Genomic DNA, 72,089 nt, shown 5'->3' on the forward strand with positions numbered 1-72,089 from the left:
ATACATTTTCCTCTGGCCTCTGGCTTAGTTTTGTGCCAGACACAACTTTGATCTTCTTGAAGGAGGATCTACACTGAGAGTTGAATAAGGAGTGTATTCCTGTTGATTTTATCAAACTTCTTGGCAACTTTCAATGTTGCTAATTTGGAACCTGGAAATAGTTGCAAGGAATGATGTTGCTTGTAATTAAGAGAGGAAAAAAATATTTGAACAAAATCCAAAAATCTTTGAAAAATGTCTTTTTTAAATGCTGGAAAATCCTGGTGGGAATTCTAGACTGATGGGAATCTTCACAGTTAAGGACTTATTTTGCCCAAAAATCACATGTGGCTTAAAAAAAAACCCAAAAAACTAGAAACAACAAACGAGTGTGGATTTTATGGCTACTTTGAATGTGGTCCTAATTCTGGATCCTTTCTTGCCTTTTGTTAGCCCTTGTAATTGGAAATTGCTTAGGGGAATTTTGTTCTGTATTATTTACATAGTACAGTGTCTCTTGAAAACTGCAGTGTCTACAGAATTGCAAAGAACTGAATAGAAGCTTAAAAGATTAATGGACCGGCTCAGCACACTAAAAACAGAGTTCTTGTGACGTCTTCCTTCTTTCATTCAGTGCAGCTGTACTGTGTTTTGAGCATTTTTGAGGTGGAGCTGCAAAACAAATCTGTCCCAAACAAAGTCTAGGGTGCTCCCTTTATCATTGCCTGTGTTATTATAGTAGTGGTAACATGCAGCAATTGGTGGCAAAGGAGGCCTCAGGGAAGCCCAGCCAAGGAGTTCACCTGTTGTACAGTTCTTATTATTACTCCAAGTGAACTAACCTGTTACAGGGAGGTGTTTTTCTACCTGCCATGCACTTGCCGGTTAACTCCCTTTACCTGTTGTGGCTTCAAGCAAAATCTGTCCTGGAATTCAGGTATACGTGAACTGGATTCTGAGTGCTCCTTTTATTACTGAAGCATTTCATTGTAGGAGACGCTCTTTCTGAGAGGCTGGCATGCCTCTGCCATTGCTAGGCTCTTGTGGCAATATTATTTTAGAAGAGAAAAAAATGAGGAACAATAAGACCTTTCCACACACTGAGAGCTATCATATTATAACTATTTCCAATCACACTGTTAAGTGGAAAACTTCATCCAAAAATCTGTTAAGGACAGAAAGATGTAAGTTCTTCTGCTGTAGAAATTTGAGAAGTTGGATGTGTAGGAAACTATAGGGAAGGGCAAACTACATTGTGCATTCTACATGTAATGCATTTCTAGTGGGTGGACGTCATTCAAAAATATGGAGGTTATCAAATGACCTACCCCAGTAAATTATGAGTAATGGAATATTGCCTTCTGGTAACACATAGCGGGAAAGGATCTTGGTCTTTCCTGATACTGTTCAAACATATTCCTTGCCTTCTGTCTCCCTGTGATCGCTCATTTTTAGAAGCTTAGGAGAAACTCTCATCTGACCTTTTTTGCCACTCCTGTACTACCAATATGTTGTGATGGTATATCAAATGATGAATGGTACTCATATTCAGCACTTGAAAAGAAAGAAAAGTGGGTTTCATTGGGTCTCTACCAGACCTAGCTGATTTGGGGATTTTGAGTTGGAGCCCAAAAATAAAGGCCAAGATTCTAGAGCAACTATGGCTGGATCTACACTGCCCTATACTCCAGGTTCTGATCCCAGATTATCTGCTTTGAACTGGATTATATGAGTCTACACTGGCATATAATCTGGGATAAGCAGATAATCTGGGATTAGATCCTAGGATATAGGGCAGTGTAGAAGGGGCCTATGTAGTTACGTATACTTTGGGTTTATCTACACCAGTGCTTCTCAACCTGTGGGTCCCCATGTGTTTTGGCCTACAACTCCCAGAAATCCCAGCCAGTTTACCAACTGTTAGGAATTCTAAGAGATGACGGTCAAAACATCTGGAGACCTACAGGTTGAGAAGCACTGATCTACACTGATGAGAAAAGTTCTGTTTGGTACCACATTTTCCCATTCCATGATAGTTGGCAGTGGGCTACTTACTGGAGAACAGCCCCCCAGTGATCAATTGCAGTGACTGATTCCTGGTAAGCGGAGACTGTGGGACTTCTATAGTCACTACATATTTATTCCCCTAATCTAAGTAGGGACTTTGCATATCAAACAGGTTATTGATTCCAGCCAACATCTTCAGGGTGTGAGTTCTTCACGATTTGGTTATAGCTGACAGCGCTTCTTGCATGCCACCATCCATCAGCTGAAGACGTCACAGTGGTAAGGAATGCTGGAAGTTGCAGTCCAACAATATCTGGAGGAACAGTCTTGGCTTGTTCCTGTCCTAGGACTTCAAAGCCTGTCTAGACCTTACCACAGGAAGTTGTCTTACACAAGCTAGCCATTTTATTTATCTGCCTAACTGACCAGTGTCTACTTTGATTGGCAGCAGCTCTGTTGAGTTTTAGGCAAAGGATCTTCTGTGTATAGGCTATGTGCTCTGCTATGGAGAATAGCCTCTCCTCATCATGAAAGTTACACAATGGTTTCTAGAAAACCCTATTTTGAACTGACTGTCTTGAATAAAACAGGAGTTGTATATGAACAGGGGAATTGTGTCTTCTGTCCCTCCTGTTCACTGTAAATGCCATTACCTTAACAGTGGGCACTAGCCAGTGGCACCATTTTTATTTTATGTTGTCTTGTATGAAATATTCTAAGCAAACTGAAGGGGTTTCTGCAAAGCACAGTCCAAAGAGGTGAAAGGGGTTTGAATGGCTCCTTGCATATGGAAAAGATAAAGGAACCACATTTCTGCATATTTTAGCCTTCAGAAGAGGAATTGGGGCAATCTGAAAACATAATTAAAAGAGCATTTGAGTAGGGGGTGGCCAAAGGTTTTTATTGCCAGAGATTTAAGTACAAATTGCCAGAGATGTTAGGATAACAAAAGGTAATTCTGTTGTTTTTTTTAAGTTGTAGGAAAGCAGTTAGGGACAATGCCTCCAGGCAATTGTTGATAAGATACATTGCATAGAAATGGTCATAAAATGTTCCCTGCTGTTTTTTTAAAAAAGAAATCTAGATGTTAACAATCCATACACTTGTTCCCGGATTAGCATATTCTGTTTTCACTATGGCAGAATGATTTGGATGTAATTCAAGAGTCTAAAAATCATGTGAATGCTCATTTGGAAGTAAGTCTCAGGAATTGTACACAAGGTCATCATTCTACAGGCAGTTCTGAAGTTATGAACAAGATTCTGTAAGTTTGTTCTTAAGCTGAATTTGTATGCAAGTCAGAACAGGTATATTTTAAAGTGTAACACCAGCCATGTGTGTGTGTGTGTGTGAAGCTTTGGATAGCATTGGGAAAGCTTAATACCCCCGTGGTGTTTGATTTGCTATCTGTGTTCCTGTTAAGAAGATTTCACCTCACTTTCTGTTCCTGTGATAGTTGGATTTTGAGAAATTGGCTTGTTGTGGAAACAAGGATTGATGAGAAAGCTTCAGTGGAGACCCCTTTTGCCCATGATGACTCTTTCAGGAGCGAATTCCCCTTCTTAGGGGTAGATTCCTCTCATTTACTGTTGTCTCATGCCCATTCTTAACAATGAGTCATTTGTAAGTCAGATGTTTGTAACTCAGGGATTGCCTGAATTAGTGATATTTAAGTACTTGTTAGTTGCATTTTTATTTTCACTGTTTCTCCAATACATATGCAAGATAATCCCCCCATCCCCCCGCAAGCATATGAGCAGTGAGCAGTGACAGCTGGCGATTTCCATTAAGGCTGGGTGGAATTGGATCTGCTCTGGGTTTTAATTCAAACTTTAAAGGAGATATCCTAAATACCAAACCTGTCTTGAAGGGAGGGTTTAATGCTTTGGATAGCTTCTTTAAAGTTAGGACTAAAACCAAAAACAAATTCACTGCTCTACTGATATGGAAGTGTGTATGTGAGGTAGGCCAGGATGAAACAAAGGGCACATCTACACTGTAGAATTAATGCAGTTTGACAGCACTTTAAACTGTAATGCTATGGAGTCATGGTAGTTGTAGTTTAATGATGTTTTTAGCCTTCTCTGCCAAATCATGTTGGTGTTTTACCAAACTGCAACTTCCCATGGTTCCATAGCATTGGCCCATGGCAATTTAAATGATGTCAAACTGCAGTAATCCTACAGTGTAAGTACTCCCATAGTGGTGGGCCCATGGTTGCACAGAGGTTCACGGTTCAGTGAGATTAGAATCAGGATCTCCTAAGTCCAACATACTAAGATAGTCGTAATAGTATTAAAAAAATAGGCATAAGATCACAAGAGAACAGCCATTGAGCTTCAGTTCGGTTCTGCAGATACATATAGTAGGAAAGAACCTGTAATCTGTCATCACTTGGATCAATTAAAATGAAAAACCCACTGCTTTCTGTCCTTCTTGAATCCTGACCTGTCCTGTGTCTGCTTTCCTGGTTTGCTATCTGGAGCAGTCAGTTTTTGAAACAAAAGACACTACATCACTAAAATAGTATTGTTATATTTCAGTCTGATGGAAGAAATTAGCTTCTGAAAGAACCTATCGATTACACAGCTTGAAAATGCCATTCTCTAATCTTGATTAAACCAGCAAGTGTTTGAACTTTACAAAATATAAGAGAACTCTTTCTAAAATGCAGCCAAATCTGGACTGATGTAGACCCCAAGGATTTGGCAGAGAGAGTATTGGCCTGGAAGCCTTTACAGATTCACTAATTAACCATAAAAGGTTACATACAAGGACAGATTACAGTTAATTGCTTGTTTTGATCATGGAGTCTTGCCATAACTGAGGAAGTAATTTAGAGCAATTTCACACATGCCAGATTTCAACACTTTGGAGCTCCTCTCCCGCTGTTGGTATGTGTGTGTGAAAGACGAGAGATGAACAAGTTTCCATCAGCTTCATTCACATTTGTCCCAGCAGAAGTGGAGAAAGCCTCCTGAGTTCTTCATAATTTCTATACCTCTCATGATTTATTCAACCATCTCCTGAGACTTAAAATGTTCCGTGAGCTCTCTAATTCCTTCAATTGGTAGTTTGGAATGGTGGCTGCAATACTAACTTTAATCAAAGTCTCTTCTCACTTTCCCTTCCTCTTCTCCACTTGGCCAGCTACTCTATCAGTGGAGCAGTAGGGAGATCTGGGAAAAGTTTGATTTTCTGGATTACAACTCCCAGAAGATAAAGGGTGTGTGTGTGTGTGTGGGGGGGAAATAAAGAAGCCCTCTACTCTTCAGCTTTAGCAGGAGCAGCTGAGCAAGTGGGAAATAGCCTTTTGTGACCTGTCCAACCCCCCCACCCAGCTGTCAATTCTGGGAGGGGTCACTCCTGCAGTTTACCAATAGAGAGGGGAGAGGGAGTGGGGAAGCAATTCAGGTGTTGATGAAATGGCTCATCTTTACTTGGACGGGGATGAAAATGGGAGTGCACTTGCAGTGAACCAATCTGGCCCACAAGAGAATGCCACCCATGAAATAGCATGCTGTGAGGAGCTTGCTCATCATTTTGCAGATAAGATCTCTCAGGTTTCCTCTGACTTGGATGCCACACTTGATACAGCTCCGTTGGATGTAACCTTATCTTATGCTTGTCCAGTGTTGATGGATACTTTTCAACTTCTGCAGCCTGGGGATGTGGTCAGGATCCTTGGAGAGGTGAGATAAACCACATTGCTTTAGACCCCTTCCCTTCCTGGCTCATAAAACAGGCCAGATGGGGACTGGAAGAGTGGGTCAAGTAAGTGATTAATGCTTCCTTGAATCAGGGCACGGTCTCTGCAGGCCTAAGGAAGCTGGGGTAAGACCTCATCTAAAGAAACCTTCCCTAGACCCACTGTCCTTGATAACTACAGACCAGTTTCCAATGTCCCATTTCTGGACAAGGTACTGGAGTGTGTGGTGGCTTCTCAACTCCAAGGATTCCTGGATGAAGTGGATTATCTAGATCAGGCATGGGCAAACTTCAGCCCTCTAGGTGTTTTGGATTTCAACTCACAGAAATCTCAGCCAGTTTACTTACTGTTAGGAATTGTGGGAATGTTTTCCAGTATCATAGGCAGCACATCCCTTAATATTAGTTTCTGGGAACAGGATTAGAAGTATGCTATAGTGCTACTCATATTCCATCTTTAAGCTTTCTTTGGGCATCTGGTTATCTATTTTTGCTTTAGTCCATCACAACCTTTCTTAAGCATCAGCTTACTGAAATCTCCCTACAAGTACACATAACCCATGGACTATATGCTATGGTTCATGCAAGCAAAACATGGTGCTAATAATCATGGGAAAATACATCCATTAATTTAATACATGTGCCCATGTACATAGTATATTAAACTCCTTTCAGTGATGTAATTTGGGAGATTTTAGTGATTTCCATATTTTTGGGAGGGATTAATGAAGCATACCCAGAAGAATGTTTGTTTTTGCCAACTGCATCTCTTGATTTCATTTTCCCAAGCTTCTTGTGCCCTGAAGCCAAAAGAACACAAAATCCTGTCCTTTTTTCCATGCAGAAAAGAAATATTGCCAGGAGTAGCAAGATGAGCATAGAAATTGGTGTGAAAATATTAGTGGAGCATAGAGTTCTGCAACCAATGGAACATCCACCTGCTCTTCACTGTTTCTGAATGCAGACTATGCTTCTCCCCATATATCCCTTACCACATGTGGGAAATCTCTTCAGAAATCAAAACATCCTTAAACCGTTTAAATGTTATTGCACCTAGTTTTCTGTCAGTCAGTATGCATGTTTTGATATGGCTAGCTTCCCTTCCTATTTCTATGATCTACTGATGAGGCAAAAATTACTGTATTTCTCCATTCTAAAACACACTTTTCTCCATATAAACTTCCCTAAAAATGGGGTGCACCTTAGAATCACAGATATATCCACACACACCATGCGGTTTTGCACATATACATCTCTTAAAAATCGATGGTATCTTAGAATCGAAGAAATATGGTAGAAATAAGGTGGTGTATGGAGCTGCTTCTGCTTTAAATTTATTTATTTCCAGCATTTATATCTCGCCCTTCTCACCCGGAGGGACTCAGGGCGGCTTACACAATTGGCAACAACAACATATATAAATCCATTAAGAACAATTAAATAAAATATAAAATATAAGACATATGGTTAAATCCGTTTATCCAAGATCCTCATGCTTTATCCATAAATCGGTTCAGGTAGTCTTTGTCATTTATTCATTAAAGGCCTGAACACACAGCCATGTTTTTAGCGCTCTTCTAAAGCTCAAGGATACTGTCCATCCATCTTGCCCTTGGTCGGCCGCTCTTTCTTTTTCCTTCCATTTTCCCCAGCATCGTGATCTTTTCCAAGCTTTCCTGTCTCCTCATGATGTGGCCAAAATACTTCAACTTTGCCTCTAATATCCTTCCCTCCAGTGAGCAGCCAGGCATTATTTCCTGGAGGATGGACTGGTTGGATCTTCTTGCGGTCCAAGGCACTCTCAGGATTTTCCTTCAGCACCAGAGTTCAAAAGTGTCTATCTTTCTTTGCTCAGCCTTCCTTATGGTCCAGCTCTTGCAACCATAGGTTACTATGGGGAATACCATTGCTTTGACTATGCGGACCTTTGTTGGGGCTGTTCAAATTCTTGTTTGGCCATGAAAACCTAAATCAAGTATTTTTAGCCTCCGAAAATCCCATGATGGGGCTGAAATAACTCAGACATGACTTGAGGTTAACACAACAGCACTTATGTATATCTTATGGAAGCCATCATATCTGATGAACTTACCTTCTTTCTTTGCTGTTTTCTCTACTCACATTCTTCAGGATGGGAAGCCATGAGTGGTTATCATGAAGCCACCGAGAATATCAATACCACATGCTAAAATGTGTGCCTTGTCATATACATTTTCCTACCACACACAACTAAAACACAGTTCTATACCCCTTAGAGAAAAAATGGGGCAAGAAGGAATACTGTAACAAAACTGTGAGTAACATTAGCAAATCATTATACTGGTCAACACACATTTTGGTGCCTCAAATTTTAGACCTGTTTCTGAATGTATTTGACCTGCTGGTTCCAAAAATGGCACCATATGAGCTCTAGTTTTTGAGAACATATGCCATATACCAGTCTTTATCTGCTCACCCATAAAGAATCATGAGAACCATATCTAAGAAACTAGAGGAGATGCGGTTTAGCCAATGCAATTTTCTGAATCAGTGCCCGAAATAACCCTAAAACAGGCCTACGGTAAAAACCAAGAAACCAAGATTTATTTTTATTGGGCTGTGTTATCTGAGACAGGTAGGCAGCTATGATACTTATGATAGTAACTGCCAATCACAATTCTATATTTTGGGATGACTTGCCTTACCTGTTTGATATAGTTGAGCCATCTTGTTTGGTAAAGGCAATTAAGAGCCACCTTGGGGAAGCTTAAAACAGCATAGTAGCAAGGATGGCACTACCATTAAGCAAACAGTACACACTTAAGGTCAGCTCAGGGGCAGCTGTTAGGATGATCAAGGTGCTGGAGGTGAAAGGTATACCTTTAGCCATACACTCTGAGCTAGCTTGCCATCTTCAGCTATGATGACATTGTCAGTATTGAATAAATATTCAATTGCTAGCTATTATACATATTGTACTTCTTATTCTTTGTGGTAGACAGCATTTTGTGTGGACCAGCTGTACACAGAAGATTGCAGAGATAGAATGGGTCCAGGGAATGCTGCCACAAAAGGCAGTGGTCCAAATCTCATGCCTGAAAAGTCAAGCTTTCCCACCTTGCCTGCCATGGTTCATGAATTCATTAGCCACAAAGATAACATAGGATTTGTCAAGCTGTCAAAATCTGAAATCCTGTGATATTATCTCAGCAGTATTTTGGGTTTGTCAGAGGGTATCTAATGCTGATCTCTGCATGCCAAGAGACATTATCTCAAGTTGGCCAGGTTCAGTTCACTGAAGGATAAGCTCATGCTGGAATCGATTTTCACACTGGCCCATGACTTTAGTGTTTACAATCCTTCAACATAAGCAGAGGCTGAAGCTTAGGTAAATCTTTAACAGGATTTACAATCAAATTAGCCAGCTACAAATTACACTATGGACTTTTCAAGCTGCCCAATACAGAGTATTAAGCTGAGATATTGCTTGTTGTTTAGACAAACTATTTTCTATCTATAAAACAATCACAGTCTGCCATAGTGATGAAAGAAATTTTGATATTATTCAACAGGTAATAATCCATGAAAAGCCATGGATTTTTGTGGGGAAACGTAGTGTTTTTGTCATTGGCCTTTGTTCCAGGAAGTTGAAGCAGGATCTGCTAATGAAATACATTTAGCAAAACAAAAAGGGTATCTGAGGGCACGTCACAACTATAAGGAGAGATCTCTTCCATCAGATTAGTTATTCATTGGCAATGGCCTGGTATGTAACTAGATCACCCCAAGGACTGACTCCACGTTAGAACAACACTAACTTATGGTGGGTTCCATCTTTCATCAGTGGTCCCATACCCTCCAGCATAGATGAAAACTTGGGAGATGGGAAAAATTAATAATAAGAAATAACAGAGTCATAGTTCAACACTCAAACCATTATGCCATCCTAAAAGAAACAACAGAAGTAGCACCACAAGCAATACAATAAACATATTTTGGAAGCTAAACATGACCTAGTCAGACTTCATGATTAGGCTGAAATTACACTATGTAACAAAATTTGAAAGATTTTCTATTCCTGGTAAATGTTATTTTTTAAAAAATGTGTAGTACTTACTTTGAAAGTAGTTGTTATATTCCAGAAACCTTGTTTTTGTGGCTGCCACAAACTATGTTGAACTCTATGGACCTCTTCACACGGCAATCGCCAGCAAAAGCGAAGGCACGCAGGGTGACTTGTGGCACCCCACATGCCCTCTTTCCTTCCTCCATCACATGGTGAGGATAGGACAGAGTGTGTTGGCACCCTGCCCCCATTAGATGGGAGAAAGGACGGCCACACTCAGCAATGTGTGCTGCCCCCTCCGCTCTTTCCCCATCATATGGGGAAAAGGGGAGGAAAGAGCAGGTGGTTCCATTGGAACTACTCAAACTACACTTTCCTCCCCGTAGTGGTGGAGGAAGCGCCTTTCGGCACTTCGACCAAACTTTGGGAGGAATGTGGGTGAGGCCCTCCATGCATTGTGTGATGGCGTAAGGCAGGCCCCGTCCTTGCTACAAAGCGGCAAAATGGGGCAAAAATTGCCCGTGTGAAGAAGTGGTATGAAATATTGATTGAAAAACTAGAGCAAAATGTGCTGCAGGATGTTCTGCAAAACCAACATTTTTTGGAGTTTAATAAACTACTTCCATGTTTTTATGATAGAACCAATTAGGAACAAAAAACGTGTTACATAGTGTTATAGATCAGGGAAGGATATCGTGACTTTCTAGATCAGGGCTTCTTAAACTTTTCCACTTGTGGCCCCTTTCAGCTTGTGACTTCAGGTATACAGATATATAAAATAGGTATAAAATTATCATTTGCTGATAACAAATCAGCATTTGAAGGGCTACCTAAACAGCCTGATTTTCCTTTTTATGAAGTACAGCTGAAGCATCCTTCTGAAAACATTGCATAGCAGATTCATGTAAAATCTAAAACAGTCCACTAGGCGATTTTCAGAAAACTTCTACTGTTGCCAAATTGAGCTCAGGGGACTCCATTTGGGATTGGGACACACAGTTTAAGAAGCAGTGTTCTAGATCAGTGGGTGCTACCGCCTCCGGTGAGCGCTGCAGCAATCCAAGGGAGCGGTGATGGTCACAGGTACATATATCTTTCTGTTTAATTGCTATTAAAAATTTTAAAAAAATAATTTCCAGGGTGCTGAGTAATATTTTTTTCTGGAAAGGGGGAGGTAGGCCAAATAAGTTTGGGAACCACTGTTCTAGATGATTTTGGACTGTAAGTACCAACAGCCCTGGCAAACATATGCCACACAGGGAAGGTTACTGTTGGATATTTCATACCAGCTGAATCTGAGGCCAGTGTCCAGATGGTCCAGCCTGTTCCTGTGCTGGCCTGTCCCCTGTGTTGCTCCCAGTGCTCCTTGCCAGCAAACAGAGTTTCCTGCAAGTGCTTGGCCGTTGCCTGCTATGCCTGCTGATGTCCGCATGGAAGGCCTGTTTGATCAGCTAACAAAGTAGATTGTTGTCCTCCTCCTAGTTGGTCATGCAGATGTTCTATTCTGAAATCAGCAGATGTGACCATGATGGCCAAGCACTCAACGGGAGCTCCATGGCTGGCATGGAGTGGTGGCAGTGACAGAGCCTTGTACTGATCAGTGCCAGGAAAGGATGATGGCAGCAGTGTCCATCTGAACAGTAAATTGGACTAAAACTCACCCGATTAAGATTTTTGTGAACCTCCAGGTTTTTCTGGACTTCCTTGCAAACTCCAGAGTTTCCTACATACTCCAGAGTATCCCCTAATTTTGTCAAGGTGGAGCAAAGTCAAGTTAAGGGTAGAAAATCTGGGACACTCATCAGATACACAATCACTGTGAATTATAAAGACAGCTAACAACTGGACTGAAGGTGAGTACTGTATGTTTGTTTTTGTTTGGGTAGACACAGCCAGTGGTGAGGAATGCTGAGAACTGCAGTCCAACAACATCTGGATAACTGCACAATTCCTATCTCTGTATAGTGAATAGTCTACTGTTTTATGCATTATTATGGATTACACAAAAGATTGGGGAGGTAAAGCTTCCATATTTACTCTATTGCCAATTTCCCCAATGTCTTTCATGTATATACTTTTATTGCATTTAAAATAAACACAAATGCAGCTGTTCCCATGGGAAGCAGCTGGCTCTGTTGAAACGGGAAAATGCTGTGCATTCATTCATGCCAGGTGGTATGCTTCTGTAATTGTTATGGGAAAAAGACTAACTTGGTAAGATTTACATGTGCCTCACCCATTCTGCTTTGGCATCACCCCATGCTCTTAGGAATGGAAAAGCCCCTCCTTGCTGCACAGATTTACCTTGGCTTAAATGCCAGTGCTGTGTGGGCATAAATCGGACTACTAGTCTCAGGTTGTCATTTATGGAACAGCCTTCCTCAAACTGGTGTCCTTAATATATTTTGAACAAAAAGTTCCCATAAACTGCATCTAGTATGGCAGATGGTTTGGATAGTGTTTGAGGCCCAACACTTTTGTAGGGTGTTGATTTGAGAAAGGTTACATTAGGAATCATGTACAAAATTCAGATATATTTTTCATCTAGTGCACTATTCTGATACAATTTTTTATTTTTTTTAAATCTATTTTCTTTTCTCCATAGCACAACCTGAAGAAAATTGCTTCACTTGGTGAAAAGTGAAAGGTAAAGCTCTTGGGAGTTTGCCCATGGTGGTACTCTTTGCTTTGCTTGTGGGCATTTGTCCTTTGAATACCTATGTGACACAGAGTGCATGGACTATCTTTGCATTACTAACATTAGAGAAACCACACCTAATAATTTCTCCCTGTTATGCAAGTATTTGATTCCAGTAACCAGAGGCAACTCTAGCCTAAATATCCTAAAGGCATCAGATCCTGTTTGATCTTGGAGGACTATATTTCAGGGGAAAGAACTGGCAAAACTACATTTGAGTATTCTTTGCCTAAGAAAGCTCCTATGAAATTAATGGTGTTAACATAAGTCCACAGGTAACTTGGAGGCATAACTAGAGACAAGAGCCCATGGGTCATGAGCTGGCAAGCCAACCAGCCAGAAGGTGCTGAATGGGCTCATAAAATATGTTTAGGGCATGCCGTTTTCTCTCTCAGCACTAACTTCTTCTATAAAATCCATTCTTGATTAGGGGCTTGAATGCTAAATACTTCGACAGAGCTTGGATAAGTGACTTTTTGGGACCACAGCTCACAGAATATCCCATGGAGCTTGACTGGGACTATCAGGTGATTCTGATTGCTGATGTTCATACAAGCAACATTTCAATGCTTTGGCTGTAGCTTTCATTCATATTCTTAATAAAAGCTACCCACATGCTGCTGGGTCGCACTTCTCTGTATTTCTGGAAGCAATATCCCACCCTACCTCATTCTTCCATAAAAGTATACTAGAAGAGCTCTGCTGTCTGCACACTTGCTTTAAGAGTTGACGCTTGAGCGCGCACACACACATACGCTGAACAACCCTAACTTGCTTAGCAAGAAAGACAATCTCTCTCCTCCCCACCCCAAGTAATTTGTCCTCTTGCTCTTTGGTTTTTTGGCCTGGGTGGGGCTAAAGAGGATTTAACATGTATTCTGGAGACTGACAGTAATTAGGCAATGATGAAAGATGTGTGAAATCAGCCTGGTGATGGGTGGTGACAGATCCTGTTTCAGGTAAGTGGGAGAGGAGCTAATGTCTTCCCCAACAGCATCCATGTCTCCTTGAAATACAGGTAGACATCCCTGGAAGAAAGAACGGTTGCCTTTTTAACCATGCTATGGGTATGGTTCTTGGCAATGGAAGTCCTATTTATGACTCCACCATTCCAGCTTTCCTCCTCCAGCTCAAGTTGGCATGAGTGAGTTTTTCCTTTTCAACCCCCCCCCCCCACCCCCAAGAGTAATGTTGTGGGGTAAGTGAATCTGGCAAGCAGTGCTTGGTCCCAGATCATGGTGAACTCCATACTTCAGGCTAACTGAGAAGAGAATAGTGGCTTCCACCCTTGGGTTCCCAGATTTTACTGGACTGCTAGTTCCAGAAATCCTGACCACTTTTTTTTTTTTTGCTGGTGGAGACTTTTAGTGAAAGAAGTTCAATAATACTAGAATTAGATCCTAGTTTTCTCCAGTCCTATCCCAGTACTTTTTAAGGTTCTCCTGTACTCTCCAATATTCTCTGCTAGGCTGTTCCTGGTTTCTATAACTGGAGCTGCAATGTACTTTCTGGCAAAACTGTTTTTTCATCTCTGTGCCTGAACATCCACATGTAATGCAAATGACAAATAAGGCCAGGAGAAGTGATCAAGATGTGCAACTGTAAAATGCAAGGGTTCAAAGCAGCTAAATATGAGTTATTAAGAAAATAATTCATGGGCTCTTTTTATATTTAATGTGGTTGCTCTTCAGGAAGGCATGTGTTTCTGGTCAGCTCTCTGGTTCTTCCCAATCTCTTCTGGGCATTACAAGCATTTGCTTACAAAAACAGAACACAATACTTTCCAACAGGTGTATAATTGAGTTCATGGTTCTGGTCATTGTGAGGCATTTAATTATTTAGTGAGAGATAAGAGATTTATACTTCATCATATACTCTATATTGTCTTGTACTTTGGACATATTATGAGATGATATGACTCATTAGAAAAGATGATAGTGCTTGGCAAAATAGAAGGCAGTAGGAAAAGAGAAAGACCACATCACAGGTGGACTCATTTGATCAAGGAAGCCACAACGTATAGGTTGAAAGAGCGTAACAGGGCTGTTAATAGTACAGTGACCCAGAGGTCTCTTGGGGCCCCATCTGCACTGCCATATAATGCAGTTTCAGAATGCAGTTTAACTGCATTCTAAGCCAATGTGACATTAGTGAATTAGACAATAAGAAGATATTTGTGTATTGCGGAAATAATAGGTTTATGAATACCAATGACAAAAACAAAAACATCAGGATAGGCTTCTTGAATCAAAGCTAGTCTTTTTCTTCATATCCAATAGACTTTATATGAGTTAATTTAATAACAAGTGATATGAAAGCATGAATGAAATTTGCAAATAATGAGTCAGGGTAGGTGCCAATGTTAATCAACCATTTGTTTAAGCTTAGTTAAACAAAAGTTAGAGAACTCTTCATTGTTTAAGCTCAATTAAAAGGAAGAATTAGATCTGGGTGGTTAAACAAGTAGGTTGGTCTGTAGAGATGAATTTGGGAGGCCCTACCTATAAAAAGATCTGACATGTTGTAAGTCTGGTGTTCCCCATGATACTTTTTCCAGATACTTTTTCACATGTGGAAATGGACTGCTGAATTACTTGTGGATGTTTAAAAAAACACTGAACATGCATCATGCTTATGTGCCATTCGTTTAATCAAGCTAGCCATTCTTTATTCAGGATTACATAGTTGAAGATCTAATATGGAACTATGCGATGGTCCTACGAAGTCCATGCACTTTTCTTGCCACGGTATAGTAAAGACTCTTCAAATATACAGACAGTCCCAGATTTACAAACATATGACTTACAAATGACCCATGGTTAAGAACGGGGGTGAGACAACAGGGAGTTAGAGAAAGCTACTCCTCGGAAAGGAAATTTTACTCCTATAAACGTTATCATGGAGAAAAGGTGTCTCAAGTGAAGCTTTATAACCATTCCTTGTTTCCACAACAAGCCATTTTTTTCAAAATCCAATATCACAGGGACAGAAAGTGAGGTGAAATCTTCTGAGCAGGGGCACAGGCAGCAAAACTAACATCATAGGGATGTTAACCCTTCCCTATGCTATCCAAAGCTAAAAAAGATATTTATTTTGCTGGAGTTACACTTAAGAAATGTACCTGTTCTGACTTACAAATAAATTCAACTTGAGAACAAACCTACAGAACCCATCTTGTTCGTAACTTGGGGACTGTCTGTGTTGTAAAAGTAATAGTGGCACATTAAATTTTATGGGATCACATCTGAAGTGATAGAATGCCATCACAGTTGCACTTCAAAGTTCCTTCTGAAAGTGCACATGATTAGTCTTTTATCTACTCTGAAGAGGCAAATGGACAGCATGCTTATCAGCCTTAGATGTAACTTCTATAAAAGGAGAATTTAATTTAAGATCAGTTGTTATTACCAATCTCATTCTGGTCCATTTTTATGGATTTTGATCTATCCTCTCCTAACTGCTTTTGCAGGAGCCCCATTATGGCATCACAAATAATAATAACAATAATAAACTTTATTTTTATATCCCGCCCCATCTCCCCGAAGGGACTCGGGGCGGCTCACAACAGGGACAAGCCCGAACAACAACAACATATTTAACATAAACTTAACACATTCCAACAATACACAAAATAAAATAATGGACAAATACATTAAAATCCAAGCAGATAAAATCAGAGTAATTAAAAGCAACCCAGTGGAGACAGGTTTCATAAAGTGCTGTATCATGGAAATAAGTAGCAGTGATAAAGTGCCATATGCTTTCAAAACAGAAAGAAGTATTCTAATAAGAGCTCTTTTGGGCCTGTTCATTTAAACGCGCTCTGGAACAACCATGTTTTCAATTCCCGACGGAAAATGGGCAGAGAAGGAGCTAACCTGATCTCCTTAGGGAGAGAGTTCCGGAGCTGGGGGGCCACTGCCGAGAAGGCCCTCTCCCTCGTCCCCACCAGCCGCATTTGAGACAAAGGCGGGAGCGAGAGGAGCGCCTCCCCAGATGATCTTAGGGTTCGCGTTGGTTTGTAGGAGAGGAGGTGATCACGGAAATAGGGCTTCAGGACATGCCTAGGTGTTTGCACAGAATTCTGTGGCTGGTTAACATGGAGGACAAGGGGACTGTCCAGTATGTCAGATGCAGTCTTGGTCTGGCTGGTCTTCATTGGTGGTCCAGCTTAGCTTCCAGATCAGAAGGACCTGATGTCTTGGAGTCAAATCCCTTATCCCCAGATATGATACCCACAGTTTTGCCTTCCCATGCTACCAAATATATTCCCCCTCTTCGCAAAGTGGTTGTGGGCCTCTTTAGATCCTCTAGTACAATTCTATGTTATTTTTCTGACTCAGTCATAGTAAAAAAATATAGGATTCACTATCCCCCCCCCCCAAAAAAAATTGTTTGTAGCTCTGCCACCGAAAGAATCGAAAGAATCAATATGATCAAAGAAAGAAGACTTGCAATTCTGAAAGATTTCTGAATGTGTCCTCATATGCCTTGTTTTCAGTAAAAGTTACTTTCTGCCATATCAAATGTGAACCTATGGTCATTCTAGTTTAGCTGGAGGCAATGATGTGGCCAAAGGTAAGATCCTGTTGATGTGTGGGAAATTACTCTGGAGTTGCCAAAATTGACCACCCCACCTCTGTTAGTGGTCTATGTCCTGTAACAAAAAGTTCACCTATCTTACTGAAGTGTGGAACAATAGACATAGGCTAGTGTTAGTACTATATAAACTGACCCAGTTTTCCTACATAATATCTGTGTTATATATTTTCCTTTCAAGCCCAGCAGAGTGCCTCTGGCTATTCTGCTTCACAGAGCGTCTCAGCTTGGGCACCTGGCACAGACTGAGATTTCTGGAATTTCTCTGAGTAAAACACCAAAGTGAGCTTTTTCAAGTGAAAAAGGCTCGGTTGGCTCTATTCATGATTACCAGGCTTTGCAAAGCCACAGGGGTGTTTGAGTATAATTCCTTCCGTGTTTGTTTGCGGGTACCTTGAGAGTCAGAACTGTCATTAAATTGAATCCTTTTCTCTTAGCTGGACTATGTAATGTGTGCAGAAAGAGCAGCCGCTGCATAGCTCCCACTGAGCCCTTGGAAAGAGACAGAAATACCTTTACCCCTTAATATCTCAATTAAAGAGTGGAATTTGCTATTGGATAGCTCTCCCCCCCGCCTTCTCCATAGCCTGGCAGGAATGAATCTGACAGGATGTGTACACACACTCAGGACAAACACAGAGAAGGCTTGTTTTACACGATGGCCTGAAAGTCTGACGCTTTCCTTCCTGTAGACCCTCAGCTTCCCTCCCTCCTTGCCCCTTGCATGGGGCCTGCAAATTGATGGTGAGGTGAATAACTTCTTTGACACCAAGAACTAGACCGAAACTATGTCAACGGAGACAGGATTTTGGGGGGAGGCAGTTTGCTGGCTTTTCCTGTTTATCCTGTTTGAGCTTTTGAGCTGCGTCCTGAAAGGTCAATTTGTAGAGGAGACATTTTTATATGGGGAAGAGAAGAGAAAAGAAAACAGAAACCAAAAATGCCTAGAGAGAAAGAAATAAAAAAGTCTTGGCCCTGACATACTTTAGAAACCATTCAGTTCAAAAATGTTAACCCCAAGGAAATAAAGATTGTGAGGGACACATGGGATAGTTGCTTGAAGCCTCGAGGACACAGAGTTTGCTCAGGAGCAATCTGAAGCCCAAATCAACTAAGGTAACCATGGAATGTATTACACAACGCCTCTTCTAGAAATGTATTATTTTGCAATAGTAATTGTTCTGAATGTATTTTTGCACAACCCAGTTTTGATATAGACCAGCAGCCTAAGTCAGGTGATGTTTCATGCATTATGTGTCAAACAATGAGGCCACAAACATGGCAACAGATATTTGGGGCATGGGGAAGAGATACCACATGTCACAAAATTCCCATTTGCACTATTCAGTCATAACACTGTGATCCCACCTTAATAGTCATGGATGTCTTTTATGAAATTCAGGTGTTTGTGGTTTGTTCAGAGGCATCAGAAAAGCTCTCCAGCTGAATGCTCATCCCAGGGCTCCAGAGAAGGGAACCTGGCAATCAAAACAATTGAAATCTCTTTAATTCCATTTTCCTTTTACAATTGCAGTTTTGACTTTTGTCAATTTGGTTAACACAGATTTGATTAAAAATTTCTCTCTAGGGACCTTATACAGATCCCCCCTATTTAGTTCTGTTTTGCTGGAAGGCACTCGTGGCCCCTTACAGTGACCTGCACTCTCCCCTTCCCTTCCCCATCACATGGGGGCATTGGGACAAGGTGTGTTGGCACCCTGTCCCTGCCCCATCAGATGGGAAAAGGGCCAAAATAGCAGGTAACTCATTTGGAGCTATCCAAAATATGCTTTATTTGTTGGCAAGGAATGGTGATCAATGGAGTGATGCCATGGCCAGTGTAATGTGATGGTGCTCGGTAGGTCCTGTCCTTGAAGAGGAGCAAAGAGCCCAAAACCACCAGTGTGATGAGAAGGCTGCTCCTCCAATGTGACTCTGTTGTCAATTTCCTCCACCATGACTGGAATCTCTAGGTCCTCCTGTGTAATTCTATAGTCAGGTTCCAGTAGAGTCAACTAAAAAAGTCATGTTGGAAAACCTAGAAATTCCTAGAGAAATGTCACCTCTCACAAAAAATAGCAATTTCTTTATTTGTGGTTTTTCACTTTCATGGGGTCTTGTGCCCCTAACCCCAGTGAATGTGGAGGGCAACCTGTTATTGAGTGGTTTGAAAGGGCCCATAGTTATGCACAAGTGACTGCTAATGCACCTTAGATTCCAGATGATAGGGTTTTTGACATGATATGCTGACATTAGCTTGTACCCTTCCATGAACCCTGAAAGGTCCCACCCATTACCCTCTGTATGCCATACAATATCTTACCCCCAACATAGCTGCTACTTAAAAGAACTATGAATTTTAATAGTCAACTGAGTGTTCATCTGTGTGTCAACTGAAAAAGACCATCTTTGCCTCAGGCAGAAATATCTCGATTCACATGTGTTCAGAAGCTGGCCAGGAAAATGGAAAACAAAGTGGTAGAAGTCAGCTTTTCATGAAATCCATAAGCTTGAACCCTGATTCTTCCCAATTTTAGCCAAACCATGTGCTTTCAAGTTGCCTGTTGATTTATGGTGACCCCGTTATTTCAAAAGGTTTTTCTCATGCAGAGCTGGTGCTGTCCATTCTTTCCTCTGAAATACAGCATACAATACTTGAAATTCCTTGGTGACTACCCATCCTAATACTAACCAGGGCAGCCCTGCTTCATTTAGGCCTCCTTTACACTGGCCTATAAAATCCAGATTAACTGCTTAGAACTAGATTATATAGTAGTGTAGACTGATATAATCCAGTTCAAAGCAGATAATGTTGATTTTCTATGGCAGTGTAGATGTGACCTTAAAAGATCAGATAGAATCTGGTGCCTTTCAGGGCATTTAGTCTGTTCTTCTCCAGAGCCTTCGAAAAACGATAATCATGCAAGTGGGTGTTTGAGGTCTATAACTTGAACTCAGAGAGTTTCTCCAACTGGATCTTTTATTTCCTTTCAGACACGCCAAAATCCCGAGAGAAGTTCCAACCCCCGGGATTTTGCAGGGAGGAGGTGGCTACATGACATCTGGTGGCTGGCATCTAACCAGCCTCCAGCCCCGTTTCCCCTATAAATTTACTGGAGGACCCTGGTTGCAGTGCATATTCAGACCCTTAGGAGAAAGCTTAGTAAGGTAAAGGTTTCCCCTGACATAAGTCCAGTCATGTCTGAGTCTGGGGGTTGGTGCTCATCTCCATTTCTAAGCCGAAGAGCCAGCATTGTCTGTAGACACCTCCGAGGTCATGTGGCCGGCATGACTGCATGAAGTGCCATTATCTTCCCGCCAGAGCGGTACCTATTGATCTACTCACATTGGCATGTTTTCGAACTGCTAGGTTGGCAGAAGCTGGAGCTAACAGCGGCCGCTCCCGGGGAGAAAGCTTATGATGTGTCAAAATAATGCCTCAGAAGCTTTGGAGAAGAGAGGGGGGGATTTCCCCTCTCTCCAAAGCCACTGACACATCGTTTTTAAGTGTTGAAAGCTTTCTCCAAGGGACCTGAGGATGCAGTCAGGATTCTCTGGTAAGTTTACAGGAGAAACAGGGGATTGGGAGGGGAGGGTGGAGATGCCATCCCGCTCCTTTGGGCTTTTAGAGTTCACCCCTGGGTTCTCAGAAGGCAGTCCTGAGATTCAATTCTCACAGGCCCAACACTTGAAAAGATTTGGACCTTGCAGTAAGGTCTGGATCTTTTCAGGTGTTTTTTGATCCAGAATAAATTGGGAAATCCCAGTTTACTCTGGATTAATCTGGATTATCCTGACGTGTCATTTGGATGCCTTAGGTTAATATGAAACCCATTAGGGTTTTGGGTCTGTGTGGAAGAGCCCTGAAGGAGACCAGATGAATAATAAAGGGTCCAGTGGCATCTTTCAGTCTAGCAAGTAGCAGTGGCACACACAGTTTTCATCCTCTGAGGATGCCTGCCATAAATGTGGGCAAAACATCAGGAGAGAATACTTCTGGAACATGCCCATACAGCCCGGAAAACATACAACAGTCCTGTCACAAGGTATGTTTAATTGGTTGAGACTCTAAGAGATATTCATTCAAACATGATAGCAAAATGTGTTGCAGGATGTCCCGCAAAAACAAAGGTTTTGCTGTTTAATAAACGTTTAAATGATAGAACCAATTAGGAAATGACATTTATAGCCCAGGAACATAGTGATATTATCAAATGCTAGCATTGCCCACCACTGCTAGGTGGGGCCGCTGTGAGATGAAGTTCCAAAACACCTGGAAAACTGCATGGTTTTCACCTAATGATAACTTTGCATTTGAACAAAGTTTGGAAAATTTAATGTGTGTGTGAGAGAGACAGAATTCAGTGGCATGCTAACTAGCATTGGTAGGATGACGGGCTTGGTCCCACAGTATCTTTCAAAGCTCTCTTTCTGAGTGATGATCTCATGGTATTAGAGAGCTGATTATAAACTCCAGCAACTCTGAATAAAGACTCCGAGTTTTGTTTCCTCGTCCTTCTAGTGACACCTAGTGGCTTATTTGCAAAGGCAATTGGAAATGGAGTAAATTGCTACAAAAAAAGCAACAGATTGTTATATATCTGCAAATTGTTGCAGATTATATTTATTCTGAGCTGACTTGTTTTGGCTGGTTGTTTCTTGAGAAAGTGTTTTGTGTATGTTGATTTCCTTGTTACAGTTTTTGGGATTACTTTTAGTGCTGTGCCATTCATGCTTAACTTTTGGTTTTACATTGTGGCATTCAGTTCACATCTGGACTGTTGGATTCATGGTCATTTGTGATTTGCATTGGTTATAGATAATACACACATTTCATTTTTTAACTATATTTCTTAATATTTTTTTGTTCTTTGCTCATGTGTTTGTAATTGTCTTTTGAGATTTTTCTTTGCCAAGACTCTTTTCTGTATTGTTTGGTAAAATGCTAACTGGTCACATCAGAAGGTCAGTTCCTACCGTGTTTCCCCGAAAATAAGACAGTGTCTTATATTATTTTTTACTCCCAAAGATGCGCTAGGTCTCATTTTCAGGGGATGTCTTATTTTTCCATGAAGAAGAATTCATATTCATTGTTGAACAAAAAAAATGAACATTGATTCTATACTGTACAGTAGTTGTCATCACAAACCAATATAACTAAACCAGACAAACTGTGACTCCTGTCAAGAATTTCTTGTTATTACCATTATTTTCCATATACAACTGGCATGTAAGCTGCCCCGAGTCCCTCTGGGGAGATGGAGGCGGGGTATAAAAATAAAATAATAATAATAATAATAATAATAATAATAATAATAATTATTATTATTATTATTATTATTATTATTATTATTATTATTATGTACATTTACCAATCTTGCATGCTATGGTGTTTTGTTTGGCGGGTGCCGGGCATGCTTCCAAACAAAAACTTTGCTAGGTCTTACTTTTGGGGGAGGCCTTATATTTAGCAATTCAGCAAAACTTCTACTAGGTCTTATTTTTTGGGGATGTCTTATTTTCAGGGTAACAGGGTAGAATGACTAGACTCATGAAGTCAGGGGAAGTTCCATAGTTTGCCTGAAACTCCAGAGCAGTTTGTGACTTCAGCACAGTGTGGATATCAGTAACAGGTCTGATTCAGATCATTTATCTATCCACATAGGCCATTGCTGCCATTTCCTTTTCTCTGTGCTCAGCAGCGCAGGGAAAAGGGGATGGACTTTTAGAAAGAACTTCCTGATAGTAAGACCTATTCTGAAATGGAATATGCTGCCTTGGAGTGTGGTGGTATCTTCTTCTCTGAAGGTTTTTAAGAAAAAGCTGGATAGCCATCTTTCAGTGTGTTTTGATTGTGTGTTTCTGCATAGCAGAATGGGGTTGGACTAGACAGCTCTTGAGATCTCTTCCAGCTCTAGGATTCTATGACATGGGATTGGATCCCTCTTTCTTCTTGGCTGCAAACACTCCTCCGCTGATATCACCATGGGGCACCTGCAACAGCCAGGAACTGTTACAAAGTCCTGTGGATGTCTGGGAACAGTGATGGCAAAATGGACATCAAGGTGATGGTTCATAGGGACTGAGTTGCCATGGCCTGGCTGGAATGGCTTGATTTTCAACCTGATGCTGCAGGTTGGAAATGGTGTGTGCGGCCACCGCTGGGGCCATGCAGGACACTTCTACTCCAGATTGGCCCTGGATTAACCAGACAGTGTAGATCAGTGGTTGTCAACCTGTGGGTCCCCAAATGTTTTGGCCTTCAACTCCCAGAAATCTTAACAGCCGGTAAACTGGCTGGAATTTCTGGGAGTCGTAGGCCAAAACACCCAGGACCCATAGGTTGAGGACCACTGGTGTAGATGTAGCCACTGTCAACCTAAAGTACCGTTAAATTTGGACTAAATTTCAGACCAGAGTCACTACTCCACTGTAAAGAAGCTGGTGACTGCTAAAAGCCAGAGTTCACTCCATCCTTTCTTTTTGATGTTCTTCCAATACTGTGAATCTCCTACACTTTTTAGGTGATATTTTAATTTTTGAGGATTCAAATATTAAAGTTTTTTTTTAAAAAAAGAAAGCAAAACTGTTATGTTAATAAGAAGAATAGAGAAGGATACATTAGATTTAGAGTATTAAAGTATCCTTTTTTCAAAAAATAAGAATTAGATTTCCTTGCTATTATGGAAAACATATTTATTTACCATCTGTATTTAATTTTCCATTTGAAAGGCATGTCCAGAAAATGTCTTCCTATTACATAGAGAACTGTTTTGCATTTTTGTCTATAGCGTCTCAGGTCTTCATTTTATCCAGAGGGCAGGATTTAGTATAGCATCAAATATGTCACAAAGCTTGGGAAAGTTCTTGGTTTTGGATTAGAACTCCCAAAATCTCACAATCAATGGGTAACCAAGTTTTTCCTCTCTCCTTATGAATTCACTTAACCTGTAGAAATGGGCTGGGCACCAACATTGTTTCTTTTATGTTTCCAGGATGACACCTTTTGTATGCAGACTTTCACATCTTTGTCATTTCAATCCTGTTTACAAGTTGGTGGTTTCCTATTTCTTTCTCTTTTTATGTCCATCTCTTTTTTACTATCTCTTAATCTTATTGGCTTTCTTCTGTAACTTTAACAAGTTAACTTTCCTTTTGCCTTTCTGTTTTTTTCTGTCATTTCAAATGTACATAACACCTGTAGGATATGTTTGATAAAAAGGTAAAGGTTTTCCCTGATGTTAAGCCTAGTCCTGACCGACTCTGGGGGTTGGTGCTCATCTCCATTTCTAAGCCAAAGAGCCGGCGTTGTCCATAGACATCTCCAGGTCATGTGGCCAGCATGACTGCATGGAGCGCAGATAGATGCTGTTTAATTCTAAACAAATAATACATATTCTGATTGCCATCTTTTCCACTTCCCCATTGCAAAAGCATACCAGCAAGCATCCCAGTTCTGGGCTTAAGTGCATTTTATGTGTTTCCAATATCTCAAGTGTGGAATAGGAGCTGGAATGCCCCCACCCATATGATGCTGTTTGTGGTGTCTGAGGGGTGATGATGGTGGCAATCTGTTATATCGAAGATAACACTAATAAGAAGGGACATCATGCAGAAGAGGACCCGGAGCTGGGGCAGTTGGAGGGAGCTCGAGAGAAGGAGAGGGAGAGGGAGGAGGACTTTTCTCTCTCTCTTCCTCTGGCTGCCCCAGGAAGATGCGAAGGAGGAGGCGGTGGCGGAGGGGGAGGCAGACACAGCGGCAGAGGCAGCCATGAGCGTGACAGCAGTGACGGTGGCGGCAGTGGCTTCCTCCCATGTCTCCTCGCAGCTCCAGGCCCTCTTCCGCGTGGAGCCCGCCCCGCTGCCCACCACCTTGGAGAAGATGGTGGGAGCCTCTGAGCTTCTCAAAGATGAGCAAGCAAGGTGCAGGGAGAAGAAAACTTCAATTAAAACTGTGTTGTTGAAGGCTTTCATGGCTGGGATCACAGGGTTCTGGAAAATGGCCATATTGCCCGGAAAACACACAACAACCCTTCCATAAAAACTTCCTTCGGAGCCTGCCTCCCTTGAGGCACCTTGCCACGGCCTCAGTTTCAAAAGTTGCTCAAAGGGCTCCTCTTCAGTTTGGCCTTCCCCTCTGCACCCCCTGGAGGGGCTCCTCCAAGCATGGTGTACAAAAGTCCCTTCCCTCCTTGCCAAGCCCCAGGGCCTGGATAATAGGGCCTCCCTATTATCCAACAGTTTTGGTTATCCGACATTGGGCCCGCCCCTTTATGTCGGATAATTAGAACTCTACTGTATATCTATTTCCAATTTTGTCTGGAAAATACTAGAGAATTGTAAGTCATAGAAACATAAGATCCTAGAGTTGAAAGACAACACAAGGGCTATCCAGTTCAACCCCTTGCCATATATATGGTATGGATAATAGCTTTCTCATTATGACATTGATTCGGAAAATGCAAATGTCCATCAGCCCTGCCCTTATAACTGTATTGCACCAGCCCCTGCCCACCCAAATATAATATTGATTACTATGTCAGGCTTTTGGTTGTTTGTTGAAATTGTTGTTTTATGTTGTTCTATGACGTTGTTTTAATTTTACTGTGCTATATTTTAACTATGTCTGATGGGGCTTGTCCCCTTGTAAGTCCCTTAGGTGAGATGGTGGCAGGATACAAAAATGAAGTTATTATATTATTATTATTATTAAATGTGGAAATTTCTCATTGAAATGAAATTTGAACAAAATTTTCCATCTTTAACTAGGCCTTATAAAACCATTGTGGCTGAACCAGATCATCATTCAAAGAAGAATACATTTTCAGGGCAAAGACTTTAGGTATGTTCTTTCTTCCTTTTTCTGACTGCTATGTCAGATCATGACCACCACCTGTCTTGGGCCTTTCATCGCCTTCCAGGTCCTCCAATGCAATCTACACTGCCTTGGAAATTGAGCTCACACTGGCTTGTTGATCCTTTTCTCCCTGGTTTGATGTTTGATATGAAGTCCGCCACATCTAATCATATCTCTGATATTTTTGACTTCCCCTCCACCCAACCAGGACCTCAGTGCACATAACCTAGCACCCTCCTCCTGCATTGGATTGCAATTGCTGTCATCCCTGGCCATCAACATGTCCACACAAGATTTGTTTACAGCAAAGGAGGACATCTTGAAAATACTTTATAGTTTCAAAACAGCAGTGATCACAAATTCTATCATACATTTCAACAGAGTGAGGAAATACATCAAGAATTTGGCACACATTAATGGATGGGAAGATTATTCACGTTGACAAATCTTTCAAAGCCATCTGATTGATTCGTTTCCCCTGTGCTTCCCCTTTGGCATATACAATTGATGACCAGAGCAGGCTTTGTCAGAGTCAATATATTTATTTGATTTATTCAATGTAGACTCTCTGTTTTCTAGTGAGAGTGACCCTTAAAATAAAAGTTAACCTAAGGCTAAAGAAACATCCTTTCTACACAATGGACATTTCTATGGTTTGCCTTCTGGATGGATTTGCTGGCATGACATAAGGCTTCTAGCATGCCAAAAATGCTTCCCATACCCCAAATATTCTTGTGGCTTCCTCATCATATGAATTGTCCAATGTGGTATACTATGGTAAGTAACTTTTTACATTAGCATTTATGTTATAAAGCATACTGTGTTTCCTTTGTGACTCTTATTTCTTTCTTAATCAGACAGAATTCAAATGTAAACTCTGCACTCACTCCTTTATTTAATCCCCAGAGAAGTGAAATGCTATTGAGCAGGTCTGATTATGTGTGGCACATCCAACGGAAAATTCTCCATGCTCTCTAATGAAATGTTTTCATTCTTCTTCCCAAGATTCATTGGGGGAAACCATGAGTGCACATTTGTTTTTATGTTATTTTTCAAGTCAGGTTGTATTATTGTTATGATTTCATTATGTTTGAAGCCTGTGGTTTATTATTATTTTTGGCTTCCATCCTTTTATGTTTAATTTTCCACTTTCAATGTCCCTGGTAAGGGGGGAAAGTTGGCTAGGAATTTCAGTGTAAATGAAAATAAATATAATTTGAGTATTAGGGCTTGGTATCTCATCAGTATAGATTGAGAAAAAGTTGGCTATTGTCCCTGAAATCTCATGCTCTAATAAATTTGTTGGGGTCTATGGTGCCCTAGAACTCTTGGTTTTTTTGTTGCAGCAGTGTAACTTGGCTATCACTTTAGAAATGTTATTCACATACCCAAAACCATTAAGACTCTTCTCCCCCCCCCCCCCCAATAGTCTTCCTTGAAAGGAAAAACAGGAGTGCTGAGTGCCTGTTTGTGATAGTGGCAGAGCAGCAGAGACATCAGTAAGCACTACTAGCTCTTAGAAGCCTGAAGTGTCAGCTGGAAGTGTGGCCATAAAAGGGAAAACAAGGGTCCTTCTACACTGCCATATAGTGCAGTTTGAAACAGCGTAACTCATATAATCCAGTTTATACTGGCCATATAATTCAGTTTCAAAGACAAAGCTAACCTGGAGTGAAGCACCAGACATTTTTCACTCAACAGGCAACTTGATACCAGAAGAGGAAGAATGGGTCAAAAGAAGTCAGATATAGAGCAACAGGAAGCATATAACTGGGAAAATGAGGCCCACAAACCTTTAGGTTTCCCAGATCATATTATCTCACATTCTGAGATTTTGGGATGAAATCCTGCTGAGGCCAAGGTATAGAGAGGCAGGCCCTATTGATATTACAAGGGTGCATGAAGCATCAGTCACAGTTATATAGAGTATACTATTCAAATATAAAACACCAAGGTATGTGCATACTTTCCAAGTCATTCCTCTCTCTCTAAGATTTTTCTTTGTCCTATCAACATAAGAAGAGGGTCCGGGTCCTGAGATCTGTGAACCCTAAACGTCATACAGGCATGTTTGACAGGAATGTGAAGGAGGCTCTTCTCAATGGCCGCTTTACACTTATCTATGCTAAAAAACACACACATAAAAAACCAAAACAAAAACCAAAACCAAAAACTGAACCACCACTGTCTGTCTTCATGACACATGGGGACTTATGAAAATTAGCCACATTCATCATGTTAGTATTGGAAACAACATAACCTATTGGAAATAATTGCACCCAGTCTCTGGGCACATATCCCTTTGGAAATAAATAGCAATCATAACCTTATTGAAAAGCATAAATGATGTCATATCCGTTTGGCAAATGTGAATTTCCATGAACATGTGGAGACCACCTTTTGAAAACCACTAGTCAAGAAAAGCATTACCTTGTTAGAAGTCAATTCTTTGAACAAGTGATATTTATAAGAATTCATGTAATGGCACACAGGTAATTCAGCTGTTAACCTGAAGAACCGTGTCTTTGAACTGCCAAGGACAAAGGCAAGTCACTATAAAAATATATTTGGTTAGCAGATGATGGTTGTTTCTTTGAAGTTGAAATTGCAGTTGTAATTGCCCAAAAGATATACATTCCCTTGAAACCTATTAGCTTAAAATATGCACTCAGAGATAAAAACAAAGCCTTATTTGAAAAATAACATATCTTGTTTACTCATAAACATATTGTATTAATTCACCATGCAGGCATATTTCTTTTTTTAAAAAAAAATCATATTTATTAAGATTTTTAATACAAATTACTATAAAAAGAAAGGGGGAAATCAGAGAGAGAAAGAAGAAGAAGAAAAAAAGAAGGGATGAAAGGGGGCAGCTTCAACGGGGAGAGGGGTAGGGTCGGGGGGGTAGGGAGTACTGGGACATATAAAGTTAAGAATTAGAGGAGAAGGGAAAGAGGGTTTGAGGGGGGGGGGGGGAATAAAAATGACTTCCGAGTCCTGTCCGACGAGTGTATTCCACTTTTCCATGTCTCTTGCATAATGTCTCCATTTGGTTCTTCGGGATCCTTCAATTTGTTTTCTTCTCCGGATTGGTGTGGGTGGCCTCTTTTCTTTTATATTGCTAATATGAATCAGCATAAACGCAATTACAATGTTACTATTCCTTTTTAAAAAATAAATAAATTGCACTTTGATCGTATATATTAATTTCCCCATCTCTTAACTAATTATATATATATTTATCTACCAATTGCCAATTAGTTTCTTTTCTTTGCTTTCCATGATATTTGGCTAATAAATATGTTAATCTATCCATATTTTTAATTTCTGATATTTTAATTAGCCACTCTGCCTTTGAGGGTATTTCTTTTTGTCTCCAATATCTAGAGTAAACAATCCTTGCTGCCGTTGTTAAATAAGTCACCATCTTTTCCTCATTTGAGCCTGCCTGCATTTTGGAAATTCCTAATAGGTACAGTTCTGGTAGTCTAGTAAACTTAATTTCTAACATTGCCTGGATGGTTTCATGAATCATCGACCAGAATTCCTTTGCTTTTTTGCACTTCCACCAAATGTGGTAGTACGTTCCTTCCTCCTTTCCACACTTCCAGCATTTGCTATTTGTTTTTTTATTAATTAATCCGAGCTTTTTGGGGGTTATATGCCACCTATAAAATAGCTTCATCCAATTTTCTTTTAGATCTGAAGCATATGTCAATTTTAATTTTCTGTATATTTCTGCATATTTCTGCATATTTCTGCATATTTCTGCATATTTCTTATTAAAGTTCAGTTATAAATAACATTTAGTTCTCCCTCTGTTGAGTACATACAGTATCATTTTAAATCAACAGTCCATAGTCTTTAGGTATAGTTGTATTCACTGAAGTCCATAGGTTGTACTTCTCTAATGAAAGTCCAAACAGCAACATGAATCCAACTCCACTGATGTCTGATGCAGATTTAACACATTGAAGTCCATAATCAAACACTGAATATAAAATGGAGTCCTGAGTCTGAACATGCTCAGTACAATCACATGTGTATAACCCCTTCTGCACCAAAGAGGTCAGTCAAACTAGCAAATCAACATATACAGTAGAGTCTCTCTTATCCAACATAAATGGGCCGGCAGAACGTTGGATAAGCGAATATGTTGGATAATAAGGAGAGATGAAGGAGAAGCCTATTAAACATCAAATTAGGTTATGATTTTACAAATTAAGCACCAAAACATCATGTTATACAACAAATTTGACAGAAAAAGTAGTTCAATATGCAGTAATGCTACGTAGTAATTACTGTATTTATGAATTTAGCACCAAAAAATCACAATATATTGAAAACATTGACTATAAAAATGCGTTGGATAATCCAGAACGTTGGATAAGCAAATGTTGGATAAGTGAGACTCTACTGTATATAGAATACAGGTTAGCAAATATATACATTAATAAATAAATAGTGAAAGGCTTGGGAGGTTGCTTTTTACAACAGTTATGAAGTCAAGATAAATTATTCTAATCAAGTGGGTGGTGTCCAGTCATAATAGTGGATAAAACATTATACCAGTCAAAATGCTGTTATTTTCCATCTTTGCTAATGTTTCCATTCAATTTCCCATCCATCATTTCTGATTATGATTTATCCTATTAGGCATGATGTATCTCTGCATGAAAACCATAAACATTGATAGTGTACAATTGCTTTGCACTGCACTTTAATGGTTATAAAACAAGAAAACCTGGGATTAATGTGCTTTTCTCTTTATAAACAGGATTCAAATTTCTGAAAGCTTTGATGCATTTGTGGGATTTATATGATCCCCTGGAAAGTTTCCTTGGTTTGTTTTGCTTTATGTGACTTAACTCTTTTTCTTTTTATTAGCAAAGCAAAATGCAAATTTCCCGCATTTTGCAATGGAGCAGAACAGTGCACTTAATTCTAGGACCGTTTCCAGATGATGATAAAATCCAGATTTTACTCTGAGTTCTAAAGCAAAGCAGCCAGAATCTGTGATATTACATCCCCACATAGTGCTAGTATTCATTTTGCCAGAGCTGTTGGAGCTGTTGTTAGGAACTTGCCGCCTAAAGTAATACTTTTGCTCTCACCTCATTCCTCTATCCCAACCCCTCCCTTTCAAATCATAATAAATTTATACTCATATAACTATTTTGTTAAGTGAAAAGGGGCGCTTCAAAGAGCAGCATGGTGGAACCTCGACTTAACAGTGTCTCAGCTTAAGAGCATTTCAGTTAAGAGCCGTTGTTTGACCCGGATTTTGCTTTGATGTAAGAGCAGTATTTTGAGTTAAGCACTAATGCCAGAGGGAGTACAAGATTTTAGGGCTTCAAGGGAACAGTCTCCATGCCTCGTGCTCTTGTCCGCTTTGGGAGATTGCTGTCTGCTTTGCCCTTGTCTGATTTGGTGGGAGATTGATGTCTGCTTTGTTCTTGTCCACTTTGAGGAACTTTGGGTTAGTTGATTTTGTGTGGTTTTTATTCCTGGTATGTTTGGCTTCACGAAGAGAGAGAGGGAGTGAGGCTGGAATGAGTACAGTATGAAGAAAATGATGCTTCTGCCTTTTCACTTTGTACTTTGTGCTTCTTTGCCACAAATTTGTGCTTCTACCATTTTAAAGTTGATATTTTTATTGTTCCATGTGAATGTGCATTTATACATTATTTATTATTTTCAAAATATATTTTTATTTAAAAATATGTAATAAAAATTGGGGGGTGAGTGGGTTCAAGAGGCCTGAGTGGATTCATAGCATTTCAATGGGAAATTGGCTTTGAGGTAAGAGCATTTGAGTTAAGAGCTCACTCTTAAGTCAAGGTATCACTGTGTATATGCCCCTTGTTGAAGTTCTCCTTTTCATTTTACAAAATAGTTGTTCGAGCTTCTAATGGCTGGGTCAGGATATTTTACCACTTGAGAGAAAGAAGAAAATAGCAGCCATCTGTATTCCATATACTGAATGTGCTGGGATCCTCAGCACCTGAGGGCAACAGGTTAGCTTAGGTTAGAGATAGGACAAAGTGCAAAGGGTATCCCAAAGCCATTTTGTGAGAACTATCAATGGATCCTGGTGTCCTGGGTGCTTTTTGTTTAAAGCATCTTTAGTCAATGAGGGACATATTATGTTAGATGATCCCTCTGTCCTTCATCAAAAGCAATGGTCAGGCCATCCGTCCTGACTGGGAGGTTGTTGTTTCTCTTGCTACTTGTAGGACTGCTACTTGCTCTTCTATCATCGGCTGCTCAGGCAGTTGCTTCACAGTAGAACCAGCCTTGCAACCCCTTACTTGAATTGCAATAAGCTTGACAAGACACCATAATTAATGTACAGTAGAATCTCACTTATCCAACATTTGCTTATCCAATGTTCTGGATTATCCAATGCAATTTGCCCTGATCCACAGCTGTTTCTCTAGGCAGCAAGGATTGAACTTTTTATGGATTTAATTTGCAACAATGTTGCTACTGTAAATTCATTTCATGCGGTTCTATCTTTGTTTGTAGTTAATTTGTTAGTAGCCAATGTTTTTGTAGTCAATGTTTTCAATATATTGCAGTGTTTTGGTGCTAAATTCATAAATACAGTAATTACTACATAACGTTACTGTGTTTTGGACTGCTTTTTCTGTCTATTTGTTGTAAAACATTATGTTTTTGGTGCTTAATTTGTAAAATCATAATGTAATTTGACATTTAATAGGCTTTTCCTTAATCCCTCCTTATTATCCAACATTTTCACTTATCCAACGTTCTGCCGGCCCGTTTATGTAAGTGAGACTCTACTGTATATCATTTTAAAACACTATTTATGTTTTATTAAATGTTCATTTGTTTTTATACCTTTGTTCTTGATGTTTTGTGTTTTTGCTGTATTTTCACATGTTGGAAGCTGCTTTGGGTCCCTTTGTGGGAGAAAAGCAGGATATAAATAAAGATGATGATGATGATGATGATGATTGCATGGCAGAAGAGAAGCCAGTAATTTTAAGGGCAAAGAACAAGGAGCAATGGATTCAAATTATAGATAAAAAGATCCCACCCAAATATTAGGAAAAAATTTCCCATATACGGATGCCTTGGAATATGTTGGAGACTCCTTCCCTGGAATATTTTAAGCAGAGGCTGGATAGTCATTTGTCAGAAGTGCTTTGTTTGTGTGTTCTTGCATGGTGGGGGTTTGGACTGGATATCCCTTGTGGTTTCTTCCAACTCTATGATTCTGTGGTTCTATTTCTGGGGAAATGCATGTGGAAAAAAAATTATCTGATGGACAGTTCCACATTTATTATAGTAAGTGTGAGCAATACATATGGATGAACATTAACATAGGGTCCCAGCTCCTGTTCTAAATCCTTCTGAGGCCCTTTTCACACTGCCCCTTTATCCCAGGATCGGATCCCAGATTATCTGATTATTCCAGATTATCTGGTAGTGGAGACACATATAATCCAGTTTAAAGCAGTTAATCTGGGATTAGATCCTGGGATGTAGGACAGAGTAGAAGGGGCCTGAGTGACATTTGAGTTCCACAAAAGCAAGGCTTGGTCTGTGAACATTGCCAAAGGTTTTAGTAAAGGAAGGAGTAAGAGGTCCAGGCAGTTGTTGAGCAGTGAACCTGTTTCTTAAAGTTTAATGAAAACAGGTTTTAATCTTCCCCACCTTTTAAAAACATGGGAGGTAAGGTGCCTGTGAGCTGGCACTTCTCTGCAGCTCTCTTGCTGTGAAAGAGGCCAGGCATATTGTTTGCTTAGTTCACTGACTCACAGACTGCATAAATTTCAGTCATGCTTCTGGAAGCCGGAAGGAAGGAAGGAGTTAATATCCTGAGGCAGCCACCTAGTCAGGAGTGTTCAGGTGTGATTGTTCTTTTATTTCTTGACTGTGCAGGTATAATGCAAACACCTTGGAAAGCAGCAGTTAGAGGAGTGCCTTTGTTCAGGAGAGATTAGAAAATGGCTGATCCGGAATCAAGTCATCGTGAAGAAGTCTGTGAAGAGTTGGCGCTGAAGGAACCCATCGCTGTGGTGAATGAACCACCCCTCCATAAAGAAGATTGTGAAAGTGTGGGACTGAAGAATGTCAGGGAAAATGTGTCAGAATCTGAAAGAAAAGACAGCTGCAGCAATGGTGACGAGCTGGGAGGTGATCTGACTAAAAATGAAACCAAGGGGGAGCTACCGGATCCCATGGGCTCAAGCAGAGAAGGGGATGCAGTGGAGGAAGAAGAGATTCTTTGTGACTTCTGCTTGGTTGAAAAGGTACCGGCAGTGAAATCCTGTTTGACCTGCATGGTAAATTATTGCCAGGACCACTTGCGGCCTCACTTGGAGAATGTCAAACTCCAGACACACAAGCTTATGGACCCACGAAAAGATATTGACATAGAGAGCTGTGAAGCCCACAGGGCACATCTCAGTTGGTTCTGCCATGCTGACCTTACTTGTGTCTGCGAGGAGTGCCTTGCTGATGGACACCAGGAGCACAAAGTAGATACTTGTGAGGTGGCCAGGAAAGAAAAGGAGGTAAATTGTGGATTTCTGTTTATTGTTATGTGCTGGGATGTGTGTGTTTTGGGTGGGAGTGCTTGAAAATACAAGGCTGAACAGTTTTGTCTTTCACTTACAGCCTTAGAGGTGGGTGGGGTTTATCTGCATGCCAGAGGGAGATCGAACAACCCCTGTTAGATGGATCCATGGAGTACAGTCTTAACATGTTCACTAGGGAGTAGCCCCACTGAAGGGAGCTGGGCCTCCTTCTGAGTAAACTTGCATAAGGTTAAGATATCAGTGTGGGATACCTGGAGTTTTATGATTGTGTAACTGGAGTACTCTGAAGCTCAGACCATCCTTGTAAAAAGGATTGATTGCTTTATACAAGGGACATCTGGAGGAACAGAACTGCAGTTGTCTTGGTTTCTGCTAAAGAACATGGCTGGATTGCCAAATGTTATCTACAGACATGCCAACCTTGGCTGTGTTGCAAAAGACCAAGGCAGCTATGTAGCTGCTGACGGAATATTCAGAAACTGATATACCATAAATCAACTTTTGGCATAGAAATCTTGGCTTCATGTCACATGGAGATCTATGCATGTATTTCTGGCAGTCACATAACCAGTTGAATCCTTAGTAGTATAGACAATACAATGCAAACATGTTGCTCCTGGAAGGTTATGGAATTAGAAGAGCTAATGATTTTCACTGTAGGCTTAGTTCTCAAAGTTCTATGGATGGCCACAAAGTTTAATAGTTACAAAAGTGGATCAATTAAATTCACTGGTGAGGAGGGCTATCAAATCTTCTAGTACGAGTTTGCTATTTCTCTCCCCATCTCTCTCTCCTTCTTCCCCTCTGCTGCATGACATCAGTTTCAAGATAATGTGTTATAGAGAGCATGCTGTATTTGTGTCATGTTGGATGGCTTCCCATAGAAACCAGGATGGCCATTGTGTGAATAAAATGATGGTCTCTACATTTAGATCCAAGACAAGTGTTTCAATATGGTTTCTGAGATGCCACACAAGCTTGCTGAACAGAGATCTGCTCTAGCTGACAAATATGTATATTTACTCTGTTTGGCACACTATCTCCAGTGTATTGGAACCACTTATCTGTGACTTACTCTTTTCACATCAGACCCACCAAAATCACATCAGACCCACCTAAATCCTATCAAAAGACTGACATTTTTGAAGTGTTGTAGCTGAGAAAAATCTCTTGTCGAAGGCTTTCATGGCCGGGATCAGAGGGTTGTTGTATGTTTTCCGGGCTGTATGGCCATGTTCCAGAAGTATTCTCTCCTGACATTTCGCCCACATCTATGGCAGGCATCCTCAGAGGTTGTGAGGTGAGGTGAGATTTTCCTGCTTCTTGCAGGGGGTTGGACTGGATGGCCCATGAGGTCTCTTCCAATTCTATGATTCTATGATTCTACATGGCCATACAGCCCAGAAAACATACAACAATCCTAAGAAAAATCTTTTGGAGTTTCCACAGAGAGGGAGAGAAAGCGAACAATATTAGTTACATTAATAAATGCATATTCATCGTTCACTTTTTCATATATATTTATTTGTATTCATTTCACATTTATATCCTTCTTTATATCCTATCTGAGATGGAGGCTGAGGTCATGGGAGTTGCTCATGAATCAACCATTGAGCCTCATGTTGAAACAAGATTTCTCCAGTCATACTCCTAACTTTCGATATCTATATCACCTTTGCACATACCTACCAAAATATTTGAAAAGTTCTGAGGTTGGACACTGCTGAAGGGATTGAGAAGGGAAAGACATATCCTTTAGAACAGTAGTTCTCAACTTGTGGGTCCCTAGGTGTTTTGGCCTACAACTCCCAGAAATCCCAGTCAGTTTACCAGCTGTTAGGATTTCTGGGAGTTGAAGGCAAAAACATCTGGCGAGCCACAGGTTGAGAACCACTGTTTTAGGGAATCAATTCAATTCAATTCAAAGTCATGGGATGAAACCAAACAAACAAAATTCAATGGCATTTATATATTTATTTATTGCATTTATATACCTCTGTTCTTCTAGAGCAGGGGTCCCCAAACTAAGGCCCGGGGGCCGGATGCGGCCCTCCAAGGTCATTTACCTGGCCCCCGCCCTCAGTTTTATAATATAATATTTTTATATCAGTTTTAATAATATAATATATTGTATATACATATAATATTGATAATAATCTTATGTTATACAATATAATACTAATAGTAATACCATATAATAATATTAATTATATGTTATATATTACATATTATATAATAGTATAGTGGTATAGTTCAATATGGTAATATATAATGCTAATATTGTGTTATGCTAATAATATAATATATTGTATGTACATACAGCTGCTCTGAGAAGGGTGGGATATAAATGTAGTAAATAAACGCAGTAAATAAATAATTAATTTTAGACTTAGGCTCGGCCAAAGTCTGACATGACTTGAAGGCACACAACAACAACAATCCTAATTAACTTGACTATCGTATTGGCCAGTAGCAGGCCCACACTTTCTATTGAAATCCTAATAGGTTTATGTTGGTTAAAGTTGTTTTCATTTTTAAATATTGTATTGTTCTTTCGTTGTTGTTGTTGTTGTTGTTGTTGCACTACAAATAAGACATGTGCAGTATGCATAGGAATTTGTTTGTATTTTTTTTTCCAAATGATAATTCGGCCCCTCAACAGTCTGAAGGATTGTGGACCGGCCCTCTGCTTAAAAAGTTTGGGGACCCCTGTTCTAGAGCATCAAAAACAATGTTAAAAATTCACAATAAAAAATCAAAACAATTAAAATCACAAGACATATTGCCTTTTCCCCAACCAGAAAATTAAGCCTCATGAGGCAATTAAGAACAAGATAGGCTTTAACTTCCTCTTTTGTGCCTTTCCATTCCATTTCAATAAGTCCTGTCATATCCTATCTCTAGCAAAGAAATGAATGTTATTTAAAAGAGTGCACATCCACAACTGCCAGTGCTAAAAGTGTACCGTTGGATATTTCATTGAGATGTTTGGATAAGCCCAAACAACTGCATTTTTGAGAATTTCTAATACCTTGCAAATGCAGAGTTAAAACGTGAGCTGTCATAAATGATCACCTCAGAGATCTATCTGTTTCATTGGAAAATGTTTAAGTTCCGATTCAGTTTTGAATAATGATCTTCTTGTGGATAATCTTTTCCATATCTCTTATTTCCATGCTGAGACTTTCCAACCCTGAGGCTGTTATTGAGGCGGGAGGTTAAACAACCCCAGGAAATGCTATATATGGGCAGAGATGGCGACGGCTAGCGAGCCGGGTGCATAAGCTCACAGAAACACGTGATTTCCCAGAAATCACGTGTTTCTGAAGAAATGAAAGCTAAGAATAGGCAAACTGCTTGTGCGCACGCAGGCGCCCTGAGTGATTGTGAACACGACACGGAAAGAGTGCGCCCGGGCCGCTGGTCGGCGCTGATTGGATGCAATTCGAGCCGCGTCACAACTCTAAGCCAATGAATTTGCTTGTGGGCGGGCATAACCCGAACCCTGTAATCTGTATAAATATTTACTCAGCCCACCGCTGGGGGTTCTCCCTTGGAAAAGAACCGTGTTGTGCGAGGGGGAACCCCAGCGGCCGCTTGCCAATAAACTGTTTTTCTTGGAAAGACTCCAGTTGTCCATCTTCAATTCCTCCCAACGCGCTCGCATGGACCGTAGCACAAAGGTTCCGCTACATTATAATATGAAAATAATTCCAGAAATGGCAATGAATCATAGTTTAGGTGGAGTAGACGCATTCCTATCCATTATGACAACTGATGTGGTGTGAACTCCTTGCCTTTGCTGTCCATCCTCCCCTTCTCCAGGGCATGAGAACTATTAGAATTTCATTCTAATGAAACACACAGGAATTTATGTTAGATTCATCATTGCTGTTTCCCAACTCCAATTATTCCATGCTGCCTTTTAGTACTAGGTGAGGAATTGTTCAGAGGGATGAAACTGAAATCCTTTGTGGTGTGTGTGTGTTTAATTTGAATTCTCTCTGGTTTATAGAACTGTTACCTCAAGAGACAAGGCACACAGATCTGTGGTCTAGCAGTTACAATATGGGACTGAGACTGGTACACTTATTTTTTTGGGCGATGTCTACTAGAATTCCTTAGCTAGTATGACCACTCTAGGTGTTATGTTTTAACATAAATATTTGCAAAGGGGCTAGAGAAGGTGCCCCCCATGCTTAAATTTTAATGTGTGCTCTACTACATACTTCTACATGCTTTTTGTGCCAGCCAGATTGCAGTATGCAGTACCCCTTCTAACCTAGCTTGCTCCCCTAAGTAAAGATAATATCCCATAATCTAAGATCAAATACCCAGTCTAATTTTCTCCTGTGTATGGAGTGGTGGGTGGGGAAGGATAAGAGGAACCTGTCCTTCATCAACGGGATGACTTGAGCTGAAGAATGAAAATTCACTATTTTAGAACCTCCACTTTTTTCATTGTAATTTTTTCCAGTTGGAAAGACAGCCATAAAAAAGAAGTCTAAGACTGGATCTATACTGCCCTATATCCCAGAATCTGATCCCAGGTTATCTGATTATCCCAGAATATCCCTATGCGTGTTCTAGAGCACTGTCTCCACAGCCAAGGAAGTAGGATGGTTGTCCCTCCCTTCTGCACTCTGATTTTCCCCAGGAGAAGAAAGAAAATCTATTTACTGCATACAGCAGGTAGATTTTCTTTCTTTTCCTGGGGAAAACTTGGGGTACTGGGAGGGTGGAAACCGAGCCCATGCCCAGCACAGTTGGGCTATCAGACCGGTGTCCTGCCACCAAGCATCTAAGGACACCCCTGTGTGTCCATGAAACAGTCTGGAACCAGCATTTTTCATGTGCCTGTGTAGAATGAACTTGAAACCTCTGAGGCAAGGTATTCATTGAATCAGAATGTCCAACATCAAAAATGAATGCATTATTTTTGCTGCCTGAATGTGACACTTATACAGCTCACATGAATCTAAACTATTCAGTCAAATTAACACATTCAAATCAATGTACATGTATAAACCGATTTCATTTTCTTCTCATCCCTCTGTAGAAACAAATCTCTTATTTATTGTTTCATGCATTTATTAAAATATTAAAAACTCAGCTTTCCATGTAAAAGATCTCCCCCTCTCCATGGCTATCCTTTATTCATTTGTCCATGATGGACTTTGATGCTGCCATATGGTTTGCAACAAATCATAAAATACAAAACCCCAAACAATAATACATCGATTAAAAACTAAAAAGAGCAAATGAAAAATATTCTAATAGTGAGGTGTAGGAAATAATAAAACGTTAACAATATACCAGAGTTGGTGGAATTAAAACATTTTTATCATGAGGGGAAGCCAAAAGGGAAATTGCTGACTGGGATTTTTGGGGGAGGGAGTTGCATAAACTAGTTTACTGATTGCAAACCAAATAATTTCAAGCTAGTGGCATGTGGAGCAAAGCTCCAATGGTGCCTGCAGTGAATAGATAGGTTAATGTAGAGAAAAGCCAGATGTATACACTATTCCTAGAAACCAAGCTCCAGAACAATTCTGGAGTTATTAGGCTCTAGATAACATTATGACTGTTGTCTGCAGAATATTTTTGAATATTTTACAAAGGATGCCCCATGCAAAATGCACTGTGATAATCTAATCTATACAGGCCAAAACTTGCATTTGAATCTGTTTTGTTCAGGAAAAGACACAGGAGGCATATAAATCCATATAGTTCAAAAACACTCCTCCTTACAGATGTTGTCTGATAATCAATGAATAAGATTAGGTTAGGCATATCTCCAAATTGGGAATCTTCTTCATCAAGGGAAATGCAACTCTCTCCAAAACACCTTAACATGGATCAGTTTTCCAAATAAACACCATGTCTGTTTTATCTTAATTAACAACTACGACTGGAGAATATAGCTAGTGTAGACCCATAAAGTGCAGTTTGAATGGCATATATGATGGTGTAGATCCAGCCATAGGAAGAAATTAGGCCCTTATAGCCTAAAATTCATGCCTGAATGGTCATAAAAAAGGCAATTTCATTCATGATTTGAAAAACGTTGCATTGGCTTGTCAATAACTCTTTCTTTGTCTATCCACAGAATGAACTTCTTCAGCTCCAAGCAGAATATGACTGGAAACTAAAATCAGCTGAAAATGCAATAATTAAACTGCAAAAAAATTCAGAATCCATAGTGGTAAGTATTATATTGCCCCATTTGGTGCTTATATTTTGGTGGTTGTAATGTCCAGTTAGGTATATTATGTGTATATTTAAAAAGAGATTCCCTGAAGTTATTTCTTTGTGTGATTTTTACGGGCCCACATTTTTTCTTTAGACTTCAGTAGGTTGCAGTGTCCCCGAAAATTTGGACTGGAGTGGGCTCCAGGTTTGAGGAATCCTTGTACAAACTAACCTCTGGTTCCATCCCCTTTAAGTGGATCTTCCCCCACTTTCCTTGGCAGCAGCAGCAGCAGAAAGAAAGTTCAAGGATGCAGAGGAGTTGGGATTTTTTTTTTGCAATGATGCAGAATGTTCAACATAGTGCTGTTCCCAAAGTTTTATAGTTACTCATAGAGTAATAGCTATTACCCACACATACCTCTTCACACGGGGCTAATTTTCAGCAACATGCGACGATTTAGCCCCGGTCACCCGTTGAACTCGTTGGCTCCCATCACATGACACTGGTGTGATGGGAGCTGGCAGGCTTGGTGGGTGCACTCATGCTTCTCCCATCTGATTGCCCTCGGCTGGAGCCAGGCAATGCAAGATGGGGGGCACTGGGTTCACACACCCATCTATGAAGTGCAACACCTCCGATGACCATCTGATGAAGTAATTTAAGTAGTCCTGTGGGAGAGAGTGATGGCAATGGGATTTTTAAAAGTTCAAAATCACTGGGTTTTGTGAGTACTGAATAAATAAGATTCCTTACTTTTTTCTTGAGGCCTAGAGAAATGCTTCCTCATTGATAGATGATACAATTCAAGCTTTTTTTCATCCTTTTTGTTTTTTTGCATGCTTAAACAAAAGATGGGATATAAATAAAGTTAATAGTAACAATAACAATAATAACATCAACAACAAAGATGATGACGGAGTGACATTTATTGTCTTCTCCAAATACTTTAGACCGAAACCAAATAGTAAGGCCCTGTGTTTTTCTGTGGCACACTACCCATGTGAAAGTTTATAAAGAGACTAAAAAAATCCTCTGTTTATATAATTATATAGCTTTAATTATATAATTAAGGTAAGGAGAAATACCATTCTCAAAAGTATGACTAATGTGATGGAACAACATGGAATAAGAGATATTAATGGTCTTACAGGCCCAGCAATATGGCATAGATGTGTGTTCCTGTCTAGGAACTGGGCTATCCAGGAGGTCTCCTCAACTAAAGCAAAACAATTCTGTCCAAAGCAGACTACAAACCTATGCCTAAATCCGTGTTCCTCTTAACTAATAGCACTTCATATCTCATCTAGATTAAGTCACATTACTTGCAAGGTCCAACATGTTAGAAAATAATGAGTAGAATGACAACTTCATCCATGCAGAGGTTTTATTGAAGAAACAGCTTAACAATAGCATCCAGCAAATAAGCCTCTGAGTCAGATTTCTGCATAGCAGATACATTGTCATAGGGTTGGTCATTAAAATAACAGTAGAGTGATGAATACAATTATTTGCTATCTTCTGGAAATTAAATAACACAGTCCTTCTGCTAGCCTTATAATATCACAAGCATGTTACACTGCTGTTTCTGCTGGGCTGGATTTTGCCTACTTTTATGGGAACCACTAGAACCACTAATCTAAAACATCCCTGCATTTGATTTGTAGTGTTCTGTGATGAGTTTTTCCATACCTTCCAACATTTCATAGATGAAAACTGGGACAGGTGTAGCCAAGCGCATCAGAGAGTGGTCAGGACAGCAAATGCTATTGATGAGGAAGAACACGCATCTAGGAGAGTCTGCAGTTTACTTTTGCCTGAACCCAAGACAAGATTCTTGTCCTTTCCCCCCACTATTTTTACACTTTAAATTCAGTTTGGAGCAACTTAAGCAAGCTATGGACAAACTGCAGGTATGCATGTAGAGTTGAAAGTAAAGAGAAAAACTGGGTTATTTTAAAAGCAGCTGGGAAAGTGGGATGATAGCAGATTAATCAGAGTTGTCTCTTCAAAATCAAGACTATAAGAGGCTATGGTTTTTTTTGCTTAAGTAAGGACCGTCCTGTCTTCTGGTTTATTAGCTATGGCACACTCCATATCAAATATTATTTGACAATTATTGACAGACTAGTCTACTTAGACATTGATGTGCTCTTTATTTTCAATGAAGAGGGTGTTAGCAATATTTCATTGTACCTTTTTTCACTTACCGGTATGTATTTTTAAAAATAATCTATAAACATTAAATGATAAACATATAGTTGTAGGTAGGAGCCCCGGTGGCAAAGTGTGTTAAAGCACTGAGCTGCTGAAGTTGCAGACCGAAAGGTCGCAGGTTCAAATCCCCGGAGCGGAGTGAGCGCCCGCTGTTAGCTTCAGCTTCTGCCAACCTAGCAGTTCGAAAACATGCAAATGTAAGTAGATCAATAGGTACCACTCCGGCAGGAAGATAACAGCACTCCATGCAGTCATGCCGGCCACATGACCTTGGAGGTGTCTATGGACAACGCCGGCTCTTCAGCTTAGAAATGGAGATGAGCACCAACCCCCAGAGTCAGACATGACTGGACTTAATGTCAGGGGAAACCTTTACCTTTTTTATAGTTGTCTCCTGGCAACCAATATTTTTAATCCTAGTTCACCAATGTTGGTAGGCATAGGAATCTTGTAGCACCTTAGAGACTAATGGAGATAATGAAATGGCAGCATAAGCTTTCATAGACTAAGGACTTCATCACATGAGATCCCCAATCTGAGCAATAGCGCGGGGGGGGGGGATTTGCTATGGATCGTGGTAAATTCGGTTTGGGGCATGGGGAACCTTTTGCCCCACGCCCCTCACCTTATTCCATGAGGGGAAATGTCACTGCCCGGCTTCCTCCCATTGTTTTCAATGTTTTCAAGCCTCCCATGTTGCCAGCGCTGCCTCCTGAGACAATTTCACCTTTCTTCAAGGACAGACTCCTGTTGAAAATAGAGCAACATCATGTGATGGGATTCAGCAGACTCCGTGCTTAAAGAAAAGTGCAAGCATAGTAGGATGGGCATTTTTGCCTGTCTACTTCTCAGATCCATGGAGTAAAAATATTATGGACAGACCTTTATAGATTGACTATGTCTGCAAAAGGTGCTGTCATGGTGGTGAGATGATACGTTCAGTTATAACAATCACTGAGGGACAAAAACAGGAGAGTTTTTGCCTGAAGTCAATGAGAGAATAACCCTATGAATGGAAGAGGAAAGTACTGAATTGTAGTGTTCTGCTAGCTGCAACCAGAAAGGGGATGTAATAAATTGGCCAAGGGGGCCCTCATGAGGTATGGGATGATAACTGGTGCTTCGTTGTTGCTCAGTCATTTAGTCGTCTCCGACTCTTCGTGACCTCATAGACCAGTCCACGCCAAAGCTCCCTGTTCCTTCAAAGTCAACTCAGTCACTTCAAGGATACCGTCCATCTATCTTGCCCTTGGTTGGCCTCTCTTCCTTTTTCCTTCCATTTTCCCCAGCATCGTGATCTTTTCCAAGCTTTCCTGTCTCCTCATGATGTGTAATTGGTGTTATAATATGTGAAATTTGTCAGGAAATTATTGTCTCTGTTCAACCCACTGATGATGGGCTGGAGTGTGTGGATATTTTTCAATTTTACTGTTTGTCCTTCCATTCTTTCTACCAATTATTTATTTGAATTCTAAATTAGTTACCTTAGCTTGTTGTGGCTTTTTTTGCTTGGTGATGGAAAGAAGGTTTTGTGTGAGTTATTAATATTGGTGTTGGGTACTATTTAGCTTGACAGAAGAAAGAAAGTACTCTTCGGTATTCTGCCTCTGGCAGCAAAATACTTTTACTACCTCTTTTCCCCTAAAAATTATGTTTTCCAATGTTGATTATAAGTTCCTATGGGGAAATTATTTGGGAATTATTATGGATACACTGGATATTTTTATTCCTGCAGAGTTCAGTTTCTGAAGTGAAAACCTTGGTGGAGGAGAAGTTTGAGGAGCTACTGCAAGCTGTCAAGAAGACTCACTCTGTCGTTTTAGCATTCCTCGAGGAGAAGGAGCGCACTGCAGTTAATCATGCAAATGGAATAAAGATTCACCTTGAGAACAAGCGAGGGACAATGGAGGAATGTAAGAATAGGTTAGAGAAGATGGCCACACACACCAATGACATCATCTTCCTAAAGGTATCTTCCTAGATTAAAAGGCATAAATGGCCAGCTAGTACAATTTAGATAATCTGGGATACTTAGATAATCTGGGATCAGATCCTGGGATATAGGGCAGTGTATATCCAGCCTTAGACTGCCTTTTCAATTGGGAAAAATTACAATAAAAATGGAGGTTCTAAATAGTGAGTTAAATCCAACTTTTTTCATGACAGGAGCGACTTGAGACTGCAAGTTGCTTCTAGTGTGAGAGAGTTGGCTGTCTGCAAGGATGTTGCTCAGGGGATGCCCAGGTGTTTTGATGTTTTACCATCATTGTGGGTGGCTCCTCTCATGTCCCCGCACAAAGCTGGAACTGACAGAGGGAGCTCATCTGCGCTTTCCCCGGGTTGGATTCGAACTGGCAACCTTCAAGTCAGCAACCCAACCTTCAGGTCAGCAGTCTGCCAGCACAAGGGTTTAAATCCAATGATTGCGTCTCAATGCATTTCTTTGTATGAACATGTTCTCCTCCTGTGAGAACTCTTCCAGTTTCTTTGTACTATTCTATTCGATAGAAGTGGCTGCCACAGAGCAAAACAAATTCTTAATTATCTTTATATTTATGTCATGTTTATTATGATCAGGGAGTGGAACTTAAGTGATATTCTATCCCAAATAACTCAGCTGAACATGGGGTATATTTATATTATATACATTTAGCAAAAGTGATACTGAACAGTATTGGACCAACTCTAGCTTCTGCAAACTTTATTTGTCCCCGTGAGTTAGTGCTGAAGTGTTTATATGAAGAACTATTCCTAGATGCATTTCTGAAGTTAGCTGCTCATTGACCTGTATGTTGGAGGGAACTGCTGGCGCTGCTCAGCATGAGTCACCTTTTGGCAATCCTAAGTGTGCGACTCCAGCTGAGGAGCTGCGCAACAGGCCCCAAAACATCTCTTAAGCTAGGGGCCCAAATCAATAGAAGAGCCATCTTACCATGGACTACAATAAGGATCTGGGTTTAGAGCTGCCCCAACACCTGGGGGTATGTTTGCATGTGGTAATTTGTTTTCTCATTTTGAGGGATGGATAATTTCACATGCCAAACAGATCTAGGCTTGATCACTTTAAATGTTTTCTAATGTCATAGTAAATAATATATAAAATGGCAACACACAAGCAAGATAAAGGAAATTTGTAGAACCACATTGACTTAACCAATGTGCTCATTCAGCCAGTACTAGGGAACCTGTAGGCCTCCAGATGTTGGTGATTTACTATTCCTGTGATCTCTTTCCACTAGTGACAATTCAGGGAAAGTGGAGATCAACAACCCCTAGGTCAAAGATCCTTCAGCTCCAATGCAGCTACGACCAAAAGGGAGATAGTTACAAGACAGTGTGAGGCTGCATGAGACTGAACTTGGTTACCTCTGGGTAAGGCCACCTTAACATGGCCTTGTTCTAGGTTAACCTAAGTTGGGGTAAAGCCCAAATTCTGACTGTCCTCTCAAATTAGAGGCAAACTGTCTTGACCGCCACCCCATGTTCTTTGGCTCAGGCAGGTGGGGGACACAGGGTGGCAGTCACATGTTATTCCCCCCTCCTGTGTTGTGATGGTCCCCAGGTATGGCACACCACCTACTTACTTCTTGGCACTCTGGTTTATGTCAGTTAAAGGGCCACCACGCCAAGGTTGATGGGGGTGGGAGAGGGGGTGAGAAAAACCCTGTAGCAGTTGATCAAAGGTGTCAAACAGTGTTCACTTTGGCCAGGCAATAGGAACTCCCTTCTGCCTTCAAAGTGCTTAAGGGAATCCCAAAGAGGAAACAAAGCAGACCTGATTTGGCATCCTGGATGCCAGATCAGGTGTGCATTTGCTATCTGTGTATAAAAAACCTAAGAGGCTACGAGCCGTCGCTTCTGTTGTTTTATGGTCCATTCCTCATCCTAAAAGAGACTTAGGTAGAAAGAAGTGTTATCTGAGGATTCAGACTAAGACAATATTATCTCAGGATGGTGATTACTGAATTTGAGTGAAAATTAATTAAAAGTATAATACTTATCCGGGCTGTGGCGCAGGGGGCCGGGCTGTGGCGCAGCTGTTGAGCAGCTGCCTTAAATCACTCTGACCATGAGGTCATGAGTTCGAGGCTAGCCCGTGGTGGGGTGAGCACCCGTCAATTAAAAATTAAAAATAGCCCCTGCTCGTTGCTGACCTAGCAACCCGAAAGATAGTTGCATCTATCAAGTAGGAGATAAGGTACCACTTATAAAGTGGGGAGGCAAGATTAACTAATTTACGACCTGGAATGAGGAAGTGCCGTCAGTGTGGATGATGAAGCAGCTGCTCCCCCCTGTGGCCAGAATCGAACATCCCCTCAGAAGAAGGTTAACTTGCCTCTGCGTGTGTCTCTCAGTCTCTGTATGATGTGTTTATGGGCATTGAATGTTTGCCCTATGTGTGTTATAATGTGATCCGCCCTGAGTCCCCTTCGGGGTGAGAAGGGCGGAATATAAATACTGTAAATAAATAAATAAATAAATAAATAAATAAATAAATAATCCTCTCTCTCTTCCACCATCTTTCCCCCTTCCAACTTTCCCTCTGTGTACCTACTTATTACCAAGAATATTGCGTATTGAAAAGAGATATTTATGAGAGTATTCATTATTAATAGGAATACTGTGAATTCAAGAAGAGTGCAGGAGATGACACGCTACCCAGTGTTTATATTGGTCTAAAGGACAAATTATCAGGAATCCGAAGGGTGGTCTCAGAATCCACAGAACACATTTTACAGTCACTGCAAACTTCCTATAAGGACAAGTTACAGGAATTTGCCAAAGATGGTGGGTATTCATTCCAAAAATTACTTACCCTTTAGTTTCTAAAATAAAATTGGTCGTGATAATTTCCTTCCTTCCTTTTTATTTGCAGAGGATGCTGGGATAAAAACAATGGTGTCTGCAATTGTTTCATCCAAGCACCGCTTATCAGCCCCAGAACCTGAAACTAGGAGTGACTTCCTCAAGTGTAAGTAATTGGCTAATTTTTGTGACAACTCTCATAAGCACATCCCTTGTTAGGCAACCTAGTGAGCTTATGAATAAGGAATATTTTTTCCATTTGTAATATGAATTCAATGAGGTATTACTGTTTGAATGCTGCTATGGGGGTTAGTATATTTCTCTTGTTGATACCAAGAGGGGAAATAAATACAGAAAGCCTCTATTCTAATGAACTGTTGATATTATATCAAACATACACATGAAACATTGCATTGCCTGTACAGCAATCCATCCCTTTTACTGTTTTAGTACAGTAAAGGAGCAAATCACTAGCTACCCCATAGATTTTCAATTAATGGATAATGTTATTCTCTCCTAGCTCCAATACTGCTCCCAACCGAACCCCGCCAGAAAATGTTAAAGTTCTTTTTTAAAAAAATCCCTATTTTCACAAGAAAAACAAAATGCATGAAATCACCAAAATTTACTGGTATAAAAAGAAATGCTTGAATTCTTTCAGATGGCTCTTCTACACAAGCCAAAAAGCAAGCATAATCTGTCATATCAAACATCAGATCAGGCCTGCATGGAGTCCCTACAGGAACACCCTTAGCCACCTAGGAGGTAATAATAATAATAATAATAATAATAATAATAATAATAATAATAATAATAATAATAACAACTTTATTTTTATACCCCGCCCCATCTCCCCGAAGGGACTCGAGGCGGCTTACATGGGGCCTAGCTCGATAAGACGATCAATATCAATAGCATGACTATAAAACAATTATACCAGTAAAATATCAATAGCAAGAAAACAATAGTTAAAATCAGCAAAAAGCATACAAAAACATACAATATTAAAACAGGAGACTAATTCATAAAACCCAGAACAGAGTGTGCCTGTAGAAATGGACAATAAAGTGCAAAATAGCATTGGCAACATCTCAGAAAAGGGGGCTATTATAAAATGGGCAGATGGATCAGTCCAACATCTAATTAGGTGTCAAAGGCCTTCTGGAAGAGCCAAGTTTTCAAACTCCTACGAAAGGAGAGGAGGGTAGGGGCCTGCCTGATTTCTCTAGGGAGAGAGTTCCAAAGCCGGGGGGTCACGACGGAGAAGGCCCTCTCTCTCGTCCCCACCAACCGCGACTGCGAGGGTGGTGGGAGCGAGAGAAGGGCCTCCCCCGACGAGTGGAGAGAACGTGCGGGTTCGTAGGGGGAGATGCGGTCTCTAAGGTAGGCGGGTCCCAAACCGTTTAGGGCTTTGTAGGTGATAACCTGCATCTTGAATTGGGCCCGGAAAGTAAACGGCAGCCAGTGGAGCTCCTTAAACAGAGGCGTTGAACGCGCCCTGTAATTCGCTCCAGTTAGAAGCCTGGCTGCCAATTGCTGTACTAGTTGTAATTTCCGGGCCATCTTCAAAGGCAGCCCCACGTAGAGCGGGAGGTAACTAAGGCATGGACCACCATGGTCATATCAGACTTCTCAAGGGATGGTTGCAGCTGGCACACAAGTTTTAATTGTGCAAAGGCCCTCCTGGCCACGGCCGACACCTGAGCCTCAAGCATCAGCCTCGAATCCAGGAGGACCCCCAAGCTGCGGACCTGCGCCTTCAGGGGGAGTGCAACCCCGTCAAGCACAGGTTGCCACCCAATACCCCGATCAGACATACCACTGACCTGGAGGACCTCTGTCTTGTCAGGATTAAGTCTCAGTTTATTCACCCTTATCCAGGCCAACACAGCGGCCAGACACTGGTCCAGAATCCGAGGGGCTTCCTTGGATTTAGGTGGAAAAGAGTAGTAGAGTTGGGTGTCATCCGCGTAGAGATGGCACCGTACTCCAAAACTCCGGATGACCTCTCCCAGCGGTTTCATGTAGATGTTGAAAAGCATGGGGGACAAAATAGAACCTTGCGGGACCCCACAGGTCAATGGCCAGGGGTCCGAGCAGGTGTCCCCCAGCTTCACCAACTGGGAACGACCCTCCAGAAAGGACTGGAGCCACTGGAGTGCAGTACCCCCAAGGCCCATCCCAGAGAGCCCCCCCAGAAGGATACCATGGTCGATGGTATCGAAAGCCGCTGAGATGTCCAAGAGAACCAGCAGGGTCACACTCCCCCTGTCCAGCTCCCTGCGGAGGTCATCCAGCAAGGTGACCAAAGCCATCTTGGTACTGAACCCAGGCCTGAACACATACTGTGATTGGTCCAGAAAATCCGTATCTTCCAAGAATCCCTGGAGCTGAAAGGCAACCACCCGCTCCAAGACCTTGCCCAAGAATGGTAGGTTAGAGATTGGCCTGTAGTTACAAGGATTGGTCGGATCTAATGAGGCCTTCTTCAAAATAGGCCTTACCACAGCTTGTTTTAGGCTGGATGGAAATTTGCCCTGCCCCAAAGAGGCATTAATTATTGCCACAAACCAATCAACTAACCCACCACTGGCCTGTTTTAAAAGCCAAGATGGGCAGGGATCACGGGCACAGGTAGTCGCCCTCACCGCTCCAAGAATCTTGTCCACATCATCAGGTTGCACAAACTGAAACGAATCCCACAAGATCAAACAGACAGATGCCTCGGTTACCTCAGCTGGCAATGCTTCAAGACTGGCGTCCAAGTCAGAACGAATCTGAGCAACTTTGTCTGCAAAATGGTGAGCGAACCCGCTACACCGAGTTGCCGAGGAGTCAGGTGCCCCCCCCACCCTGAGAAGGTTGGAGGAGCTCCCCTACAACTCGGAACAACTCTGAAGATCTATTTGTTGCAGACGCGATGCGGGTAGTCGTGAAGACCTTCCTGGCTGCCCGCAATGCCGCGGAATAAGCCCTGATAGCGGCTTTAGACCGTGCTCGGTCAGAAACGTCACGAGTTCTCCGCCAGCGACACTCTAGTCTCCTTCTCCCATGTTTCATCTCCGCCAGCTCCCCGGTGAACCAGGGAGCCGGGGCAACTCCACGCAGTGAGAGGGGACATTCGGGAGCGATCATGTCAATAGCCCTGGACAACTCGGTATTGTAACGAGCGACCAAGGCATCAACAGGATCGTCAGCCTCCATGGCAGACAGAACCCCAAGAGACGTCAGGAATCCCTCAGGATCCATAAATCTCCTGGGGCAGACCATCTTAATGGGCCCACCACCCCTGCAGAGGTTTGAGGACACGGTGAGTCCTAACTTGATCAGGTAGGAGAGAGTCCCTACTACCCAGCCATGCTAACCACAATTCGGTGCCTTTGGGCAGTCACCCTTGATGTTTTCCCACTCCATGTTGCAGTAGTCCCTAGCCATGACACATCACCTACCTTGTTCCTGGCACTTTGCCTGATGTCAGGCAGAGTATTGGGAACAAGATAGGTGTTGTGTTGCAGCTGGGAACCACTTTGACATGTGGGATTGTGGAGACTGGAATCCCATGTACCTGAGCTGCCCAAGCCTGAGGAACGCAGGATGGCTGTCAAGACAGTTGTAGCCAGTTATGGTTGGGAACTGACCTAACTGTCTTGACTATTGGAGGAAAGCCCGAATCCTGGGTCAGAACTTGGACTTTCCCCTGACTTAGGTTACCCTGGGACAAGACTGTGTTAAGGTCGCCTTGCCCAGGTTAGCGTGGATCAGCCTGTGTGGCATTTAGTATGGAAATTCCCTTAGTCCCAATCAGTGTCAGTCTATTCAGTCAAAAGTATTTACTTATGTGCTGATTCGCTATTCAATGGGACTACATCTGTTGAAATTAATAGGACTCAAGTTGGACCTTCTGGGTGCAAAATGAAATTTAGCAGAGAGTTCTATTCTTCCACTTACTTACATATATGCCTAAATGAATATCTATAAATCTACCTTTGCAGATACTTGCCCACTGACGTTTGATCCAATTACGGCTCATCGCTATTTGAGGCTCTTGGACGACAACCACAAAGTCACCAACACAACACCATGGGAGCACCCGTACCCTGATCACCTAGAAAGATTTGAGCACTGGCGCCAAGTGCTCTCAGACAAAAGCTTATATATTGGGCGCTACTACTTTGAGGTGGAGATCTTTGGGGCTGGCATTTACATTGGTATGACCAACAAGAGCATAGACCGAAAAGGTTCAGAAAGCAATAGCTGCATCTCTGGGAATAACTTCTCCTGGTGCATCAAGTGGAATGGCAAGGAGTTCTCAGCTTGGCACAGTGATATGGAGACACCCTTGAAAAGCCAGGAGTTTAGTAGGATAGGAATCTACCTGGATTACCCCAGGGGTACCCTGTCCTTTTATGGAATTATTTCTGAAACCATGACACTGTTACATAAATTTGAGTGCAATTTTACCGAACCTCTGTACCCAGCCTTCTGGCTATCAAAAAAGGAAAACATGATGCGGATAGTTAAGCTGCGGGAAGAGGCGGAGCGGAGTCCAGCCCCTCCTAACTCTGGAGAAGTTCCTTCAGCCAGTACAGCTCTGGCAACAGGGAGTGAAGCAATGGCAAGTATAAAGATGAATGACTTGGGTGTGAATCCAGTGAATGGGTGATTTAATCATGGGCAGTTGCCTACCTTTTAATGTGCCACTTGTATGTCATTAAATAAATAGATCTTTATATATACTTGAACGTTTCGGTTGCTTACTAGTTTTTAGATATCTAATCACATTTAAACTGAGAAGCAAAGTTATAAATGTCTGGTGCTTCCTTCTGTTTAAATTGGTGGTATTGAGAAGATTTTACTTATCTTTACTATTAGCGTCCTTCTGGAAGAAATGTGCTGGAGGTTTGTGTGTGTATGTTTTTTAAAAAGCTGTACTAACTTTCCAATTCAGGAAAGAGAGACTGAACTTGTGGAGACCAATGTCTATCCTATCTTGGTTGGCTCTTAGATCCTAGTTCAGGCATGGGCAAACTTTCTAAATTGTGGGCTGCAGGGCAGGCTGGAGCAGGGTGGACAGGCAGGGAGGAAGTAAGGGGGCTCTCCCCAAGTCCCCTCCATGCCCTTTCCTCCCCTTCCTCTTCTCCTTTGGAGACAGAAAGTGAAGGAAAGACAGGAAACATTTGGCTCTCAAAAGGGTTTGCCTTTGTCTGGATGAAATGGTAGATGGGATGAGATCACGTATTGCCTATTTCTGATATAGAATCCTAGAGCTGGAAGAGACCCCCAAGGGCCATCCAGTCCAACCCCCTGCCATGGAAGAAGGCATAATCAAAGCACTCCCAATAGACAGTCTCTGCAGAAAATCTCCAGAGAAGGAGACTCCACCACACTCCCAGGCAGCGTATGCCACTCTCCAGGAAGTTCTTCCCAATCTTTTCAGTCAAATCTCTTCCCCTGCCATTTGAAACCACTGCTCTCTTGTGCCCTGGTCTCTGGAGCAGCAGAGACCTCCTCCTCTTCAATGGAACACCTTTTTAAGTCTTGGAACATGGTTCTCACATTCCCTTTCTACTTTCTCTTCTCCCATCTAAACATCCCTCAGGAGTAAAGAAGAAAGGAAGGAAGAAAGAGAGGAATATAAGGATGGATGCAAGGAAGGAAGGGAGGATGAAAAGGTGGAAGGGAATGGAGGGAGGAAAGAGAGAAGGAAGTATGAAAGGGAAGGAAGGATGGAAGGAAATAGAAGAAGGTAAGGAAGGGAGGGAAGAAGGAAGGAAAGAGAGAAGGAAGGATAGGATGGTGTGAAAGAGGTGGACCTGAGAAAAGATCCCAAGGGGCCACATCTGGCCCCCAGGCCTGGGTTTACCCATACCTGTCCTAGTCCAACATTCCCACACATGGCATCACATTGTCTGTTTTCGCTCCCCACCAGAACCTACACTTAATGCATGAACATCATGCTGAGGAAAAATATGTTGATGTGGGCTGCACGTCTGCTCTCAGATTATGGAAAGGACATTTTTTTTCAGGTTTATCACATTTTAAGAAGGCTCCAGCATATCATGTTGTAAAGAAAGTTCTCTTTGAAATGCCCATGCTACTTCCCTGTAAATCACATAAAAACTGTGTACAGCTTGAGTATTCCTTATCTAAAATGCTCAAGGGCAAAGGGTGTTTGGATTTGGGGTTTTTAAATTTTGGAATACCGATATTTGTCTATATGTGCACATTACACAATGAGATATTTTGGTGAAGGGGCCCAAGTCTAAACACCATGCTTCACATAACCTTACATATAGGGTGAAGGTAATTTTGTACAATAGTTTTCATAATCCATGCATGAAAAACAGTTCATGTACATTGAATACAAAGGGTCACCATCACAGCCATCTATGTGGATAATTTTGGAATTTGGACTTTTTTTCAGATTTCAGAATTCTGAATAAGGGATACTCAACTTGAATTTGCATTAGAATTTCAAATATTTCATGGGGTCAGTTGGGTTTCTATGGTCTTTGTCTCTAAATTTTAAATGCCTTGGTTCATTTGACATCAGCATGATTCTATAGCATTCCTATATTCCTGAACAACTGAAACTGTGCTAAATGAGACTTACTCAGAGGAGAGAAACATATTGCACTATTGATTAGATTCTATAAAGTTTCTTAAACTGGCCAACCCAGGATATTTTTACTTGCTACGTTCCAGACTTTTTGGACCACAACTCTTCAGGAACAGGAGTCCTATGCCAATTAATCTGAATGGCACCTTCTTGGAGAGCCACTGGTGTTGCAATGGGTTAAAGCCTTGTGCCGGTAGGACTGCTAACTTGAAGGTTGGGTTGCTGACCTGAAATCTGTCAATTCAAATCCGGGGAGAGCGCAGATGAGCTCCCTCTGTCATCTTAAGCTCCCCATGCAGGGACATGGGAGAAGCCTCCCACAAGGATGGTAAACACATCAAAAAAGAAAACATCCGGGTGTCTCCTGGGCAAAGTCCTTGCAGTCAGCCAATTCTCTCACACCAGAAGCGATTTGCAGTTTCTCTAGTCACCCCTGACCTTTTTTTAAAAAAACCTTCTTGAGGAATATTGGGCTAGATTATGTTTGTGTCTCATTTAAAACACCCCTATTTTTATTTGAAATACTATTATAAGAGGTGGATTTTTCTTGGCAGAAAGCAGGCAAGAGGGTTAACCACAGAGTGACATAAGGGAGACATGAAAGAAGAGCCAAATGTCTCTGTACAGGGTCAAATAAAGAATGACAAACAGTGGAGTTAAAATTAACTTTGAAAAGTGAGAGAAATGCCTGAGGTGCCAGATTTTCCTTTCATATATCACCAAATTAACTTCAAAATTAAACGAACAAACATGTTCTGTGGACTAGGACTTTTTCCAGGAATACAAAACTGAAGGAGTAGGCAGTTGTTTCTGAAAAATCTTGATATACAACATATCTCCACATGGGGGCAATATTGTTTCATAACAAGTCTAATGTGCCAACAATGAACCAAGTTTGATTTTGTAAAGTTTCCACTTCCCTTCAGAGAAATTTAGTCATGTGCTTTACAAAGCAATTCCAGCTCAGTGCAAATATAGATATTTTTTGAATAGATCAGTAATATTATAGGCTGGTGTAGAGACATTTCTGAATCAGTACTTGGAGGTATATATAGAGATGGTTAAAAAAAACCTTGAATTCTGATCAGGCAGAGTGAAGCAACCACCCCAAGCAGGAGAGATTTGGTCATATGAAGTGGCTAGTTACTCAAAGTGGTGCGTGTTGCATTTTTAATGTCAGATATAGAAAGTAGGGCTTTTCTGATTCATGTGCCAAAATAACCTGCCCAATCTTGGCACCAAAACATCTTGACATAGCTAGCATGATTATGATGTCTGTTACTCCATCAAATGTTGCAATATATCTAGGTCTGGTCTTGCCAACAGAAGGACATAGGCAGGAAAAGACTATTTAAACAATTGACGGATGGAGCTGGACCCCTCACTGCTTACTCTCAAACAATTATTTTTTGCATCTGGGTCTTTTCTTGGATGTTTTGATTGCAGCTTTGGGCAGGGCTGACTTTGTCTACTTTCAACCAATGTGCTTGTGATATCTCTCCCTGGGAATGTTAGAACTGGCTTCTTATATGCTCCTTCAGTTCCTCAACTTTGGATTTGCTGGTTGCATATAATATTGCTATATATGCACACACAGCCAGAATGGTGTTGTGGCTTGAAGGCTGGACTCTAGTTTCATCAACACTAATTCAGTTCTGCTTTGCATTATCCTGAATCAGTTTGACTCCTCTTGGGCAATGTCTACTCAGACAAAATAAAGTAGAATTACTGCTCAGCTGCTGCAAGGACTTCACATGATGCAGTTAAATTTACAGAACAACGGCTGCAAGTAATTGACATCAAGGGAACATGGGTTTTATATTGGAGCTTCCTGGATGCTCTAGAGCAGTGGTTCTCAACCTGGGGGTCCCCAGATGTTTTGATCTTCAATTCCCAGAAATCCTAATAGCTGGTAAACTAGCTGGGATTTCTGAAAGTCGTAGGCTAAAACACCTGGGGATCTGCAGGTTGAGAACCACTGCTCTAGAGTGATCCTGCAATTTCAAGGGCGAGGAACACTGGATCTACCCTGATCAACTGTCCACACTGCCAATACACCTTCTGTTGTGTCTCTGCCAGGAAGCACCTCTCTCCTAGGGATTTGCCAGCATGAATGAAAGACCTCCAAGTCATGCAGCCATCAGATCTTGCAGACAGGGGTGGTTCAACCATTAAGCAACCTAGGCGGTTGCCAAAGGCCCATCCTCTAGGGGGTGCTATTGAGGCACCTCTGCCCAAGCATGGACTTCCTGCCTCCACGGTCTGACCTGGCCTCCAACCAAGCCGCCCTGCTGCCCCCTTAAGGACAGGGAAACCATCCTGGCCTGCACCTGAGGGCTGTCTCCTCCCCGCCAAAGACACTTTCCCAAGGAGCCTCTGGCGACCCATCCTGAGGCAGGCAGCAGGACTGAGTGGTAAACTGGTGCTGAGATGGGTGGCTGCTTGTGCCATGCAGCCGCTTGGCCCTGCCCTGCCTCTGGCAGATGGGTGAGATGGGTGGGGCACCCTCTCCAACCACTGTGCATGCGCCAAGTAGCCGCATGGCGCATGCACAGTGTTCGGAGAGGGCGCCTGCCCATCTCGCTGTTCAGACCGCCTCTGGCAGATGGGCGAGATGGGTGGGGCGCCCTCTCCGACCACTGCGTATGCACCATGCGGCCGCTTGGCCCCGCCCTGTATCCTCAAAGGATATGGGGTGGGGCCAAGCGGCCGCATGACACAAGCGGCCGCCCATCTTGATGCCAGTTTACCTCTCGGTCCTGCCGCCTGCCTCGGGACGGGTCGCCAGAGGCCCCGGCAGGTAAGAGGCCTTCCTGCCTCCTCGGCCTATTCTGGCCTTTGTCCTTGAGGCCAGGTCGCTGGGCTGCCTGGCCATGTTCCAGAAGCATTCTCTCCTGACATTTCACCCACATCTATGGCAGGCATCCTCAGAGGTTCTGAGGCCTGTTGGAAGCTAGGTAAGTCGGGTTTATATATCTGTGGAAAGCACAGGTTGGGAGAAAGAGTTCTTGTCTGTTTGAGGCTAGTGTGAATGTTGCAATTGGCCAGCTTGATTAGTATTTAATGGATTTGCAGATTCAAAGCCTGGCTGCTTCCTCCCTGGGGGCATCCTTGGTTGGGAGGTGTTAGCTGGCCCTGATTTTTTCCTGTCTGGATTTCCCCTGTTTCCAGACTGTTGTTCTTTATTTAGGCTTTTCCTTAATCCCTCCTTAGTATCCAACATTTTTGCTTATCCAACGCTTTTATTTTTCAGTGATTGGTTTGGGGGGGGGGGATTCTGTTTGCCTACACTTAAAAATTACCTTGGGCCAGCCCTGCTTGCAGACTCTGGGCAATCATGGCTTCTGTGATTGAGTCCATCCATTTAGAATGCAGTTTTCCTGTTGTGACTGCACCTTCGGGGATTATGGTTGATGGGGATGGAATTCGAAGAGGAAGAAAAAACCCTCGTGATGAGGGTTCACTGGAGGAGTTGCGCAGGAAGCAACTTAGAGAGCTATATGGGGGAATCTTCTGAGGAAGATTCAGATGGGGAGATGGATGCTGAGGAACAGGTGGTGGCTGGGGAAGCGGGCACTGAATGGGCACAGCCACCGGAGATGTCTGGGGATTTGGGGTCTATGGATACTTCTGAACCTGGGGTTTCTGCAGGAGCTGATCCCAATTGGGATGCTTGGAGAAGGGAGGATGGTTCTTTAAGTGTTCATGGGGCTAAGTGTGGGCAGGATGATTGGGACTCCGACGAATTGCTAGGTACTCCAGATCCACGAGCTCTAGCTGTGTGGAGCTCAGACTCTGAGTAGATTTGGGACACCTGGTGTTTGGGTGTGAGTGTTTGGTCACCCAGGAGGAAGGGGAATAAAATGGGAATGTTTGGCCACTGCACTTTGCGTGTGGCAAGGTGTTGCTGAGGCGCCATTGGGATCTCTGTGTTTCCATGAAGACTGGACTTGGACTATGATTTGAATCTGCTGTTATCACCTAGCTTGGCTCTCGCTGTGTCTTATCGTGGACCTGTTTTGGATGACTGCACCCTCTTCAGACCTTGGATCGGAATTTGACCTTGCTACTGCCTTCGCCCTGTGATTGATGACTACTATCGGCTTTTGATTCCTGGCTTGCTCTTTGGACACCGCTGTTATCTCCTGACCTGACCTTGGAATCCCGGACGACGTCTTTTCACCATCCTTTTGGAGCCTTCGGCTTTATCCACATTGTGGAAGCAGTCTACTGCATTCTTAGTTTGTTTGTTTGTTTCCTGACCAATTTGGTGTTTTCTTTTGGAAACTGTTCCTTTGAAAACTACAGAGCCGGCTGGCAGGGCTTGGTCTCAGAAAGTGCAGTTTGCACTGTTTGTTTAGCTTTTTACCTGCTTGTGTTGCTGAATTATATTTTTGTTTGAACTGCTCTTGAAGCACTGATAGTGAAGTGTTTCAAGGTTTTTTCTGTGTTATCATTACTTTTTGGCTTATCTGCTGAATAAACTCTATTTTTGTTCGCTAATTGGCATCTGACTCTTGACATTTCCTCTTTCCATGCTATCTTCTACCTTACTAAGCATTATTGTCTGTTTTAGTGAACCACATATTTTCATATTATAACCAAAATTCAACAGTCTCAATTTAGTCATCTTGGCTACTAGGGAATGTTCAGGCTTGATTTGTTCTAGAACTCACTCTCAAACAGTTTTGTGGTATCTGTAGAATTGTTCCCCAGCACCACATTTCAAATGAGTAGATTTTCTTCCTATCAGGTTTGTTCACTGTCCAGCTTTCCCAACCATACATAGACATTGGAATTATATTAACATAGACAGTTCTAACTTTCAGTATTAAATACTATATCTTTACACATGAAGTTATTGTTCAGTTCCTTCATAGCTTCTATTCCCAGTCCTGGTCTTCTTATTTCTTAACTGCATTCAGATTAAGGAATGGGCCAAAGTAAGGACCATCTTGAACTATTTATATGTTTGCATAATCTACTTCAAAGTTATGCAAACCATCTATTGTCATTTTTTCTCTTTTAATGTTCAACTGCAAACTTGTCTTTGCACTTCCTTGATTTTCTTCAGCAATCATTCTACATCTTGCTATTTTCTGCTAATTAAAATAAATTGGGGGTTATGGGGGTTGTATTCCCACCCAGCACTATTTCCCTCCCCCTCCCCTTCCTCCGCCTAGTTGTAACAGAATGGGATAATAAACACCTGAGAATGACAAAGGGCAAAGCAGATTATGAGAGAAAAAAGCCTTGTGACATGGGGACAAGCTGTTGAGGGAAATGTTCAGACTGTATTTGTTCAGCCAATCAGCAGCTGCCGTGCCTGTGATGGCAACCTGCCAGTCCCACCAATGGTACTGGCCCATGGGATCGTCATTATAAAGTGGGACACCCACCCATGTTTGCTCTCTTCAAATTGCTGCCGAGAGAGAGAGAGAGAGAGAGAGAGAGAGAGAGAGAGAGAGGGAGGGGGGAGGGAAGGAGGGAGGGAGGGAGGGGGGAGAGAAGGAGGGAATGTGCCAAATGAATTTTATATCCTGTATATGATTTATCCCTTCTACATATTTAGGGAGAGCATCCTGCAAACCTTGGCATGCAAACAGGCCTGCTGCTAGATCAGATTAATAATTTTGAATTAAGCTGTAAAGCAAATGTCCCCATTATGCTTTAAAACCCACTAAGAACTGACACTTTTGGAGGACGCAGGAGAACATTTCGAGCTGAACAGCAGCATCTAAATAGCCTGAAGAGAATACAAGAGAGATCCGACTTGTGCGGCAATTTTGGATGTCAAAACAAGTTTCCTCGCTACCATGAAAAGCTATTTGGACTTCACATTTTTAATTAAAGTTTTAATTATCCCCAGAGTATTTTATTAGCTTTTATGAAGACAGCTGCTTTTTAGGCTATAAACCAAAGCTTTGCTCCGCTCCAAAGAGCAACTCGTCCCAGTTAGGAGTTTTGTTCTGAATAATTTTCGTCATTTGTAAATGGGGTTATTTAATTTAAACTGACATTTACCATCCCAATTTGATTGAAATGGCTTCTTTAAAAATTGCCAAGGCAGCAAATAACTTCGCATTGGGATTTTATGCTATTCTTAGATAAGATGGGAGAACCTCCCTTGGGCCCAATTTTCCTCTGCAGAACCAAAGCCCTGCTAAACCTGCCAGCCTCTTATTCATAGGCTGGATCCTGACCTCACCCAACCCTTTCTATTTCCATACCACAAGTGCCATATGACTGGAAAGGTCCCTGGAGAAATCAGTGGGCCGTTACTGGGGGCAGAATATAGCAAGTTGTGGGGTGCAAGTTTCTATAGAGGCTCTCAAATATTTTCATTTTTTAAAAGTGTGTGATCAGCATGAAATATTTTTCTTTGAAAATAAAACAAAACAATATTTTGTGATTTAATGAACAAATGGCGTAGTTAGTGTGGATACTTTGTTGTACAATGGTTACCCAATAATGAACTATAGTTGGTTGTGTCTGGCTTGTTCAAGTTCACTATCCTATTTGTGAGCATTTGTGTTTCAGTTCACTAAATCGCAAACAGCTGTGGCAGCAAAATAGATGTATTTCTGTCTTTCTATGAGCAGGCATCCTGTTGGTGACATTTGGAGGCTTAAGTCTCCCTTAAACCTGTATACAGTGTTCCCTCACTTCTTCGCGGTTCACTTTTTGCAGATTTACTGTTTTGCGGTTTTTCAATAAACTCTAAAAGACTATTATAAATCATAAAAATATTGCAACTTACAGCCTAAGGAAGGGAGGAAGGAGAAGCCAAAGGGAGAGAAAAGGAGCCCAAGTGGCAACGGGAGGAGAAGAGGCGATTTATCAACACATGATTGGTTGTTAAAGACTTAAAATAGTGTATAACTATTAAAATAATGTATAAATATTAAACTAAATATAGTGTCCCTACTTTGCGGATTTTCACTTATTGTGGGTGGTCCTGGAACCTAACCCCAGTGATAAGTGAGGGAACACTGTATATCTTTTCTTGGTTTTTGCAGAGGTTGATACTCCTTTCCAGCCGCTGCAACAACCAAAGCACTGCCCAGACTCACTGTTTAGCTGCCACAGCCAAAACTAGCCATTCAGCCACTGATGGAAGTAAGCATTGGCTGGGCAGAGAATGATTACATCATTTGCTGAAACCGTTGGAGGAGCCTGGTGAAACTAGGGGAATGATGTCATTAGTTTGCATCAGGCTATGGAGACATGGTAGAGTGACACTCTACCACCAGGCATTGCATGGCTGAGGGCAGAGGTGGCAGCAGCTAAAATAAGGGGAGCTGAGTCGAGCAATACAGCATAATTCAACCATGGAAGCATTGCATTATAATTTGTATTAAGTAGCTCAGCTTGCACGCACACACACGCATCTGCATGCACGTGCGCATACACACACACAATGTATATGTTAAGAAATACTTCAGCACAACTGCAGCAATGACTCTTCGGTGGTAGCAGGCTTATCCTTTGCACCTTCCACAAAGCCAAAAAATTACATGTTGTCTATCTCATATCTGAAATGCTTGGAACCAGAGATGTTTTGGATTTTGGAATACCTATAGGTGCATAGATGCACATTAGAATAAAAAAGAATAAATCTTTATTTTTACTCCACTACCTCCCCAGGGGGATTTGGGGCGGCTCACAGAAACACTAGAGTGCCATGTCTGAACCACAATACACAGTATACACATGCACAAATATAAATATAAAACAGCAATGTATGAAAAGTCCCATGAAAAATATAAGAATGATAAAATTTCTAAAATTCAATAAAATCTGTGAATAAGTTAACTATTAGCAATAAAGTGCGGAGTGGCACAATCGGGACATCAGGCTGGCCAGAATTACACAGGCACAAAGGTCTGCCGGAAGAGTTATTAAACTCGTCCAAAAGGCTTGAAGGGTGGGGGCAAGTCTAATTTTTTTAGGTAGGGAATTCCAGAGCTAGGGCGCTACTACCGAGAAGGCCTTCTCTCTCATCCCCACGTAATTGAGATGGTGGTGTGACCGAGAGAAGGGCCTCTCCAGCAGATCTCAATGCTCACGCTGGTTCATAGAAAGAGATGCAATGTGCTCCCCACCATGCTTGGACCTGAAGCATGTACTGAGATCTCTTGGAGATAAGGTCCAAGTCAAAACATAAAATATTTTAAATTATGTTATTTATAAACAAAAAGCAAAGGAGGTCACTATCTCAGCCACCCATGTCAACCATTTTGAATTGCTGAATATTTCAGATTTTGGAATTCCTGATAAGGGATGCTCAGCCTGTAGCATTAATATAGGATAATGATGGAGAAAATAACTCTCTTTTTTCTAGGGGATGGGTTGAGAACCACGTTGTATGGGGGACTCCCTGAGATTAATTTTACAAAAATCTTTTCAGTCATTTTAATGAATCAGTTCAAAATAAGTCATGAAATAAATTTCAGTCTCAGTCAATTTTGTTTGAATAATGGATATGGGTGTGCATTTGAGTACCATGCTTTAAATTAAAATGTAAAAATGAGAAAGTGAAAAATGTCTAAACCACTACATTAAAAATGTAGTGGTTTAGACACAGAAAAAAACAATACCGTATCCAGGTTTTAGTGATAGTAGCACTTGCTATTTTATGTATGCTGTCACCTAGCCCATTTGATTCAAAATTGGCTGAAAATCACTTTCCCGTTCACAAATCCACTTCCTTAGGATGGTGTTACCAGAAAAAATAGCTCATGGACTGCAATGCATATAGCTTGTAAAAAGTTACTTTAGAGGGGAGGGAAGAACCACACTCAATTCATGCTAGGCACAGTAAGGCCAATGACCAAATTCACAAAAGAGAAACATTTGGTGGAAGCTACCCTTATGAAGTCATCTTGACAGTAGATGTATACATTGTGCAAGCAAATATTGAATTTACTAAGAAATTGGAACAGGGAATAACACACATTTTCAAGGAAAAGGGGTATGAGGAAGAGTGTCTCTTTTATTTTTCTCACCCATAACAACTCAGGGTTGTTACAGAACCCATCTGCTCTGTAACAACCTGAGCTCTTGACTGAGCTTGTTCTAGTCTTGAAACCCAAATCAGAAAAATAGAAGTGAAATGGCTCAGGACTGGTGGCTTTAGAGTTTCCAGAGTGAAAACTGGGAGAGGGTTCCTGTATCTTTAATGGGTTGGTTAAATGAGGGCATTTTGGCAGGTTTTACTTGTTACCTAGTTGCCTCTTCTACATAACCACTAACTTTCTCCAGATTTTATTCTGGCATCCCAGGTGGCAGCAAGACATTTTGTTGTGTTTGAAAGAGCAGCAAAAGCTCCCAGTTACACACAGCCAGCCATATTATTTTGGCAGAAAAATCTCAGTTGTCGCTCTCCTTCCGCCTGGCTGTAAAAATACAATGTAAACTGGTTAAATGTATTTCTTTTTCATGACACCCCAAATCTGCTCCAAGAGAGCTGCCTTACTTGGCATAATGGTAAGATGGGCCTTAGAAGGGGGGGGGGGACATTGCAGGGGAGGTTTATGTTGCTTCTGAAAAAAAGCCCCCCAACCTCTGCTTTTACCTCATTCAGGAAACAGAAGGTCTTAAGAACCTGTGTTTGCTGACATAGCTGTGGTAGTCTTTAAGGAGCCTTTGCAATTGAAAGGAACGGCCTTTCTCCTTTGAATTAAAGTCTGTAGAGTCTAATTAATCTCTCAAGGAGGCAGCTTTTCATGCTTGGCTTGGCTTCCACTTTGCATGCTGACATGTGCCAGCAGCATGCCAGGGAGGGGTAAGGGGGCTGCGTGTTATAATGAGGCTTGAACACTGCTTTTAAAATTGCACGCTGCCTCTTCCCGGGAGCCATACCATCAGTAACCAGAAACACACACACATACACACTCTATGTGCAGTCAACCCACAGACAACAAACACAGATCTGTTTGGGAGAATGCTGTGTTTTGGAAACTGCATTACAGCTGATAAATAATAAAAGTAGACTGGACCTGCCACTGGGGTTTCTGGTGATGGATAGAATACAGGCAGGGCCAGCGCTTACAATATGTGGTGCTGAAAAGTAGAGATAAGAGGGAATCAGTATTAGATATACAGCTTCGTTCAAACAGCAGAGCAGCCTGGCGACCAAGCTTCCTGCACTCCATCTGTGACACACTATCAACCTCTCAGGACTGACAGCTCTGCCCACCCATAGATGTCAGCCTTGCAATCCATGGACTTGAAAATGTCATCACATCCTTACAGTGTACGATGTCTGGGGCAGTCAGAATGGGCGCTGAGGAGAGACAGACCAATCCTACTAGTACGATGATGGTAGAAGGGAGAAATAGTATTAACTACAGACATTTTGCTGCCTAAGATGGAGCAGCAAATGGTGTTAGTCTCCCATCTCCCATATCCAAGATATAATACCTAATTCCCATGGCCAACCAGGGTTTGGGGGTATATGATAAAAAAAGATAAGCACCCCCTTCCCATCACTAGCTGTAAAAATGAAATACTGTGCCAACATATTAAATATCTAGAAACTGACTACAATTCCTAATATTAGAACTCTTGTCATGCTAGCCCAACAATAAGGAAAAGACTGCAAGGATAGATGTCCCATCTCCTCTGTTGACTTGCTTTCATGCCTGACAGAGATACATAGATTGTCAAGCTCAGAGAAAACTGAGAAGGGTGACATTTCACCCTTCACCACTGCTTCCCTCCTGCTCCCCCCCCATTTCATTTTTCCTATAAATATGTTTTCTCTCAGAAATCAAGCGTTTGAAGCAAAGTTTGCTTTTCACTGTGCACATTGTGCTTGTTTGATATTCCTTTTTTTAGATGGTGAGGTGCCACTACTTCTTCATATTCAGTGACTCCTTACAGTCACTCTCTGGGCTGAAATCATACTCCTCATGGTCCTCTCTTCTGCTCTTGGCTCCTCTTCTTCTTGGTTTTTGCTTTGGTGTAGTGAACATGAGAACAGAAAAATATAGGAAGAGGAATGTTTTATTGCTATCTAGAAATGATATGCATAGGCAAACAGATACCAGAGGTGTTATTAACTATAACCACCATTGATAATCCCCTTTTTCACGAATGAAGGTAAGTCTTTCAAGTCAAGAGCCATCAGTGGAAGAGAAATACCTGTTTTGCAGATGGTGCTGCCAGGAAAGATTTGGCTTCTTGGACCATGGTTTGTGTTTCATGGAGATAGACTTCTGGGCTGTACCACACAGCAGTTGGCAGAAACGTTTTTGCTTAAAGACTCAGGGCCCTTTTACACAGCTATATAACCCAGAATATCAAGGCAGAAAATCCCACAATATCTGTTTTGAACACAGGTATCTGAGTCCACCTTGCCATATATTCCAGTTCAAAACAGAAAATGTGGGATTTTATTCAGCTGTGTGGAAGGAGCCTCACTAACCTAAACAGGACAGTTTTAAATTGAGTTATATGCAGGAGAGAGAGACAGTGTTCTTGAGGTGAATAGTACAAACATTCAAAACTAGGAGGATTTTTTTTTAAATAAGCAACTGGGGAATGACCCATGGCCTTAGATGTTTCTACACTACTGAATGGAGCATGGGAAATAAACAAGATGAACTTGTTATCTTAATAAAGCAAAGCAAATATAATATAATAACATTGCTGAATCTTGGTGAGATAAGTGTTATGTCTGGAATGTAGTAATGTAAGGGTGTAATCTATTTCAGAAAAATAGACAAAACAGGAGGAGCAGTGGCATTATATGTTGAGATCACCTGTAAGGAGATCCATGATTTATATCCTAGAAGCCAGGTTGAGAGTCTGATTTCAATACCAGAAAAGGTTTTAGAGCAGATAATTAAGCAGATAGCCTATAAGTACTTCGAAAGGAATAGCATGATCACTAAAATTTAATATGGCTTTCTCAGGAACACGTCGTGCCAGACTAGCCTACTAGTCTACTCTCTCTCTTTCTCTCTCCTTTTCTCCTTTTCTCCCTTCCTCGTTTAATGGCATTGTAGTCTTAGTGGATGAAGGGAATACTATGGTTGTAGCACACCTTGATTTCAGTAGTGCTTTTGAGAAGATCCTTGATGATTCTTGCAAATAAGCTAATAAAACGTGGGCCAGGCAATGCTATTGTTAAGTGGATTTGTACTTGGTTGACTGGCTAAACTTAAAGGCTAAATCTAAAAGCTTACTCCTCTTCATCCTGGAAAAAAGTAACCAGTAGGGTTTTGTTCTGGGCTTAGTGCAATTCAAGCATGAGTAAACATTTTTAGAAATTACTTGGATGACAGAATAGAGTGCATGCATATAGTATTTGCAGATGACACCAAATCAGGAGAGGTAGTTATTACCTTAGAGGGCAAAATCAAAATAACCTTAAATATAAGATACCAGATACATAGGCAGAAAAAGAAGGAAACGCACAGAAATAGAACGGATGACATCTTGTTTGACAGCAGTCATATGTGAAAGGGAATTAGGAGTCTTGGGCTATGCCCTTTATTTATTTATTTATTTATTTATTTATTACAATACTTATATCCCACCCTTCTCACCCATAGGGGACTCAGGGTGGCTTACAATAAAACACAATATAAAAATATTACAGACAATTCAATCAATTAAAATTAAATACATTAAACATTGATAAAAATATACATATAAATACACAATTGGCACATTTCGAGTCTGATGACTGGTCTGTCATTGAATTCTAGGTAATAATTGGTAATAATTGATAGGCCCATACTGCTCTACATCCCAGGATCCAATCCCAGATTATCTGTTTATCCCAGATTATCTGGTTGTGTAGACTCATATAATTCAGTTTAAAACAGATAATCTGGAATCAGATCCTGGGATACAGGACAGGGTAGATCCTACTATTTTAGTAGACCACAAGCTGAATATGAGTCAGCTGTATGTTGTAGCAGCTGAAAAATAACAATGCAATTCCAGGATGTATCCATAGGAGTATAGAGGCTGGAATGTGAAAAATAGTCCCACTCTATTCTGCTTCGGTCAGACACACCTACAATATTGTGTCCTGTTCTGGGTACCACAATTCAAAAAGGAAATTGACAAGCTGAAATGTGTAAATGTGAAATGGTAAATGGTCTGAAAACTATGCTCAATGAGGACCAGTTTAGGGAGCTGGTATCTTTATCTTGGAGAAGAGAAGAGATAGCATGATAGCCTTGTTTACATATTTGAAAAGATGGAACAAGGTTGATTTCTGCTACTCTAGGGGAGTATCCACGCTATAAAATTAATGCCGTTTGACATGGCTTCAACTGCCAAGGCTCAGTGCTATGGAATCATGGAAATTGTAGTTTTATATGGCCTTTATCCTTCTCTGGCAGAGTGCTGGAACCCTACTGAACCACAACTCCCATGATTGCATAGCATTGAGATATGGCATTTAAACTGTATTTTATTTGATGTGGAAGTTGTCCACCCATGTAGATTGCAACTATTCTACACTGACATTGTGACTTATTCATCACTTGGTAGTCAATCTTTTGGAAATGAAGAAAGCAGCTAATAACAAATACAGTATATAAATCACACGCAGGAGACTGCCCAACATAGATTTATATAGGGAGACTGCTGTGTGATTCGTGTGATGACTTGTGGAAGAGCTTGCTATGTAGATCTTCTCCCCTGCACAAACACAAAAACACACACACACACACACACACACACAATAAAGAAATAAGACCATTAAAACATATTTGAAAAAGCATAGACCTAAGATTAAAATACATTAAATTAATTTATACCATTGAAATGCAAACTTGAATTCATAGTTTAAAACTGACTGAGTAGGAAGAGACAGGTCTTCAATTCCATTTAAATTCTGATAGTTAATTTAAGTGTCAAATTTCTCCCAGCAGGTCATTTCACAGTCTTGAGGCGGCCGACAAAGAGGTTCTCTGGGTGACAGTTACCAGTCAAGACCTGGCTGAGTGAAGTAAATGTCCCCTGGAGGACTTGAGTGTATGAGGCGGATTGTATGGTGATCTACAGGTAACCTGGACCCAAACCATCGCCAATACTTTGCACTTTGTCCAGGAACTAATTGGCAGCCTTTGGAATGATTTTAATATAGCAGTTATATGCTTATTTATAGGTGTATCTGTAACCAATGTGTCTGCTATATTTTGGAGTAAGTGGAGTTTTTGAACTTGATACAGAGGTAGTCTAATGTACAATGCATTGTAAAAATCCAATCTTGAGGTTACCGACACATGCACTACCATTTTTAGGTCTACCAGTTCTAGGAAGGGGTACAGCTGGTGATGGCATGTAAATTCTCTCAGCAGCACGGAGAGCTATGTTTTATTATTATTGTTCATTGCTTCCAAATCTAGGAGTCTACGACTCTGTGATTTCAGCAACTGGAACTTTTTTCATTGCACAGAGGTATCTTCTTATTTGAAACACCATATTTGTTTACTCATGACCCAGTATAAATAATCAGTAATAACAAGGCCAGATAAATACTAAAAGAAGCAGGGTAATTGTATAGTGAAGCTGTTCCTTGCCTTTCTGTCCATGGATTCTGTTTCATTCCTGGTCTAAGCTGTCAGTAAAAAAGCAAATAAAAATACTTTCTGAACTTAGCCTTGATGAATGTATTTAACTGTGCCATGGTCTGACTTGGGCAGCCCTGGTGGTGCAGAAGGTTAAACTGCTGAGCTGCTGAACCTGTTGACCTAAAGGTCGGCGGTTCAAATATAGGGAGCAGGTTGATCTAGCTATTCGAAAACATGCAAATGTGAGTAGATCAATAGGTACCACTCCGGCAGGAAGATAACAGCGCTCCATGCAGTCATGCTGGCCACATGACCTTGGAGATGTCTATGGATAATGCTGGCTCTTCAGCTTAGAAATGGAGATGAGTTACTAACACCCAGAGTCAGATACGACTAGACTTAATGTCAGTGGAAAACCTTTACCTGTACCTATTGTCTGATTCAAGACTCAAAGAAGGTGAGCAATCACCTTGGTTCAGGAAGAAAGAGTGTTGAAGGTCATGCTCAGTACACAGGAATGCTCCTTTCCCTCATCCTTATGGAACACATTCCCTGAAAAGATAGATTTTTCTGAAGACTTCAGCTTAGCATCACTTTGTAAGATGTATTCATTACCTAATATGACCCCTATTTCTAAGGCAGGTTGTATTTGCATCTTGTCTGACATTTTCTATTTGAAGCTACAGGCCGTGTCATCCTGTGTCTCACCACTTACAGATAATTTGAATAATCCTTTCACCTCCTTTGATGGTATTTCCTTGAAGGTATTTCAATGGTGCATTTAATCTACTTTAAAAAAATAATAAAGGAGTGAATTAAATTCCCTCAGTCTTTTCTCTCATCTTGTGGTGCGCAGCCCATTCTGGACTGTCTGCCACCTTGAAATGTTGTGGTTCTTCTTGCCTGGCAATAAGGTTATGTTTTGGCCCTACACAGAGACTCCAAGTCTTTTAAAAGAGAAAGTTATGGGGCTGGAAGCAACAGAAACAATCAAAACTATTAGGGAAAAGAAGACTTTTTTTGAGAGTAACAAGCATAACACAGGTACTGGAAAGGAACATTTTGAGCTAAAATAGGTTCTCTTTTGATCATTCTTAATACACCATTAGGTCTGGTTTCAGACAGAATTGCTTAAAGGACTGCTCAGTTCATGTGATGCTACTGTCAGTGGTAACACTTTGGACCTAATACTAAGTTGGATGGACCTGAAACAGGAGTGGGAAAGTCTATTCTGGGAACATGGAGGCAGTGATGTTAGGTGGCTAGATAACAAACACGACCCTACTCTCTGTGGCCAGATCACATCCTGCACAGGCCAGAAGGCAAATTTATTGACGCTAATGGATTTATAATCAGGAACAGCTGACACCAAGCACCTGGTGCTCAGCGAACAGTCTTCATGCTTAGCTTAGTTATGGGCTTCCCTAGAGGTGTCTGACTGGTCTTGGTGGGAAGAAAGATGGTCTAGAGCAAGGGTCCCCAAACTAAGGGCTGTGGGCCAAATGTGGCCCTCCAAGGTCACTGACCCACCCCAGCCTAAACTTTAGATTTAGGGTCACCCTAAGTCTGAAATTACTTAAAGGCGCACAATAACAGCAATCCTAATTAAATGGACTATCCTATCAGTCAAAAGCTGCCCCACACTTCCCATTCAAATACTGGTAAGTTTATGTTGGTTACAGTTGTTCTTCATTTTAAATATTGTGTTGATCTTTCATGATTTTTTGCACTCCAAAGAAGGTATGTGCAGTGTCCATGGGGATTTGCTCATGCTTCTTTAAAACTATAGTCCCCCCCCCCAACAGTCTGAGGGGCCCTCTGCTTTAAAAGTTAGAGGGACCCTTGGTTATGTTCCTTATGTAAATACTGCTTCTTAGCTTATGTCTGAAGAACACATATAGCAAAGGAATTTCTGGATGTATTTTGGGTCGAAAAAGTTTTCCTGCTGTTTAGCTAAACATCCTGCTAAATAATACAGTAATGTAATAACTGGGGATTTAGGAAGCCATCTGAGTGCATAATAGTTAGTAATAGGGGACACAAACCACTACAGAAAATAGTGGCTTTGTTTGCTTGTGAGTCCATTGTGCTTCTGAAGGCAGCTTTTATGTTCCAAGGACAATAGCACCATACACCTGCTACTGGGCAAATGTTACTAATGCCATGCCATCTGGCACCACAGTGCCAGGCACTGCCCTGTTCTCACACTGCAGTCATTTTAGGGTTTGATTAATACGGCCACATGCCAAATGTGACATCACAGTGGTAGGGGAGAGGCCATGTGTGTTTCAAGAGGGACTGTCAGATCTGCTCAAGCAGTGGGCTTTTGGATAGCAAGGTAAATGTCCTGTATATACTCTTGTAAAAGTTGACTTTATGTATAAGTTGAGGGCAGGTTTTGGGGCCAAAATTATGGATTTTGCTAGACCTATGGATTAGTTGAGGGTCATCCCTTGGAGAGGGAGAAGCACCTCAGGTGGCCAGCTATGGTTACTGCCGTTTCCCTGCCCAAGCATTCAAAAAGGCCAGAAGCGGAGCTATGATAGAGAGAGTAGAGGGGGTGGGAATGTTTCTTTTAGGTTCTCCCAGGATGAACTAAGCTCTCACCTTAATAAGAATGAGAGTACAGTCCTCAGATTGACTCATGAATAAGTCAAACCAGGTTTTTTGTTTGGTTTGTTTATTAAAATTTCTAGACTCAAGAAAAAGGACACTTAAGAAAAAAAACTGTTGTGTATACAACCAACTCTCTCCCCCATGTCTGAATTTTCAGTCCAGATGTTTGAACTGATACAACTGGGAATGAAAAATCAATGTATGTTATGAAAAGTCAGGGGTTCCTGGCAGCATGAAAGCACACATACCTTCTGAACTCAGCTTCCATAACTAAGTAGTTTATCACATAAGGCAGGTCAAAACACAATTACGGTAGGACAACAGTGTCTTTGTCTTGGACTTATCACATAGCCTCATTCCTTTCCTGTTGCTCTCCTGATGAGAAACTGTTGGAAACATTTCTCTTACAAAAGGAGGTAATAAACGGATTGTGTTCATAAAAGAAACATTTTCTAGGCTGTTTCCTACTGGGAGCATCATGTGATAAATCCAATGCTGCTATCCTGCTGTAATTGTGATTTGTCTGGCTTGTGTAATAAGCTCATAAGGCCTTGTTCACTACGTATTAAAATAGAAAAAGGCTTGGCTTGCTTCTCTTCCCTTTTATAAAGCAAAATGAAACTGTTTCGGCCAGT

General features: G+C 41.3%; 1 protein-coding gene across 2 annotated transcripts; it reads left to right on the forward strand.

Annotated features, from left to right (window-relative positions):
- The first annotated feature begins 25,490 nt into the window (after nucleotides 1–25,490).
- Nucleotides 25,491–52,416, forward strand: trim16 (tripartite motif containing 16). 2 transcript variants are annotated; one of them, XM_016991301.2, is made up of 8 exons: nucleotides 25,491–25,878; nucleotides 26,473–26,670; nucleotides 33,808–34,442; nucleotides 40,576–40,671; nucleotides 44,609–44,842; nucleotides 47,490–47,661; nucleotides 47,750–47,845; nucleotides 51,672–52,416. In XM_016991301.2, the coding sequence occupies exons 3-8, from the start codon at nucleotides 33,873–33,875 to the stop codon at nucleotides 52,340–52,342; spliced, it is 1,839 nt and encodes a 612-aa protein (XP_016846790.1). In that variant the 5' UTR covers nucleotides 25,491–25,878; nucleotides 26,473–26,670; nucleotides 33,808–33,872; the 3' UTR covers nucleotides 52,343–52,416. The 2 variants fall into 2 exon arrangements, with proteins under 2 accessions (XP_016846790.1, XP_003217131.1); XM_003217083.4 differs by lacking the exon at nucleotides 26,473–26,670.
- The last annotated feature ends 19,673 nt before the right edge of the window (nucleotides 52,417–72,089 follow it).

This window comes from Anolis carolinensis, chromosome 2 (assembly GCF_035594765.1).
Source record: "Anolis carolinensis isolate JA03-04 chromosome 2, rAnoCar3.1.pri, whole genome shotgun sequence".
Classification (NCBI taxonomy): Eukaryota; Metazoa; Chordata; class Lepidosauria; order Squamata; family Dactyloidae; genus Anolis; species Anolis carolinensis.

What these genes read in the sequence shown, in the direction of transcription:
- trim16 (XM_016991301.2), top strand. Translation starts at nt 33,873, where the DNA reads ATGGCTGATCCGGAATCAAGTCATCGTGAAGAAGTCTGTGAAGAGTTG. An exon ending in TGGCCAGGAAAGAAAAGGAG is followed by an intron (nt 34,443 to 40,575) that starts GTAAATTGTGGA and finishes GTCTATCCACAG; the next exon opens with AATGAACTTCTTCAGCTCCA. An exon ending in TAGGAGTGACTTCCTCAAGT is followed by an intron (nt 47,846 to 51,671) that starts GTAAGTAATTGG and finishes CTACCTTTGCAG; the next exon opens with ATACTTGCCCACTGACGTTT.